Here is a 70,541-nt window from a genome sequence, read left to right as displayed (position 1 = left end):
TGCAAGTAATCTCTCCCTCACTCTCAGGTCCCAGAGCTGAACATTTTGGGGAGCTGGGTGCTGTGGAGGAGAGGCCTCGGGGCCTGAATTCTCCTGCATCCTGCCTGGCTTCCGCAGGCCCCAGGAGGAACGAGGGCTGGAGGCATGTGAGTGTGCCTGTTTGCGTGCGTGCGCCCAGGGGCGGGGTGAGCCGAGGGGGCAGCTACAGGGCTGAGTGTCCAGGGGGTGGGCTGGTGAGGGGGCGGAAGGGGTGGGCGAGCAGGAGCTTTCTTGGAGGGTAGGGTGAGCTGTACTGCGATGCCAGCTGAGATAGCCCCAGGCTGGTTCCAGCAGCTCCTGCTGTGTTGTTTAGACTCCGGGACTTTTCACAGCCTTGGTGACGAAAAGGCACGTGGGTCAGAGAGGCGCAGCTCCTTGCCTGAGATGCTCCATGGGATCCGCGTGCCGGGGACCCTGCAGGGCGGGCAGCCCCGGGACTGGGTGGAAGGATCTGGTCCACCTGGGAAAGGCTCCCTGACTTTCTCTGGTCTCTGGATGGACCCCTGGGCCCCACACTCAGCTGACCTTTGCCCTACCATTGTCCCTAGGTAGGTTCCCCTCCAGCTGCATGAAGCCCCTACAGCCCTCAGTACCCTCCTTGCTCAACCCTAAGACGCCCTAATTAGCACTCACCAGTTTCCTTCCAGGGAGCTCACCTTCAGTCACATGCACCTACAGGGTCACATGGAGTCTGTGCTGGTGGCCGGAGGAGGCCTGGGCCCACTGACTCCTGGGCCTGAATGTAGCCCAAGTGCAGAGAAGTGTGGCGTGGTCTGGCACAGGGAAAGTTGCTGAGCGCGCGCTGGGAGTTTGGCGATGCTAACTGCCACGCTTGCTTAGCAGGACCTGTTTCCCAGCAACCCACCTGTTCCCTCTCGAAGGTCACTCTAATTGGCTGAGCTACATGCTTGTTGCCAAGAAGCGGTGTGGAGGCATCTTGAAAATAGAGCAGCCGGGCCCCACAAGCAGCCAGAGAGATACGACATGGTAGGACGCAGGCTCCCCAGCCCCATGCACGCACACACACAGTCCCCTCCTCAGACGGGACCTGTTCCCCAGGCCCTCATGGTCCCTGCTCTGACTTGCAATCTCACAGCCTCCTGCGCACCACTACTTCCACTGAGCCCCTCACCATTCTGGATGAAAATAGGGGTGATCAGGACTCAGTTCTGTTTGCTCAAGTCCTACATGGGGGGTGGGGTCCCCTTCACCCCACCTTCTACACCATCCGCTTAGCATGCTCCAGCCAGAGCAAGACTCTGGGTCTGAACTAGGACGCAGTGGAAGCCACAGCATGTTTGGGGTGGGGGCGGGAGGGAGAGGCACATCCAGAGCCCAAGGAGTGGGCTACACAGAGGCCAGGGGTGACCAGAAGAACACAGAAGAGGGTGTGAGGAGTCTGAGCACTGTCCATCTGCAGCCCTTTAGCTGAGCCTCTGGGCCACCTCCAGATTCCAGGTTGCTGCTCCTGCTTCTGCCACCCAATAGGACACGTGCCCAGCAAAGCAGGATGCATACCTCTCAGGTCTCAGTTAGGGTCAGGGTGCCCTGGGGATCCCTTGGGGACAGTGGAGCTGAGCAAGCCAGGGAAAGGGCCTGGGAAGGTGTCCCTGGAGGCTGCCTGGGCTGGGAAGGCCAAGGGACATCCTGCGGGGACAGAGACATCACAGGCTATTCCTACAGCAGCCACTGCCCCTGCCTCACTCAACCTGCCTTTGGTCTGGGGTTTGGGGATGGTGGGAAGTGGAGGCGGGATGTTGGGCTGAAAGAAGGTTAGTTAGGAAGTGGCCTGCAAACCCAGGGAAGAGCTTTTTGCGGGGAGAGTTGGGGTTTATCCTGAAACTAGGCAGGCTGTTTAGAGGATTAGGTCACAGGGACAAGGCAGGAAAAACAAAAAAGTGATGAGGAGCTGGGCAGAAGGGACACTTGGCCTTGAGAGCCCTGGCTCTCAGCCACTACTGGCTCTCAACCATCCCTAATCATTTCGGTCCCACTTTTTCAGGCCAGGAATCCCTAGCTCCACTGACCAGCTTCTGCACGGGGTCTGCTAATGGAATTTCAGCCTTCCCTTGAACTCGCCAAATCCTTCAGAATGCACTTCAGAGGGGACCCACTCTCCCTGTCCACCCCTCCCCCTGGTCACCCTTCTGGCTCTACCCGGAGTGAACAGTCCCATCTCAGGGGCTTACAGATTTGGGCTGCAGAACCCCCAGTGCAGGGCAGAGGAGGTGGGGCCTGAGCCAGGCTCTCTGAACACCTCACACCAGCACCCCATTCTTACCCTGATTCCTGAATGTGTTGGCATCCCCCAGGACTACTTACTTGGGGAAGCCTGAGCTGTGTTTAAGGGAGGCCTAGGGGAAGGCTGCCAATGGCCATGAGGCGCCAGGCCTGAACACCACTGCAGCAACCAGAGGAAGAGAGGCAATAAAATGGAGGGGGCGGCAGGAGCCATGATCTGGGGTCCCCTCACCCTCTAGCACTTGTCTTCCCCGTGGGCACCCAGGGGGCTCTGTGTATCTTCTGGGGATGCTGCAGGCCTTTCTAATCCGGGAACTGGAATATCAGGGGACCCATCCTAAAAGCGAGGGCGCATCCGAGGCAGAAGAGATGGTGTCCATGGCCTCAGAGGAGGAGGGGACCTCAAGCTCCATGGGGGACACTGGGGAGACTCAGCTCCGTGGGGGCTACACCCCTGCCCAGCCTGGGGAGCCATACCTTTCCGGACACTACCATCGGCACAGGCAAAGTCCCCAGCGCTGAGCAGGAAGCAGGCAGCTGCCTTCTTGTTTCTGTCTCGGGTGCCGGAGCGTCGCAGGGCCCGGCGCTCCTCCGGGGTGCGGGCGGAGGCCAGGGGCTGGGTGAGGCCGGCTCCCTCCTCGTCTGACAGCACCGCGCTGGCATCGCCGTTCTGCTTGGAGTCTAAAGGGGCAGACAGAAAGAAGGCTGCATGAGGGCTGATCCCAGACCTAAATCATCACTTACCCAACCCGAGGGGAGAGTGTTGCCAGAGCCAGGGAGTGGGTCTGGTCCTGGGGGACAGGGGACAGGATGCGGGCTTCCTTCCCAGCCTTGGCCAGGGCCACAGATACCCTAAAAGCAGGGATTCCCCAAGTTGGCCCTTTGAGATCAGTCCAAGGCAGGCAGCAGAGTCAGCTTCTTCCTTGGGTCTGGCTCAGGCTGACACTCGGATGAGTTTGCATTCCCTAGGAGAATGCCTGGCTTATTGGGGTGAGGGGTAGCACTGTCAGGGCTAAACTGTTAGCGTGGCTTCTGCAGCTGTCTTCCTGGACCACCCGAAGGCACTTATTCTTGTTCACCAGGATCCAAGCCAGAGTCAGTGCCTGAAGGATTTAGAGCCCTCTGCTCTCGGGGCTCCCCTGTGTCTGGGGGATGGGGCTCCCCTGTGTCTGGGGAAGCCCCGAGGGGAAGAGGCTCCAATTCAGCTCCTACTGCTGTGGGCTCTTAGTCCCAACCCTGCTCTGCCAGGCACGCAGCAGCACAGATGAAGCTGAGCCCTGGGATCTGGAGAAGGGGGGCTCCTTGGTCTGAAGGCAGTGGCCAGGAATGCCCTTTCTGTGACCGAGCAGTTAGGATCAGGCTAAGGAATGGCTCATGGCGCCATAGGTATTGTGGAGCCAGCCTAGGGACTTGTACATTTTGATATTAAGTTACCCTCTGAGCCCTGAATGGACCTCAGGGTGGAGCTGAAATTCCCTGGGGTACTGGTTGGGAGATTTATGTTCAGGGATTGGGGAAGAGGGTACCATTTCGGTGGGGGAGAAGAGGGGGGCCTAATGGGTGCTGTTCCATCAAGGTCTTTGAAAGACCCGGGCCCTTGAATGACCCCAGGGAGTGAGTGACTCCAGCATGTAGGATGGGCACCCACCAACAGGCCACAGGTGAATGTCCCAAGTCAGGCACCTCCCCACAAGGACGAGTCCCACTTTGCCCCCAGAGCTGAGACAGGAGCTGCTACCTTAGTCTCCTGGTACCCGCCCCCAGCTCCCCAACGGCCTGGCATCCGACGGCCCCCTATGCCCCATACCTCCCTCAGGAGCCCATCCAGTGCCTAACAGTTGGGTTCCCACTCTCCAACCTAACTTCACGTTGCTGTGGGTGAAGCCAATTTCCTTTCACTCTTGACTCAGGTAGAAGGAAGCTTTCCTGGGGTGGCCTTTCTCATCCTTGAAGAGCACGATTCAGACCCTCAGGTCCTCCCGTTCCAGGATGCAGCTACCGGCTTCTTCCACCTTTCCTTTCCCCTCTCCCAACACTGTCTGGGCTGCTCCCTCTTGGTTCCCTTCTGTCCTATGTTAAACCCCGAGCCCAGGTCTCAGTCTAGCTTGTGCCAAGCAGAAGGCAGACTCCCACTGCCATTACGTTATCACATTTATCAGGCCAAGAGACACTAGACTGGAACGTTTGGAAAGAAATGATTCATGTGTTGATTCTCCTCAGAAGAACAGCTGCCCTACTCACCAGCTAATAATGACAGCGCCTGATATTTGTAAAGTGGTTTTAACTTCTTAAAGGACTTTCATATCCATCATTCGTTTGGGTCTCGTCAAAGTCGGGGTAAGGCACTGACAGCATTCCTGTTTTACAGGTGAGGAGTCTATGCCCAGAGAGGGTGAGTAACTGGCCTATGGGCACACAGCACAATGGCCAAGATGGGATTAGAAACCCAGGCTTCTAATTTACAGCCCCATGCACTGCCCATAGCAGCCTAAATTTAGGGGGATACTCATTCCACAGAGCCTGATGTTCAGGAAGCTATCAGAGAATAGATATTCAGCCTCAATACTGTGCCCTCATAAAGGCACGCCTTATATTTAGGGAAGCCCAGGGCAATAAAAGCACAATCCCAAGTTCCAAGGGCTGAGTTTCACCTGGGAACTCCCCTGGCCACTGGGGGAGAGGTGGCTTTCCTTCCCAAGCCCCAATCTCACCTGCCCGTTTCCTCTCAACCACACCCTCTTCTGGGGCAGGGGGGCTGGCATCACTGTAGGTACTGTCCCTGGGCGAGGTCTCCTGCGACTTGCAGTAAATGGGTGACTCCAGCTGGGGCGGCCGAGGTACGTGCTTCTTCCGTTTCTTGGGCAGCTTCTGCTTAGCCATGGCCAGAGAGTAGTACATGCCGAAGTTGTTGACAATGACAGGCACGGGCATGGCAATGGTGAGCACGCCGGCCAGTGCACACAGCGCCCCCACCAGCATGCCTGACCACGTCTTAGGGTACATGTCCCCATAGCCCAGCGTCGTCATGGTGACCACGGCCCACCAGAAGCCGATGGGGATGTTCTTGAAGTCGGTGTGATCATTGCCCCGCGGGTCGGAAGGCCTGGCGCCGATGCGCTCCGCGTAGTAGATCATGGTGGCGAAGATAAGCACGCCCAGGGCCAGGAAGATGATGAGCAGCAGGAACTCGTTGGTGCTGGCGCGCAGGGTGTGGCCCAGCACGCGCAGCCCCACGAAGTGGCGCGTAAGCTTGAAGATGCGCAGGATGCGCACGAAGCGCACGACGCGCAGGAAGCCCAGAACGTCGCGAGCCGCCTTGGACGACAGGCCGCTCAGCCCCACCTCCAGGTAGAAGGGCAGGATGGCCACGAAGTCGATGATGTTGAGCAGGTTCTTAACGAAGTCCAGTGTGTCGGGGCAGCACACGATGCGCACCAGGAACTCCAGCGTGAACCACAGCACGCACACTCCCTCGATGTAGGTCAGGATGGGCTCCGTTTCCACCTCCCGCCGGAAGCGCACGCTGGTAGTATTCCCCACTCTGTGGATCTCCGTCACGTTGCGGTCGATGTTGAAGGCCTCGTGGGTCTCCAGGCAGAAGGTGGTGATGGACACCAGGATGAAGAAGAGAGAGGCAAAGGCCACCACCTATGGGCGGGGAGGAGAGTGAAGGCAGCTGTCAGGGACAGATGCACCCAGCAGGGACAGGGCCCTCGGCCTGTAGAGGGAGGGGCCGTGGGTCACCAGGCAGTCTGTTAGGTGGTGAGAGGTGGGATTAAGGTACACGATCAGGGGCTGGAATTCCCTCCCCAAAGGGTCTTTATCCCTCTGCTTGCGTGCTTTAAGGCAATACGTCCCAATCCTTGTCATGGTGCACAGAAGTTAGAGGCTGCCTTTGGCTGGAAGGAACTGAACAGAGGACTGTAGCTGCCTGGCCCTGCCTACTGCCTAGCTCTGCCCACCTCTAACCTGATCGTGCTTTGAGGCTTCTCAAACTGGAATGGCTGTATAAATCCTCCGGGAACCTTGTTAAAATGTCATTCTGATTCAGGAGGTCTGGGGCAGGGCCTGTGATTCTGCATTTCTAACAAGCTTTCAGGTGAGGCTGCTTGTCCACAGACCACACCTCAAGTAACTAGGCTTTAAGGCAGTATTCCGCAAAGTGAGGACCTGGACCAGCAGCATAAGCATCACCTGGGAACTAGTTAGAAATGCAAAGTCTCGGGCCCCCCCAAACCTACTGAATGACAAATGCTGAGCAGAGGGTCCAGTAATGTTTCAACAATCCTTCCAAGTAATTCTGATACACACTAAATTGCAAGGGCCACTACATTAAGGGATATGCCTAGAGGCAGGGGGCTGGCATTCTACCTATTAAGCTCTGGCCGTGACCCACCTCCTCAAGCCCCAGGTCCCAGCCCCTCCTGCCTGCCTCTCACCCTAGGATGTCTGAGCCAACTGCCCAGACAGTGAGAAGCGTCTGAAGAAAGACAACCTGCTCCAGGGCAGGAGACAGGGTAGTCTGCCCAGAATAGCCACCCTCCCCTTCCCGAGAACTGACATTTCCTGGGACACTGAGCGCCAACAAAAAATAAACTGCACCCATTGGGATCAGAGTGTGGCAACAGCTGATCTGGACAGCTGCTGGGATCTCGGCTAGAATGATAAGAGCAGCACTCAGCAGAGGAACGGCTGGGTTTAAGTGTCCAATCATTATGAATGGAGATGAAATGCATGTGTAATGACACCAATTATGGAGCCTTCATCTGTTATTCATGTGATGCCATTCACCACTGTCAGGGTGCTCCTTGCTGGAGTCCACGCCCCCTGTTGTTGTCTGTCCTGCTTGGTGGGTGGGGATGGGCTTCCTCCCTGAGCAGCGGCTGAGCTGATAGATGAGGGAGGACTGTGGCCCCACGACCCCTTGGCAACCCCCACTGCCTGCCCCACTCTGATTTCCACCTGGCCATGGCATTGCCCTGTCTAATGACGCCTCTCAGAGATGCTTTCCTCCCTGGGAGTCTGCACCAAGACGGGTGAGGTGGGTGGGCACAACTTCTTCTTAGTACTGCAAAACACCAATGGAGAATACGGGGGGATCTGGGAAAATAAAGCAAGAAGCAGCACCTCCAAGAGCTTCTGGAACAGGAGCGAGTCTGAGGAGGGAACTTTGGGAATGAACATTCATTAGCTGTCTATTCTGTGCCTGCCATACTTGGGCACTCTATACGTGTTATCACCTTCAGTCCTCCCTGTGAGGTAGGCCCCATCATCCCATTTTCCAAAGGAGGAACTGAAGATCAGAGAGGTTATATACTTGCCTAAGGTCACACAGCCTGGAAGGGATGGAAACCAGACTTGAACTCAGCACTGTTTAACTCAGGGGCCGTACCTTCTCTTCACACCTCCCAGGCAGGGTCAATTCATAGACCCAGGAAAGTCTTCTCTGAATTGTCAATACTGCTGCCAGCCAGCTCCCTGATGACTGCTATTTCACTCTTAGGAATGTGTACCTTTGGCTTGGGACAGACACCCGCCACACAGTAAGACTTATACTTGAACATGGACAGGTTGATCAGATATGGCAAGTTAGGAGAAGCAGGGTAGCAGACCACAGACACACTTTTCCACTTGACAACTCTGCCTGGAGCTTCTCTTGCCTGCTTCTCCCCCCTGCCCCATGAAGGTGAATTTCAAGTTCCCTTGCTGGTTTCAGTTTTCTTCCCCTGAGAAATGGGCTGTCAAGACAATACGGGCTGACATGGGCATTAGGCAAATAGCTCCAGCCTATGGGCTCTCGAGGGCCATCCAGAGATGAGCTGGTGGAGGCACCTGTCCAGTGGCCATGGTGATGCTGGGAACCCCGAGTCCTGGCACCGCCCTCTCAAGCAGAGGGGATTGGGGTAAGGGGTGGGGTCAGCACATCCCAGATCGGCCAGGAAGCCTGGGAAGCAGAAGCTTGTGCTCTTCTGAGGAAAAGTTAGCCAGGAGGGTTGGCCCACCTGGGAGCTCAGCGTGAAGTTAATTGGTGATTTGGAAAAACAAGTTCAGGAAGAGCTGCCAAGGGGCTGAGTAGAGGGCACAGGGAGGGAAGGGGAGGGCAGGGCGGGTGCTGTGGCCAGGGCCACTCTCTCACCAGCAGGGCCAAGGTGCCTTCCTCAACTCCGCCCCAAGGGCTCCTTCTGCAGCAGGCCCAGTGGGTGCAAACCACTCCTCCCTCCTGCATTAGGGAACAACCCCCTGAATTCCTGCAGTGTTCACTCATTTTTTTTTTTAAACACAGAACCATCCCATCTACTTACTTCTACCCCTCACGGCCACCCTCTCAGAGGATGCGGACAGGGAAAGGGGAGCCACGTGTCCATTTCTCAGGGGCAACAGAGGCACGAGACAGGGCAAATGACTTGTTGAGGAGTAAACTGAGGCCAGGTCTCTTAACTCACAGCTCAGAGCTCTTTCCTCTTGGCCTCTCTGACCAAACAGATGGGGACAATCCACTCCTCCCTGATGAAACCTACATGGGGCCTCAGTCTCCCATGTGGCCCCTCCAGGCTGGTCCCAGGAAGCCCTCACTCCCTGAGCAGACAGGTAGGCCTAAGGCCAAGCGGTGATAGATGCAGTGGCCTGTGCTCTGGCAGGCTGCCCCAGGTGGGTACCCGAAGTTACAGGTACCCCTTCAGGGCCCTAAATTATTCCCCAAGCCAAGTTATTTTGTAAGTGGTGGCCCTGTTTGCAGTCGGTGCCTTTCACCAGGGCTTTTCCCTTTCGTGGCAGGGATACTGCTTTCATTCTGCTTTCAACCCTTGACTGGGACCTGAAAGGGACCAGCGAGGAGGCAGCGGCTGCAGCAGCATCACCCAGCTTAGAGGTCAAGGCCTCACACCTGAGCCTCCTATCCAGTGCCCGCCGCCCTCAACCCTGGCCCATCCTGCGAGGCTGGCAGGGCCCCTCAGTGTGCTCCCCGTCGGCCCCTGCCACGCATGGGGCTGTGCAGCCTCGGGGAGCTGAGACTGAGGGCAAAGGAGAGCTAAGGAGCCCTGGGATCAGCTGCCTGGGTACCTCATCCCGGCACTGCTACTCAGTCAGGGAAACGGTGCACTCTGTGCCTGTTTCCTCGCTACAAAATGGGACACTACTAGTGCCCCCAGTAGTGTTACTGTAGGATTAAATGAGCTTCTACACAGCAAGTGCCTGGCATACAGTAAGTGCTCAATAAATGGTGACAGAGCTGAGGAGGTGAGGGGGCCTCCGTGAACACCCGCGTGCAGCTTCTGAGGTCGAGTTGGATCTGGAGCCCAAAATATCACAAAGCCTTTGCTTCACAGAAGAGAAAGGGACTCGGAAGGTCATTGAATTCAGTTCCCTTTCTGCTGTTTTACAGGTGATGAAACTGAGGCCTGGGGAGAAGTGACCTGCCTGGTTCCCATGGCCGAAGCTGTCCGTTCTTTCCACTGTGTGGGGACAGAAGGCATGGATTCTGCTGGAAGTCAACACTGCCCAAGCAGGGACTTCCCTGGCGGTCCAGCGGTTAAGACTCTCCGCTTCCACTGTAGTGGGCGTGGGTTCGATCCCTGGAGGGGGAACTGGCATCCCGCATGCCGCACGGTGCAGCCAAAGAAAACAAAAACCAAAATTGCCCAAGCAGAAAACCGCTTGTGTGAACTAGTTCAGCCAGCAGCAGCCCCTCCCCTGCCAGCTGGGAGGATACAGGAGGGTCTCGCCACCCTGGACAGGAGGGTCCTAGCCTCTGTGAAGGACAGTGCTGCTCCTTCGAGCTTCCTGCTCCCTTGGGCCCCTCACACTGGCTGGCTGTATCCTGTTGGGGACCCATCTGTCTCCAGAGACCCAGGTGTTTCAGCTGGTGGGCCAGCCCCGTGACCAGCCTCCTTCACTGAGCTCATCCCACGACTGTCCTTGGCGGAAATGTAAAGTCACATACTTCTGGACGCAAGTCTGGCTCCGCAACTTACTGCCCAGACCTTGGGCAAGTTACTTACCCTCTCTGAGCCTTAGGATCTTTGTTCATAAAATGGGAAATTGAGTACCTACTATGGCCAGACACTACTGGGTGCTGTGGAACAGCAGGAAACAAAACACCCCTGCCCCTTAGACCTTCTATTCCAGTGGAAGGAGACTGTCAACAAATAAGTATAGTATGTCAGATGGTATAAGAGGGAGAAAAATAAAGAGAAAGGAGATTAAGAAGTGTGAGGGTGGGGGAGCTATTTCAAATAGGGTGGTCAGGCAAGGCCTCAGTGCCAAGGTGACATCGAAGCAGAGACCTGAAGGAGTGAGGGAATGAGTTATGTGAAGATCCAGCAGAACTCCAGAGGCAGCGGGAACAGGCAGTGCAAAGGCCCTGAGGCTACCAGCATACTTCATGTATTGAAGGGATAAGAGTACCTGTCTTACAGGGTTATTTTGAGGATTAAAAGAAATGATATTTGTAAAACTTAGCACCGAGCCTAGAGTGGCTCAGAAATCTGGCAGAGGCTGGGTTGGGGGGGGGTGGGGAGGAGGTGACAGACACCAGTCATTGGGAACTGAATACAATCAGCAGGAGCAGGGGAGGGGAGCCCAAGGAGGAAGGGCCAAGGAGACAGATGGACAGATAAACATAAGAAGACTCATGCCCAAAAACCTATATTAAGGATGAAGTGTAGGAGAAGAGAAATTTGAGAACACAGCCAAAGACACTTGCAGAGGAAGATCTCAGGGGATGGGATGAGGAGCTGAGCCTTCTGGGGAAGTGAGATCCTAGTGCCCAGGTGGTGCTGGAAAGGGAGTGGGCAGCCCTGCGGGCTGAGAAGCAGGGAAGAAGAGGAAGTCTGCCAGGCAAGGCATCTCTGAGCCGTCCCTGGGCTCCTAGGTGAGGACCTGTACTATGATGCCCAGGTCCCAGCCGAGGGACCCCAGCTCCTCTCCCTTCATGAGCTGCCCCAAAGCAGAACCTGGCTGGCCCTGGGCCTTCCCATCCTGAGCCAGGACCCTCTGGTTCCGGTGTCAGAGCCAGCCTCTACCATGCCCAGCCCCTGCCAAGCTAGCACCTGGGGTCTCTCAGGGCCACTTGGCTGCCTAGAGCCGATGAGTCCCAGAAGGAATTCAGTCCAGTCCATATCACTGGCCAAGAACTTATCCAGACAAATGCAATTCCAGGTTCTTGCCTATCCCTCAAAACACCCCTGCCCCTTAGACTTTCTGTCCCATGCTGTCCTATCTCTGCTCTGGCTGGTCCCCTGGCCAGGAAATTCCCTTCACTAACTCTGCATGGCTAAGCACTACCCACACTGAATATTTATTTATATATTATAACTGGCTTCCTTCTAAAAATTATTTAAGGAAGCTAAGTCACTATCATGCAGGGCCTACCCAGTTTAACTTCTATTTCCTTGTTGAAGCTTCCCTGCATACCAACCCCCCTCCAAACAAATAAACCCTCATCTCACACAGAGGTGGGATTTATCACTTCGCCCTCTCACCTTCTATTGAACTTCATTTTTTAAGACTACTGTGGCCCCTCTCCTGATCTACCTGGTATTATTATTACCATTTCTTGTCACTCAATTTTCCCCAACTGCCACCTACACCACCTGATCTGGTTCTCTTTAGGAACAGGGACCACCTCTAACTCGTCTTTATATTTATAGAGGCCAGCCCAGCACCTGGCAGGTAGTAAGTGCTCAATAAATGTTTTCTGAATGACTGAAGCCAAGGTGACTGCCTGTTCCCTCTCCTGGTCCTAGGGAGCCTGTCACGAGGAGAGATCATCAGCCTCACTAACTGGGACTAGAGGTGACAAAGGGATGCCTAGGAATCCCTTCAGGCACCTGGGCTCTCAAGACTCTGCGGCTCTCAGGGGTGAGTCAAGCCATTTGCCTGATGTGGACCCCTGCCAGGGGCCAGTAACCTTCACCCAGCCCAGAGAAATCCCCAGCAGGGAGCTGGGCCAGGTCGTGGCAGGCTGGCTGCCAAGGAACAAAGTTGGCTTGAGTACCCTTGAGCCCAGCATCCCAGGCTGACACTGACCACAGGTGGAGGTGAAGGGCCTGGGGGCTCCCGGTTCCCAAGGCCCAGCTGCCTAACTCTGTTCCTGCCTGCTCTTCCCCCAACTCTCCAAAATAGCCCAAGTTTATTTTATCCCTTCCCCCACTTTACACCCCACCCCAAATGGTGACAAACAGAAACACCTCATCATCCAGAGACAAGATGTTCAGAGACAAATGTTGGTCTGTTCAGAACAAGAGAGGAAAACAGAAAACCAACCCAGGAGACTGGGAGGCTGCCTCAGGGCAGAGGTGGGGGGAGGCCTGCAGCCCTTGGCCTAACATTGCTCCCGCTCCCGGGAAGGCAGTTCCTTAGGAGGGCAGTGCCAGCATGCCCCAGGGCGGAAGCCCAGAGGGGCTGCCCTGGGGCATGCTGGCACTGCCCTCCTAAGGGTGCTGCAGAAGCTGGGGCACCCAGTCTCCTGGGCTCAGGTTCCTGGCCCTTCCTCACCCAGAGGGCATGGCACTGCGAGTCCTGGCCCTCACTCGGAAGGCTGTCATGCCCACCGACTGGCTGGTCCCAGGCAACACCCAGGCCGGAGAAGCTGGGGCCTTCAGATGGGGTGAACAGGAAGCAAGCTCTGCATTTCCTTCCTAGAAGGCCGCGGTTTCATTCCTCTGCCTGGGCCACGGAACACCTAGTCTCTTCTCTTAACCAAGCCCCCTTTCTTTTTGTCCTATAAAAAGCCCCACAGTGAGGGAAAGAAAGAGAAAGCAAGCTCAGGTGTGAGCATTCTAGGGAGCAAGGAGACGGGGGCTTTAGTTTGGAGGGAGGAGTGAAGGAAGGGATGCAAGGAGAGCAGAAGGGCCCTCCCTCCTGAAGTCAGAGGCCCTCTCCAAGCAGAAGCCCCAGGAGGCGGCCAAAGCAGGGGACAAGCACAGACGTGGATGCACAAGATCCTAGTTCTACCACCAGCTATGCGACCTTGAACAAGCCCCTCTGGGTCTCCGTTTCCTTCTCTGTAAGCTGAGGTTAATAATCCCTGCCTCACATGGGTCAGATATTAGAAAAAAGTGCAGGTGTGTTAGCACCTGACAACTGGCACAGCGGATGCCCAAGCAGTGTGAAACCCCAGCTGCAGCTGCCTCTTGGGGCAGTGGGATCCTGCAGGGTCACCTCCTCTACTCAGAGGGGAAACACCATGAGAAAACTCAATCTAGGTACTGATTTAGCCAAAGGAGAACTATCATCCTTAATAGGGCCGATAACTGGACTAAAGCCAGCTCAGCCCCTGGGACCTCTGGAGACTGGGGATGAGGGAGGTGAGTGTCCCAGGGTCCCATTCATCAGGCCTCTGGTCTGCCCTCAGAAAAGGAGGAAGGCCTGATCCTAGAGCTCCGGTTGCTGCCCAAACCCTGACTGGTCCGCCTCAGTCTGGGAAGCCACCCTCGCCATTGCTGAGCCCTCCCTCTGCCTGGGACCACGGGCAATGGGCAGAGGGGGACAGGACCAGCCTGCCTCTTGTGCTTGCTCCCAGGTCAGGCCATGGGAACAGAACCACAGCAGCAGCAGCCGTCCATGGACCCTGCCGCTGTGAAGGGAGCAGGGTGAGCACCCAGGCTGGAGCCTGCCTGAACAGGAATGGCTCTGCGGGCCAGGCCGGTAGCTAGGCAACAGGCTCCCATAATCAGCTCAATTCACTTTCCGTTTGTATCTGTTTTGTTCCTGTCATAACGCACTACTCAAATGACCAGCTGCTGTATGCGAAGAGATGCCCGGGGCAGCGCTCCGCTCCTCTGCCCTTACTGGCCCTCGGTGAGCGCCCCCAAGCCCACCGCAGTGCTGCAGGCCCCTCCCCCTCTTCCTCCAGGGAGGCCGAGGGAGGAGGCTGAGGGAGGGAAGGTATGTGCACAGACCCAGGGGACAGCACAGGGGCAGCGGGTATTACTGGCCTGGGGTAAACAGAGCAGGGAGGGCATAGCCTCAGAACCCCAGCACCTCAGACCCTCAGGCCTGGAGGCGTAACCGAGTAAGTGTCCCTTCTGATGTCCCCAACTGCCCCTGGTTTTCTGATGTCATCCACAGGAGGTACAAAACCTCAGGCCACCTCCCAGACCAGAGTAACAAACCACCTCAAAAACAGCCGCCTTCAGTGGCAAGAACATGTTATCATCCGAGGAGCAAGGGCTGGGTAGTGAGGGAGCCCTGGCTTTGAGTCCCAGCCCAGCACTCTCTAGCTGTGTGACCTCAGGCAAGTTGTTTACCCTCTCACAGCCTCAGTCTATTAAATGGGGATAATACCTCCGCTGTAAGTTTACTGGGAGGATTAGAGATTAACGCAAAGTACCTGCATAGTGTGCTCAATAAATGGCAGTTGTTTATCAATTAATTTTTTAAACTTGTATTCTCCCTTGTATGTCCCAGGAACAGCTGAAGGCTTGCCTTTGCCTGTGCCTCTCAGCAGGAGGCAAGCCCCTTCTGAAGTGAGTGCCACCAAAGCTGCATATGGCTGTGCACATCAGTATTAACAACCAGAAGGCAGGATACTTGGGGTGATTTGCCGGCTCTATTATTTATTAGTTAAGGATCTGTGATGACACTTAACACCCCTGAATCCTGGTTTCTTCCTCAAGTGGGAAGAATTTACCCAACCCAGCCCCAAACTTCTGACCTCAACTGGATTGCCCTGGCTGCTGTGATTCTACATCAAAAGGGCCAAGTATCGTGGGCTCCTGGAGGATTTCCAGGGGCTAACCAGGCTCTGAGCTTACTCAGAGAGCCCCGGCTGGACCACTCTGCAGTGAGTTGAGGAGAAAATAAACTCACTGATGGTACAGCCCCTTGGAATCAAAGGGGGAGGAACCTGAGCAGATGAAAAGTCCTCAGAGGCCCCAGAATGCTCGGAAATAGGGCCCCTAACCACCTCATCTCATTCCTGCCTCCCTGGCTTGGCCCCTTTGCCCCACTCCATCAAGCTAAATCTGCCTTCTCCTCCCCCACCCCCAACTTCGAAAGAGCCTGAAGGATCTGCACTTGTCTCTGCCCTCGTGCACACAGCCAAGAGCGAACACTAGCAGGGTTAGAGGACTGCATGAGAAGCCCATGGGACTCACAGCCAGCCAGGGCCAACAGAAACAGCACTCTAGCTTTGCTCTCAGTAACGGAAAAAGGTCCCTACCTTCCAGTGGCTGCCCTGGGATGGTACGCCTCAGCCACTGAACCCTCTGCTCTTCCCTCCTCTTCCACGCAGGAGATGCATGTGCCCTGGTAGAGCATTTATGCCAGCCTAGCCCCTCCCTGCAGCCCTGTTTCCCAATCTCCCGCCCTCCCCTGGGGCGGGGGGGTAAAGGGAGTGTAACTTTTTCTTCCATGACTGGGTTGAGGCCCAGCACAGGGAGTGCGGCAGGGCTCTGAGACTCACTAACATGACGACTTGGGATGCCAGAGGAAACTACCAGCTTCCACAGCAGGGGGCAGTCCCCAGACCCAACACATCACGCTGCTCTTTCCTGTCTCCCAGACTGACCCCAGCCAGGCTTCAGGCTGCCATCCATGAGATCAGACACCAACCCCCAGGGGTCTCTTTTTTTTTTAAAGAATCTAAAGCCATCCTTCATGGGTGTTTTTTTTCATTTTAGATGCCCAAGCCTACCTTCCCCACTACCCCCTTCCACCTAAACGGGTTAGGGGAAACTGGATTGACTTGGGGAGGGGATGGTGGGAAAGGACTGGATCTTGCCTAAATCAACCTACACTTCTCCCCCCTGCCCCCATCCCCATCACCTATTTCAAGCAGTAACCTGAACCAGGGCTTTCTGGGAAGCCAATTTGTGCTGCAGTAGGAAGAAAGAAGCGGCAACAAATCTGGGATCATCACCAGGCAGCCTGTGGCTGGCCACTGGCTGCGGGAGCCCGAAGGGCCCGCAACATTAGGCTCTTCCTGTCTGACTCTCCCCTCATCCCAGCAGAGGCCAGGACAACCCAGGTGTCCAGGAAGCCTCAGGGGCGTGGTGTGGGGCAGGCATCTTGCCTTATCTTTCTGGGAAAAAGAAGGGCTCTCCCAAACCTGGATGAGAGGTCTGGGTTCTGGTCCCAGTTCTGCCTGTTATGGCTGAAGAGGCTGAAACCCACATCCCCTTCTCTAGAACTCATAGTTCCTAGCACACTGAGCTGCTGGGAGGATTTCAATGAGATGGGACACAAGGAACTGCCAGAGTAGCCACTTACACTCTAGTTTTTTCCCCCAAATCCTGCCTGACCCCAGCACAAGGCCCCATTCCAGTTCTCCAGGACTCTGTCCTTCAGAGGAATTGGGGGTAGATATAGAGAGGCCACCTGTGCAGGAAGAACGGGGTGGAAGAGCTCAGCTAAGAGCACCCCACTCGCTGGGAGGGGGATGCCTTAAAGCAGGAGCTGGGATTACGTCCAAGTAGTAAGTCAGGAGTGCAAAAGTGTGCAATCTCCTAATGAAGCGTTGGGGGTGAGGATGATTCCCCGGGGGGCCCATGGAAAGCAGGGGAATTTGGGAGGGAGGCGGTGGTAAAGTCGGTCAGTCTCGGTCCGAGAGAAGACCCAGGCTCTTGCCACTCACCCTGGCCGCCCGGGAGGAGTAGGGATCCTCGAAGAGCGCCCACATGCGGGGCTGCCAGCCGCGGCAGCCCCCGGACCCGGCGCCGGGGCCCGCGCCTCCCTCGTGGGGCCCCAGGCGCTGCAGGGCCAGCTCCCGCTCATCGTCGCCGGCCTCGTCGCCGGGCCCCGCGCCCCCGCCGCCTCCGTCTGGGCTCTCGAAGATGTCGAGCGCCTCCTCGGCGTCGCGGTGCTGCCGGTAGGTCATCCAGCAGCAGGGCTCCACGTCGGTCTCGTCGATGCCCCAGAAGGTGAGCTCCTCCTCAAACAGAGGCCCGCACACGTCGGCGGGGCAGTGCAGCTTGCCCGTGCGGTAGTAGTTGAGCACGTAAGCAAAGACGCCCGGGTGCCGGTCGAAGAAGAACTCGCAGCCACCGCCGCCGCTGCTGCCTGCACCACCGCCATCGGACGCGGGCCGGCCCCCGCCGTCGGGATCGGCCAGCCAGGCGAGGCGGGTGCCCGGTAGGGTGCGCAGGGTGCTGCGGTAGGTCTCATGTCGCGTGCCGCCCACGTTGATGATGATCTTCTCCGACGCCTCGCCCTTGGCCATCTCCTCCTTCAGACATGTTTTGGACGGAGGCTTGTTCCCCGACTTGCGCCCGCGGTAGGAGGAGACACACACCGAGCTGATCATAAGAAGCGCTGCGGGGCTTCGGCTTGGGGCGGCCGCTGCCCTCCAAACACCCTTCCAGAGGAGGCAGCGTCAGACGGGGGAGGGGGAGGAGACCAGGAGGAGGCAGGAGGCCGCGGCGGCCCCCTCTGCGGCGTGGCCCTGCCCCTGCCTCCCCCCCGGGGCGCGGAGCGGGAGGAGTTGGATTTCTCGGGGGGCACAGGTGGTTGGGGTTTGGGCTGGCAGCGCCGGGGAGGGAGGCAGGAGGGTAAAAGGAGAGCCGAGGACCCAAGCGAGGCGCCCGGGAGGCAGGGGTAGCACACACACACTTCCCCCGCTAGCACTGGACACCCAGACGCTCGGGGCCCGGGACACGCCCCCCTGCACCCCCCAACAGACGGGGAAGCGCACTGTCCAGGCGCACTGCGCGCGCTCACACTCACACGGGCCACCCTCTGGCTCCCAGTCCGCGCCGAGACCCGGGAGCTGCGGCGGCGGCGGCGGAAGCAGCGCAGCAGCAACAAGTCCTCCAAGCGGCTGCCGGGGCCGGGCCGGCGCTCTCACGGCAGCCGGAGCTCCGCGGGCCCGGGCTGCGTGCGGTCAACACAAGGCGGCGGCGGCGGCATGTGGCCTCTTCCCCCCATTCATAAATCCAGCGCAGGGCACGGATGGCGGGCGGGGCGGAGCGGAACGCGGCGTTCGGGCGGGCGGGTGCTGCGCAGAGCGAGGCGGCACAAGGAAAACAAGCGCGCCCGCAGGAGCGAGCCTCCGGTCCTGCGTCCGCGGCTCGACAGCGGCGGGGAGCTGCGCTGCGCTGGGCGCTGCGCTGCGGGGGCCGTGCCGGGGCGGGGGGGCCTCGGACGGGGCGTCCTGCGCGGCGCCGAGCTTGGGGGCGGGGCAGCTCCCGGGAGCAGGGCTCTGGGCACTGCGAAGGAGTCTCCCGGGCGGCGGCCGAGCGGCCAAGGACACCTGCAGGCTTCCCGGGCTGCGACAAGCAGGAGCCTCAGCGCAGCGCCCCGGCGCCTGGCTCCTGCGATCTGGCGGGGCTGAGAGCCACGCCATCCACGCGTCTACCCATCTCCGGGCGGGGCGCTGGCCTTGGCCCGCAGCAGGGGGTGGGCGAGAGGTGGCCTAGGGGCGGGGGTTGCCTCCACGCCGGTGGGCTGCGGCTCTGGGCGCTCTCCGTCTCCCTCCGGCGTTGGCAACGGACGCCGCTCTCTGCTGGCGCCTTTTCCTCCCGGCGCCGCCTAGCCCGGGTGCGCCCTCCGCGGACCGGAGTGGGCGGGGCGCGGCGTGGGGCCGACCTGGCTCGCTGCAGGGCCCCGGCGGCCGAGCTCTGCCTTCCTCCGCGGAGCCGAGCCGAGCCAAACCAAGCCAGGCGCGTAACCCCCTCGCCGCCTGCACGCCTTGCGCGCCTCCGCCGCCGTCCCCTCCCGCCCCCTTCGGCCCGGCTCCCCGCCTCCCCCGAGCCCAGAGCTCCTCCCACTGCAGTCCGGCTGCCACCCTAGCGCTCTCGACCCCTGACCTCTGACCTCCTCCCGCCCCTTCTGGCAGCTCCTGTTGCCTCGTCCCCACCAAGCTAATCGCTTTGTTCCCGGTTAATTGTGGCTGACTGGAGGCCGGGGAAGAAAGAGCGGAGAGACAGTGTCGCTAGGAGGAGGCTGCCCCCTCCTGCCCCAGACACTGTGTTAGGGCCTCCTGCCCCAGACACTGTGTTAGGGCCTCCTGACGACTCCGCCCCCAGCTGGGCCCAAGATCCCCGTGGTCTTTATGTTTGCGGCCTCTGTCACAGTCACCGAAGTCCCCGTGGTGGAATAAGGGACCCGGCGGCCTTGGGCAGAGAAGCAGCTCCTGGTTTAGGCGGGCGTAAGGAAACCGTAGCCTTGGCGCTGTTATGGGTGTGGGGCAGGTGGCCCTGAAAGATCATTAGGTTAAAGCCGTGGCTTATCATTATCCTGGGGAGCAACCTCCTGGTTCTTCTGTTTCACTCATTGCAAGCTGACTTTGCCCTTTCCCTGTCTCATCTCCCCTCTCTGACCCTGAGCTCTTCCAGACCGGACTGCTTTTTCACCTTAATAGCTCCCACAGTGCCTGCCTCTGAGAACCTGTTTGCTAAATGATTGAGACGCTGCTGTACCCAAAACATTAGGCACTAGCCCGACCTGACTGGCCTCATCCCAAGAGCAATGTCCAGATTCTTTTTTTTTTTTTTTTGTATTTAAGTCCAGACCTCTTCCACATCTTTAAATTAATCCTCTTTTTCTTAATTAAAAAAAAAAATTTTTTTTTACAGTTTTAGGCAAGCCGCCATGTCTGTCCAGATCACCGTAAGAAGGATTTTAAAGCAGAAATGCAAGGTGATTAACACACCTTCCCTGGACACCTGTGCATCATCTGTTTTCCAGATCAGGCAGTACCTGGCTATGCTGGGAGAACAAGACAGGGGCTTGGGGGTGCTCTGAGGAAAGGTTAGAAGGAAGGTTAGAGGAAAGGTTAGAAGCCCAGTACAAATATGGGGAATTCTTATAAGCAAAATCTTTTCATTAATGAAGTCAGAAAACCAAAATAATGATGATGATCTGTGATCTGTACTAACATGCAAAAGAGGTAAATAGCATCCTGAACTGTAGTCAGAAACACTCATTTGCTGGCACCCATTTTGTGTCCAGTCTCCCTACCCCTTGGACCTGATGTCTGCATTTCAGAGTTTAGCTGGCTCTGAGTTTGCTGCAGTGGAAAAGAAATCTCCTAATTGTGACTGGGGAGAGAAGACCCAGGACTGGCCAGAAGCTGGAATGAGGAAGGAAGAACCACAGCACGGTTATTAAAGAACTGACTGTAATGAATAGCTTTAAAGCCCTATCTGGTTGTGTCCTGGCAAACTCCCTTGGGGTCTCTCCCCCACTTTCCATTCTTCAGGGTGGCTGAACTCAGTCATTCCAAGAAAAGGGAGAGGTTGGTGGGGGTGGGTGGGAGAAGTGAAAAATACCATCCCAGCATCCCACTCCTAAGTCATTTGTTCATTCAGTAAATATTTCTTGAGTACCTACTATGTGCCAGAAGCTGTTCCAGGCACTGAAAATCAACAAACAAAACAGAGCTCCTACAACCTTGCCCTGGTAAATCTCCACCCTCTTGGTGCTTTCACTCTGTGGTGTTTGTAGATGGTGAGAAGCATGTGGGGAGATAAGTGGAGGGAGAAAACTGCCAGAGAAAAGGAGGCCTGGACAGGAGGTCAGAAAGCTGGGGTTGGGGTAGGGGAACCCAGGAAGAGTCACTGAAAACAGAGGGCCCAGCCTGGGAGAGGCAGCGGGGTGAAAGTGCACTGGGTGGGAGGGCCCCTGACTCAGCACACTGCCTGGCTCCTGGAGAAGGGAACTCAGCAAGGCCAGAGGCCTCCAGAGAAGACCTCACCACTTGCTGAAGGTTTTATCCTAGAGCTCTGGGCTAACCTGTTACCTGGGCCTCTCTGGAATTTTCTGGAGGATTCAGCATGCTGCAGCTGGCCTCATAGGGCTTGTCTCCATCAATTCTGTATGTATGAGGTCCTGCTATTTCCGAAAAGCTCAGAACCCAGGAAGGAGAGAGCCCCCCCGACCAGACTGCCATGTGACAACCTACTGTGGATGGGTGGGTGCTGCCCCCTGGTGGTGCTAGGAGACCCTGCTCCAGACCTCACTGGGCTGTGGTCATGGGAGAAAATGGGGCTGATAGGCTTCCGGTCAATTCCAGGACCTCAGGTATCTCTCCCATCTGGGACTTGGCCTGATCTCTCCCTTTTCCTTTCCTCCAAGATCTTGATGACCAACAGGCTTAAGCAAGACCACGAAGCAGTCACAGCTGGAAATTCCAAATTCCACAAGCTTCTTTCCCTTTTCTCCACTTTCCTCCTCTGGATACTCAGGTTTCTTCCAGCTGTCTGGAAAGAACATCCATCTGGGAGCCAGTTCATGCTAAAGTGTCAGTCACAGTGGGTTTTCCTCAACAGGAATAAAGGTATAGCAAAGAAAAGGAAAAGAGAGCAATGTTTGATCCCAGAGTGGAACAGATGGGGGCTCTGTCAAGCACCTGTAGCCTTTCTAGAGCCCCCTCATATGAGGCCCTTGCTCTCTGAGAGCTGAGGCTGATCTGGCCAGTGGGAGGCTTGAGAGCCTGACATCAAAGCCATTTACCCTTCCTGTTTGCCCACTGGGAGCTTGGTGTGGGGCTCAGCCACTTTGAGGTGACAGAAGCTAGCCAATTTCCTCTCCAATTTTTTTCTGTGGACTCTGCTTGTTTTGAGGGGCTCCAGGCCTAGGAGCAGGCCCAATGGCTGCCAAGGCAAAGTCCTAGCCATTGATATTCACACCTCCCCCTTTTGGTATTCCAGCTCCTGCCAAGAACCAAACCCTCTACCCTCAGGTCCAGGTCAAGGAGCCAGCATCCTTTCCCAGCCTTCCCTGATTCCCAGACTGGTTAATTGAATTGCTTTATCAGTCATCATCACTGGGGCAGAGGGTGATAGAGCTTTTCCCCTCATGGAGGGAGAGAAGGGAGGGTGAGAGGAGGCTGAAACCTCCCGTGTGCTTATCACTTCACTTTATCCTGCCTCCCACCCCCACCCCCAGGCAGCCTGTGGAGACTTGCAGGCTCCAAATCAAATGCTGAGAGCCTTCCCAGGAGGGGTCTGGGAAGAACCCAGACACAGAGGACAGCCCACGGGGCCTTGCAGAGGTCAGCTAGAAGGGCTCGGCACAAGGGATGAAGGCAGGGCTGAGTTGCTGTGAAAATCCTAGTGAAGGTGTATTTGGGGCTCTGGGGGAACACCAGAGATGGCCTTTGATGGCCCAGCTCTTAAAGGGAAAAGACCAAAAGGGTACAGGCTACAAGCTCAGGCCTGGCCAGGACTCAGAGCCTCATAAACCATGGACTTGGAGTCAAAGGGCTAGAAGGGACCTGATTGTCAGCTCACAGGCACATTCTCCTTGACAGATTCCAGCCCTGTGGAGCAGCAGTGAGTGCTGGGAGACTGAGCTGGGCCACTGAGCTGGGCCTGGGCTTGGGCCAAGAGTCAAAAATGATAGTGGGCCCACATGGCCTCTGCATGTAGAACAGTGTTCATGGGATCACAGGATCAGGGCGGCTAAGGGGACTCCCGGAGCCCTCCTGGCTCAAGGCTGCTGAGATAGAGACCAAGGCCAGGTGCAGAGAGTGAGAGCATGCGTGCACACCTGGTAGCTCAGGGCCCAGCTGGCAAGACTCCTTGGCACTCAGTGCTTCTCCATCTAGAAAAGTACAGCTTCCTCCCACCTGGGCTAAATTCCAGCAAAACTGGCTTATTCCATTAGAGTGGTTAATTAGTCCTGATGGGCCCAGTCCCCTCCAGCGGTGTCACGGGGAAAGGAGAGCAGTTGTCTGGAGAGGGAGACCAAACTCTGGCTCCTCTTGGACACTCACGAAGCCCAGGGATTCTTCCCTGCTTGGGTCAGCCCTGGGAAGAACAGACAGACCCAGAAGCCAGCCAGCTCTGACCCAGGGAGCCCCAGGGTGGAGCTCTGCTCTACAGCTGGCACTGTGGCTCGCTTGGAGTAATCCTAATAATGGTTGGGTGGTTGTTGAGTGACACACATGGTCTTCTCCGCATTTACCAGGGTTTCTTCCCATGTAAGACCATGTAAGTAAACGCAGCAGTGTGCCTGGCACCAGTGAGTATGACAGTGACAGGACATGCCAAGTCAGATTATTACTGCTTCTACAAGGCAGTAGAAGTACAAGGCAAGGGACCCCTGCCTGATCCTTCTTTGTATATTCCTAGTTCTTAGCACAATCCTAGGCACTCGGAACACTTGGTTTATACTTGATGCATGGAATTAATGAGGCAGTGGGGTGAGGGTGGGATGAGGGTGGGAGAAGGTGGGAGCCCTCCCTGTCAGCATCTTGCTATACTGGAGGGTGCACTGGATTGGGAGAAACCCAGTCTTTGACCCCAATTTTGCCCCCGCCTGGTTGACACTCAGATCGCTTCCAGCCCTTTGACTCCAGCTCCATGGTTTATGAGGCACTGAGTTTCCCATCTCTGGGCCAGTTTCTCCAACTATTCTACGAGGAGGCTGGGCCAGATAAGCCCTAAGGTTTATATTCCGGTTACTGTCGCTGTGAAACAAATTACCCGAACTTCGTGGTATAAATCCAACAAGTGCTGTATTTTGCTCATGATTTTATGGGTCAGAAGTTAGGAAGGGCTGTTAGACAGTCCTTGCTTAGAGTTCTTCACGCAGCTGCAGGCAGATGTCAGCCGGGGCTGCAGACATCTGAAGCTCAGCTGGGCTGAACGTTCACCGTGGTGTGTGCATGTGGCTGGCAGTTAACGCTGGCTGTTGACTGGGAGCTTGGCTGAAGCTGCCAACGGTACACCTGCAAACACACGGCCTCTCTGGCACAGGCTAGTCTCAGGGTAGTTGTACTTCTTAGATGGTGTTTGGGTTTCCCCAGAACTCCCAAAGGAAGTGGCATGACCAATTCTAATCTAGCCTCAGAAGTCACATAGCATTATTTCTGCCATACTCTGTTGGTCAAAGGAAGTTTTTGCTCACCCAGATTCCAGGGGAGGAGCATGGACTCCATTCCCTTGAAGTGTTAAAGAATTTGGGGCCTTTTTAAAAAAAGCTGCCGTATCCCTATGGTCTGTAGAATCCTTCTCCTCTAGCCCAAGGCCCTGTGGCTGGAGCTGGCTGAAGCTGTGTAGCTGTTTATGGCTGTTTGTTGGGGGGAGCATGATGGTGTGAGGGATTGGGGAGACACCCACACTCCTGATACTCCCTTTCCTTAAAACAGTGCCTTCTCTCCCCTCCTTCCTTGGCTTCTTTGAGTTTTAGGCTTTCAAAATAGCTCTGGGAGAATGACTCACTGCAAGGGTGATGGGGCCCCCAGAATGAAGCAGGCCCCATGGACTTACTCCAGTTGCAAGAAGGAAGGAAGCTAATATTTAATGAGCACCTATTATATTCCAGTTTGGAAAGAATTCTATACTGGATTCCAGTAGGTTTTCCAGAAGGAGTTCATTTTTTCCTCCCAACATCTCTGCAAGGAAGCGTTTTTATTGTCATTCTCCCTATAGAAAGTGGAGGTTCCGAGGGCTCAGGGACTTGCCCCAGGTCAGCCCCTGGTCATAGGTTTGGTGATAGAGTCATGATTCAAGCCTACTTCATGCTACCTGCCCCGGGCAAGCATGCGTCAAAAGAAGTTGTCTCCGGAGCTTCCCTGGTGGCGCAGTGGTTGAGAGTCCGCCTGCCGATGCAGGGGACACAGGTTCGTGCCCCGGTCCAGGAAGATCCCACATGCCGCAGAGCGGCTGGGCCCGTGAGCCATGGCCGCCGAGCCTGCGCGTCCGGAGCCTGTGCTCTGCAACGGGAGAGGCCACAACAGTGAGAGGCCCGCGTACCGCAAAAAAAAAAAAAAAAAAAAGAAGAAGTTGTCTCCCATGCCCCCCTCACGCCCTCCTCTTCCTCCCTGTCTGCTCGCTATACCCAGGGCCCGAGCTTAGCCATTCACTTCCCCATCAGAACTTAGCTGTTTGTGCCCCACTCAGGCACCAGTGACTGAAGATCTCTGGCACTCTGGAATAGGCCTGTTTCGTGGGCAGCCACAAATTCTCTGGCCCCCTTCCCATCAACAAGCGGGATCTGTATGTCCTCCCATTAACTCTGGGCAGATGCTGTGACCCACAGAATATGGCAGAAGTGTCATTATGCCATTTTCCAGGCCCAGGCCTTAAGAAATTGACAGCTTCCATCTCCTATCTCTTGAATCGATCTCTCTGGGCACCTTGAGCCATCACATACAAGTCTGGATGAATTGTGCTGTGGAATCCAGTTGTAGATGCTCCTCTGGGGACAGGCTGAGCCCAGGCTGCCAGCTGTTCTCACTGAGGCACAAGCCATTTGAATGAATTTGAGCGAGGCTGCCTTGGACCCTCCAGACCAGCTCATCTGCCGGTTGAGTACCACTGAGTGACCTCAGTTGCCACTAGAAGAGCCACTCAGACAAGCCATACCTGAATTCCTCACCCCCAAAATCATGAGATATAATAGAACGGTTGTTTCAAGCCACTAAGCTTTGGAGTAACTTGATACACAGCAACATGCATTATCTCATTCAATCCATTCATTATACCTATCTTACAGACTAGGAAATTTAAGCTCAGAGAGGTTAAATAACTTGCCCTAGGTCTTTCAGGAAGCAAGAAGCCTAGCTGGCATTTGAACTTGAACTTGGGAAGTCTGACTCCATAACTCCCTCAAACCCAAGTATTTGTGATACCGCTTTTTAGTGGATCTATGTGTCCCTCCTGGCAGGAGCGTTGGCATTTCAACCCAAAATATTACCTTTAAACAAATAATTGAATTAATTTTCAAGGAGTGATATTTTTAGCACCAAGACATTCTCCTGTTTGAGAGATATATAGGGAGATTTGAAGATGGGGGGTGGGGGAGGAGGGGTTCCCTTCCCCAAACTCAGGACAGTGAGTGCTGCTGATTTATTTATCTTTGTGTATCCATAGCTGGCACAGAGCTTGTTCATGGTGGATACTTAATAAACGTTTGTTCAAGAATAAATTAGCCCACAAAAGAGAAAGTGATGGAGTTGGAGAGACGGTTAAGTGGACCAAGACCTGGAGAGAAAGGCTTTCCTGCCATCTGGTGGCTATTCCTGGAACAACACTTTCTTCTCTGTGGCAGGAGAAGGAAATGCAACGTTCCTTGGGGGACTTTGGCTGTGTCAGGTATCAGGTAGCATCATTCTAGACTGGAGTAGAGTGCCGTGTGGTGGGGCCTCCCCCAGGATCCAGACTTCTTGTCTCTTCCAGTGTCTGTGCTCCTCGAGGGTAAGCAAAGAAGTAGTGCTTCCCCTACCCCCAGCTCATTCTGTTCTCCAGAGCTAAGCATTCAGTAGGTGCTCAATAAATACTTGAGACTGAAATTTGTGAAAATAGGCAATGAACAGTCTCATATTTCACCTTTACCTTCTACTGAAGTTTGCAAAACAGATAGCTACCTTGAAGAGAGGGGCCGTTCTCTCAGAACTTAAGTGGCCTGCTCCTGGCAAACCCTCAAGTCCCCAGCCATCCCCCACCTCAGTCTCAGGCCTCTGGACACTGGTGTCTTCCCACCCTCAGCCCCTCCCACAGCCCCCCTTGCAGAACTGACAGGCCTAGATGGCTGTCTTCCTGGCAGTAAGGCAGGGTCGGAATTTTCCCTACGAGGTCCCGTACACGGACACAAAACAGCCTCACATCAGACGAAGCCTCATTTGCCTCACGTGGAAAAACTTGGTCAACAGCTATCTCCCTCAGAGAGCTGTTGCTCTGTGATCACATGAGCTTAGATGTGTGAAGTACCTGGAATCCGTAAGGCTTCCTACCAGTGTATGCGGTTACCTATCCTGGACAATTCCTAGGAAAATAAACACATGCCCCTCTTCATCCTCCTCAGCCAACCAGCCAGGCAGCCCCCAAAGTCCCACGGGGGTCCTCACCAACCCATCCCGTCCAGGCTTTCAACCCAAAGCTGTCCTCGGGGTCCGCCTCTCCCATCCCCTCTCCCTGATCCCAGAGCAGGTCAGAAAGACAAGAGGGGTTTGGTAAGAACAGACACTTTATTGTACACCATGGGGGGTGTAGAGAGGAAGGAGGGGCTCCAGGGGTGACAAAGCCTCATCCCCTCCCCTGGGCTGAGTGGTCTTGACCCAGGGCTCTGACCAGCATGGGGCACGTGGACTAGAATTTTTCTGAACTTGCGCCAGAACCGAAAGTGACACCTGGCATGTGTGCTTAGGATGAGAAGGGACGCTGGGCCCTTCTCCCCCATCCCCGGTCATTAGGCTCCGGAGAAGGGGCAGCAGGCCCCAGTCTGGGGGACTGGTGGGCGCTCAGGGAGTCGGGTGCGTCCCAACACGTACTCCGGTGGGAGGGGGGATGTGCAGCTGTGAAGAAGGCAGAGGGCAGCCCCCTCCCCGTACTAGTGCAGGCCTGTGTGGGCCTGGGGCCGCACAGCTTCTGACCCCCAGCCTCACGGCCTGTAGGCTGAGTCAGGAGGGCCTCTCCTAGCACTAGTCCCCACAGACTTTTTGCTCGAGGGCAAAAGCCAACCTGGCTGGCATCAACCTCTGTGCCCATCCGTCCACCCATCTGGGCCTCAGCCTTCACGTTGCCTCAGTGGAGAGGGCTCCCTGAGCAAGAAGCTGGTGACTGGGGCTGGAGGGCGGGCAGAGGCAGGACCAGGCACCAGGGGCTCTTTCAGGTACACCCCTGGCCTGCCCTGCTCTGCCCTGGAGTCTGCTCTGTCCCCTGTGGGCACTGCATGGACAGCACCAAAGTCAGTGGGGTGGGGACCCTGTGCTGGAACATAGGGCCTGCCCCTCTCTGGCCACGTCCTGCTCCTCCAGGGAATCTGGGGCTGGATCTCTCTCCGTCAGATGCCCTACCTGCTCTTGACCCCATCGGCCCCATCCACTCCCAGCTCCCCTGAGGAGTGAGCAGAGGTGTGTGTGTGTCAGAAGCACAGGGGAGGGGTGGCTGTTTCCCCTGAACACTGTCAGGAATGTCTCAAGGACAAACGCAGGACAAAGGCGCGGTGAGATGACGCCCTCTTGGGGTCTCACCATCTTAAGAAACCCAGCACTTTCCCTGGAGCTGAAGACTTTGTGTCTCCAGTGGGCACAGCAAGAAAGTAAAATAAATGTGGGGACTTCTCCCATTCCCCTAAGATGACTCATTCCCTGTTTCTGGCAAGCCCAATGGGGTGAAGGCAATGAGTCACCAGTGAGAGGCATGTGTCTTTCCCAGGACGCGGGTTTCCCACGGAACCCTGCCCTGAGGCCTCGCCTGACGTAGTTGAGAGGAGGAGGAGGTGGCAGGAGGGCAGCGTGGCCTTCAGAAACGTGGGGAACACGGGCATCACAAGTCAGCAGCGTACGCACACCCACACCCACACCCACATATGTGCACGCACACACACACACGCACACACCAAGCTCGGGGCCCTACGTCTAATGGCAGAGACGCAGCAGGACAGGGCCCCGGACTACAGCAGCCAGCTACGAGCACTACCCAGCCCACGAGGACCAAGCTGACGGCCCCAGCTCAGCCGCCCTGTCACGGGCTGGCGTGATGGGGCCTGGTCCAGCCACACGCTACAAAATTAAAAATATATCAAATATACAATGAAAATAGATCTTTACAGCACTGAGGATGAAAATAGTCCACCAGCCACAGTATAATATTGGGTTTGTCATTTAACAGCATTTACACCCACATGTACAGATTGAATATACAATAGAAATAGAATATATAGAAGAGTATATATAGTAGTGTCTCTCCTGGGGCCTTGCTTTTCCTGTTGCTATTTCTGCTTGGGATTAGGCACAGGGCCAGGTAGGAGGTGCTGTCAGGTGAGGGGGCCTAAGGCGTGATGTGTCCCAGAAGCTCACGTCTTTGTGGAGATGTGCGTCTCCCCCTCCCCTCACGCACTCAGGAAGGATGGGTGGGCCTGAGAGGGCTGGAAATGGGAGCACGTGTGGGAGGAGGAAGAGGAAGGGAGATGGCGAGTGGACCCCAAGGGGGGCGGGGAAAACCAAGGGACTAAGGGGTGGAGGAGGGACCCCTGGGCCTAGTGTGTCTCCCCCAGTGCTGCGAACAGTCAGAGGCACAAGAGTGACTCAGGACCCCTGGTGAAGGAGCCAGGCCTGCCCCTGCCCTGCCCACTGCAGCTCTCAACGATGGAGGTTTGCTGTCCCAGCCAGTCTTCCTTCCTCCCCCGCCTCCTTCCTTCCATCCACCCATCCTTGCATCCTTTCATCAGTCCATTCATCTCTCTGCAGACTTCTGACCTCCAATCAGGTTCCAATCCTCTTAGCCTGCACTCCGAGGGCAGCCCTCTTCCGGGGGAGGCGAAGGTAAGCGTGGATGGGGTGCCGGAGGGCTGGGCCCCAGGACTGAGGCCCGGCCCTCCCCCTGGGCAGCTTCCAGTGGCCACAGCACGGCCTGTGCCCCCCACACCCCGCCACGGGCCGGGCAGCTTGGGAAAGGTTTCCGAGGTGTCCACACACGACGTGCACACCGGGTGGCTGTGCTTGTACAAGGAGAGGGGCGGCGGCCCAAAGGGGCAGTGAAATTATCTCCTTCCCAGGTGTGAGCCCCTGAACTCCAGGGACTGCCGTTCCAGGGCAGAAGCTGCCGCTAGCTAGCGAGAAAGTCGGGTCCCTGGCGAGAGGGGAGGGGGTGTGCTTCACAGCTGTGCTCCAAACCATCTGACTTGTGCTACGAGCCATCAGGTGTGCTCTGGAGACTTCTCCTCTCTCGAGGACAAAGTCAGAGGCCACGACTCTGGGCTCCCGGATGGGGGTGTGGGGAGAGGGCAGGCTAAGCCCTAATGGAGGTGGGAAGGGCTCTGGGGCCAGTCACTGCCCTACCGGGCAGGATGCGGGAGCACACACCCCGCCCCCACCCCAGGCAGGGCCAAGAACACTGGAGGGTCCACCTTGAGCCTGGGGCCAAGGAGCCCCCTCATCCCACCACCCCCGCTGCCAAGGCTCATGCTCTAAACCAGAGGGCACCGTCTGCCTCACCAAACAGAACTTGGGGATTTCTGCAGACTCCATCCCGAAGTCTGAGCCCTGAGTCCTGGCACCTCTGCCCCATCTCCAACCTTAAACTGGGCACCTCTGGAAAGGGACACCCCACCCACCCCATCCCTGCGCCACCACCACTACCTGGCAGCACAGACCTAAGGGGCTCCAAGACCTAAGAACTGCAGGAGAGAGGGAGTGTGGAGTGACCCCTGGAGTGGCCACTTGGAGTCTCCCCTGTGCTGGGAATCAGGACGTCTGGGTGGTTCCAGTTACTCAGCTGTAGTTTGGTAAAGAGATCTCTGAAGGTTAGCTGGGTTGGGGGCCTAGACTGGGGGACAGAGCTTCTCCCAGCCCCCACTCAGATCTAGGAAGCAGAAGTCGGCTGGGACTGGGGTGGAGGATGAGGCAGGGCAGACCCCCTCCCCTTGGGCAGAGGGCCTGGCCTGGAAGGAAAAGCCAGGCTGGGACACGTGGGCTGGCTGGGTGTGGGAGGCAAGGCGGGCAGGGTGGGGCGGTGGTCACAGCTCCGACTCAGGGGTGCTGGCCAGGAGGTAGCCACTCCCATAGCGTCCATTGGGGTTGCCACTGGTCTCCAGGGGCGATGTGCTGCCGGGCCCCAGGTAGGAGCGGTGAGTGGGCATGGGGGAGGGTGCCTCGCTGGGCACCTTGCTGAGGATGAAGCGGGTCTCGTCGTTCTCCTCCAGGTTGGAGATGTCCTTCATCATGCGGCCCTTCTTGTAGGACACGGAGAGGGTGTTGGAGCCATCAGAGAGCAGGTGGAAGTGCCGCAGAACAAACACCACAGGGATGGGCAGGACAGCCACGACAATGAGCGTGATCAGGAGAGCCATGGCCCAGTTAGGGAAATACAGGTAGCGCTCGGCAGCCTAGGGGTGGACACAGGTGAGGGCTGCTGCCCGCCCTGCCGCAGCCTCACCCTCTCAGACTCCAGGACAACTTCCCCGCTGCACTCATCCTGGCCAGGCACTGGCAGAGATGGGGTTCATTGGGGGCTGCTCCTTGGGTTAGCTGGTCCCCTTGGCTAAGGGCCTGAGCCTCCCTGGGTCTCAGTTTCTGCACTTGTAAAAAGTTGCGGTGGGGCTACCCTGGTGGCACAGTGGTTGAGAGTCCGCCTGCCGAGGCAGGGGACGCAGGTTCATACCCCAGTCCGGGAAGATGCCACGTGCCTTGGAGCGGCTGGGCCCATAAGCCATGGCCGCTGAGCCTGCACGTCCGGAGCCTGTGCTCCGCAACGGGAGAGGCCACAACAGTGAGAGGCCCGCGTACCGCAAAAAAAAAAAAAAAAAAAAGTTGGGGTGGTTCCACTCCATGGACTCCACAGGGAGAGAAAACATGGGTTAGAAAGACTGGACAAGTACGTTCACCTTTCTGACCCTCAGTTTCCCCATTTGTGTGACAGCGATAACACCACCTCTCTCTTTGGGTTGTTGTAAAGGTTACAGATCAGCTGTGCAAAGCCCCTGGCAGGGTCTGGCACCGAGTAGTTGCCCTATAAGGGGTTATCTCTACCACCTGTGGCATTAAAGGCCTGGGAAGATGCCAATGTCCCTGGAGTTTCAGGCCCCCACCTCTCACCTCCTCCTTGATCCAGGCGCTGTAGCCCGGGGGCGTGACCCCCAGCTGGATGATGCTGGCTGTGGTGAGCACAGCCATGCACAGTGGAGACACGAACTTCCACATGTAGAAATAGAAGCGGTAGGGCTGGAAGCCCAGCATCTCCGTCAGCTCCTGCATGAACCTGCCAAGCACAGCGCAGGGTCCAGAAGTTGGCACCCCCACTATGCTGGCATATGCCCCCCAGCCATCTCCTCCAGGAAGCCTTCACTGACCAGTCCCTCCCTCCCAGGCTCTTACACTCTTCACATTCAATACATTATTCTGTGGCCCCACTGGCCTCTGAAAAGGCTCTGTTGTCCTCCCCTAACTTCCTCTGACTATGTCACGTCACACCTCACCCAGGGATATGATACAGCCCACAGGACACGCCCTGGGCAGGTGGACAGGCTCCAGAGGGCTTTGCTGGGCACCCAGCCCACCTGGTGCTGGCCTGGCTCTAGACTCCCCCTGCTGGAAGAGAGGTAGAAGTGCACATTCCTAGTGTCCAAAGGCAGAAGGCCGTCCTCACTCTGGGATGCCTAACCACTGGGCATGTGGGTGAAATTCCAGGAGGCTGGCAGGCTGTGTACATGAATGGCATTAAAAAAAATCATCTTTACCTCAGTAACACCTAGCTGAAAGCTTGCATTTCTTTCTGTTATAAGTGCAAGCAACGACAGTAGTATTAACAGTACCCAAGACGCTGCAAGCAATTGATTAAATCACAGATATTTCCCTATCACATTACAATTGAGATACTGACAAACATCATTTATACTCATCACTGCTTTGAAATTACCACTGTTATTAGACCCACAGCTAGATCTTGTAACTTAATGCAGTAAAAATAAAGTACACGTATATTACTGTATCACAGATTTTAAACATTATTTTGCTAATTTTCAATATAGTTTCCTATATAATCTTATATATTTTATCTTATGCATTAAAAAATAACAGCCTGAGAAGGGGTATGGGGCTTCACCAGACTGAAGAAGAGTGAGAGCCTTTCCAGCAGCGTGTTCTAACCCCGGCTCACAGGGCTGCTCTCTGTCTTATCAGCCCATTCCCTCCTGCACTCTCCTAGGAAGTAGATGGCTGTAGCAGGGCCTGTGAGAGTCTGATTCTGAGACCAGGTCTAGACATCGAGGTGGGTCAGGCTGAGTGGGTTAGGGGAGCCCTGGGTGTTGCTGAGTGAGTGAAAGGACTTCCTGGGGACACAGATTTGTCCTGAAATGAGGAATGAGGCCAGGGGCTGACAGTGTGTATAGGTTTCCCTGAGGCTCAGGCTACGAGACCCAATCCTTTCATATTGCTGAATTCTCTTACCCCACCCAGCCCCAAACTTAGGGCCCAAACCACGTCTCGTCTCACACTCCTTTGTAACTCACTCTAGAACTATGAGTCAGGCTGCTGAAGTCAATGGGTTCTTTGAGGGCAGGGGCCTCTTGTGCACCCACCAAGTGCTTAATGAGCTTGACAGAATTCTGAAGAGTTGGTACCCAGGAAAGGTGCTATGGTAATTTAAGCCCGTTCAGGATGATGCCAGCGCCTGAATCCAGAAGACTTGTGTCCTCAGCCTGGCTCTCTCTCTCACCAGCCCAGTGGCCTTGGACAGTCGTGTCCTCTCTCTGAGACTCAGTTTCCCTAAGTGATCTGTAAGGGCACTCTCTGGCTGACATTCTGACTCTGTGATCTCCTGCCCCACTCATGAGCAGCCCTGGGAACACAGCACTCTCCAGGGAGTCGTGATGGGACAGACCCCTCCTCCTGTCCCCAGCTCTCCCCCACGTCCCCCTTACTTCTTGGTTCCATAGATCCAGGCCACAGCGACATTCTCAAGGATGACGATGACGGTGAGTGGCAGGGTGGCCGAGTAGTCATCAAACATGGTGACAAAGTAGTTTCCGGAGCGCTGGACGAACAACAGCCCCACGAAGAAGGCAAAGACACAGCAGCCCACTACAGAGAGCCGGGAGGCCGGTATGGGGGCAAAGGTGCAGGGTGGGTGGTGCCCCAGGGGTCTTAGGGGCACCCAGGTCCCTCCCATCTCACCCCTCCTCACAGCAGGCCTGCAGCCCACCCTCTGGTAGGCCCAGCCCTGCATGGAGGTGGGGAGGGGGTCCAGATGCTGAGGTTCTGAGTTCCTACTCTACTAGGCAGGGAGCACCCTGGGGCTGGGAGTGACAGGGATGGAACAGGGTGCAGGGCCTGCACGGAAGAGGCCACCCCTGCTAAGACACCTCAGCAGGCCCTTGGGGAGAAGGGCAAACGATCCAAGAAAGAGGCCTATCTCCCAGCCCAGGTTTGGCACAGATTCCCAAACAGCCTTCTCCCTTCCGGCTCTTAAGTGCTCTTCTCTGGGTGGTGTGGCCAGGCTCCAGCTGTGTGCCGGGTTGGGTGGGGGGTGGGGGGTGGAGCTTTCTAAGTATGGAGTCATGAATAATCCAGTGGGAACCCAATCTTTCTACAGTCAGAGTCACAACCTGTTCACTCTTCCCCTGGACAGCCCACGAGCCCAGTGCGGGCTGCCGGGAGGAGTTACCTGTGAACATCTCCTTGGGCACCTTGAAGGTGTCGATGATGGGCGTGGTGATGCCCGCCATGGTCCCGATCATACTGCCCAGGCCCAGGTTGATGAGCATCAGGAAGAACATGACGGACCAGAACGGGGAGGCAGGGAAGTGCGTCATGGCCTCGGTGAAGGCGATGAAGGCCAGGCCTGTGCCCTGCACGGACTGAGGGTGGGTGCGGAGGGCGGGGCTGAGTGAGGGTCCACGCCCACCTGGGAGCCCCCTGCTTCCTTATCTCTGCCCTCAGAGCTTTAGGAATATAGCTGTTCCCTCCTTCACAGAGATCCCTGCCCCCCCTAAATCCTCTTGCTTTCAGCCAGTGGGTCTCAAATTTGAGTGGGCATCAGAATACCCCCCAGGGGGCTTCCCTGGTGGCGCAGTGGTTGAGAGTGCGCCTGCCGATGCAGGCGACACGGGTTCGTGCCCCGGTCTGGGAGGATCCCACATGCCGCAGAGAGGCTGGGCCCGTGAGCCATGGCTGCTGAGCCTGCGCGTCCGGAGCCTGTGCTCCGCAATGGGAGAGGCCACAAAAGTGAGAGCCCCGCGTACCGCAAAAAAAAAAAAGAAAAAAAAGAAAAAAAGAATACCGCCCCCCCCAGGGAGTAAAACATTAATTCAGGACTTCACCTGTGGGGCCTGGAATCTACGAGTTGTCCAAGGACCCCAGGTGATTCAGATGAAGATGCTCACTTTTAGAAACACACCCAGCTCAAGACTCTCCTCCTCTAAGCAACACAGCCGCCCCCAGCTCCGAATGCCAGACTTTACCGAAGTGGTCTCAGCCTCGGCTGCCCAATGGAAGCACGTTGGAGCCTTTTAAAAACACTGATGCCTGGGTCTCTCCCCAAGGACAATGATTTGTTTGGCCTGGGGGTAAAGCTGGGTATCAGGGTTTTATAAAGCCCCCAGGTGACTGTGATGGGCAGCCAAGGTAGAGAACCACTGCTTTAGTGCCCAGGTCCCTGCTCACAGGGAACTGACCACACACTGTCCGCTGACATCACTTCTGTGCTATCCTGTAGTGTCTGCGGACTGAGAGGGAACACCTCCCCAAACTGTGAGAGTGTAGTTCTTGTCATTTAGATGTTATCAAGATTGTATTATGTAAAAAAACTGCTACAGGGACTTCCCTGGTGGTCCAGAGGCTAAGACTCTGTGCTCCCAATGCAGGGGGCCCGGGTTCTATCCCTGGTCAGAGAACTAGATCCTGCATGCCGCAACTAAAGATCCCACATGCCGCAACTAAAGATCCCGCATGCAGCAACGAAGATCCCACACATGGCAATGAAGATCCCTCATGCCACAACTAAGACCCTGCACAGCCAAATAAATAAATAAATGTTTTTTTTTAAAAAGCCTGCTACCATCCTACTTCTATTCAGAGGACCAGGCCACGCCTGTGAGAATGGGGCAGGGTCTCAAGGAAGGGCGCTGTCCTTTATGCTGCCAGTTACCTGGGGAAGAAACCAGGGCAGGGGTGCCCAGACATGGCCCTTTCACTCTTGATCACATGGGAAGAGCTCACAGGCGACACAGTCCCTCAGCATTAGGCTGGTGCCAGTAGAATGCAGCTGACTTTTTCACGAGTGCAGGGGAAGCGTCAGCTTCCCTGGCTCCACGGAGAAGGGGAGGGTTGGTCGAGGCTGACTGAGGGGAGCTGGCTCAGCCCCATGTGAACCCTGGCACCAGCTGGATCCCAGGACCCCATGGATATGTCTCTCTCCTGTTACCCCTCCTAACAGGACAGTCACTTTGAAAGTTTCCAGCTGTGTAAACGGGGATAGAAGCAAGGTGTCCAAACTTGGGCCTGCATGTTAATGAGGGGCAGCATTGCCCTGCCCTCCCCAGGGGCTAAAGGTCATTGTGGCAGTGGGAGTGGGGAAGCTGGGGGAGGGGCAGAAGCATCAAGATTTGAACGCCTGGCTCCCCTACTTCTTAGCTGTGAGACCTCAAGCAGGAGACAACATTAATACTCGGCTCACGGCTCTGTCACGAGGGCCCAGGGGATAGACAGCAAAGGGCAGACGCTAATGTAAACACTTATTTTCTGCGTGCTGTGCCCAAAGCACTGTTCCAAACGCATTACACATGGCAGAGACGGGTGCGCAGGAAACCCATTCAAGACACATGAAAGCCGTCCCCATTCCCGGTGATTTCTGGGACTTGTGCACCTGCCTCGTCTTCTCAGAGAGACTCAGCCTACCTCAGGGCAGCGGTTTTGGCCAGCACCTTCCCTCTGTCCTTCTCTGGGCACATAGTAGGTCCTCACTTATCAAGTAAAAAAAATGAGTCCCTGGAGGCTTTCTGCACCCAAGCTACAGCCACCCATGGCCTATCTCTGGGTCTTGCACTCCCACACCTGCCTTTCTGCCCATCCTGGAAGGACAGCCTGCCCCATACCTTGTCCAGCTCATCCTCCAGAAGGCAGGGATCAAGGCCCAGGGCTGAGAAATGGTCCTCCTTCACGGTCTTGATGACCTTGTACATCTCCGCATAGTCCTTAGTGGTCAGGTGAGAGAAGTTGACATGAGGAGGGATGAGGGCCCGGCTCAGGACGTCGGTGTTGAGGTACCCCAGGATCTTCTCGGCATTCCTGCAGCACAAAGGGAAGGGTAAAGTCAAAAGGTTTAAAACAAAAAAGTTGAAAAAAAAGGTAAAAAAAAAAAAAAAGTTCAGGTAAAAAGGCAGGACTGGGCACCATCCTGGGGGTACCTCCTAGACACCCAGGCAGGAATCGACAGAGACATCTCTGAAGCTGTCCCTGTGGTCCAGGGCTGGGGACAGAGAGCTCCTCTGATCTCCATCACCCAGCACGGGTGGAGGGGGACTCTCCCAGGGGAAGGTGGACAGTGAGAAAAAAGGACAGGAGGAGAAACGGTCACCTACTCGACCACACACTTCTCGTTCAGGATGTTGGCCTTGAAGCCCAGCACAGCGAACACCACGAGGGTGGCCAGCACCGAGGTGAAGAAGTTGATGAAGGACACCAGGGCGGCGTCGAAGTGGCAGTTGTTGTCCTGTTTGTTGTAGCTGGAGAAGGCGATGACACCCCCAAAGCCTAGCCCCAGGGCGAAGAAGACCTGTGTGGCTGCCTCTCGCCACACCTGGGGGTCCAGCATCTTGTCCAGCTGTGGTGGGGGAGGGGCGACCATGGCAGGGGAAGAAAAGAGACACAGAGATCATGGCTTAGGGAATTCCCTGGCGGTCCAGTAGTTAGGACTCGGTGTTTTCACTGCCGTGGCCCAGGCGCGAACCCTGGCCGGGGAACTAAGGATCCTACTAGCAGGCGACGCAGCCCAAAAAAAAAAAAAAAAAAGATAACGGCTTTATTCTAGTGCGGTGGAATTCCCACCACACCCCTCTTCCTCAGCCTCACAGAGTCCAGAGGCAGCGTGGCACAGTGGTAAAGAGATACGTGTGGCCTGGGCAATTCCCCTAACCCCCCCTGAGCCTCAGGTCTCTGATGGGTAAAACACAGATAACAAGAGTATCAGGAATCTAAAAAATACAACAAACTAGTGAATATAACAAAAAAGAAACAGACTCACAGGTATATGGAGAACAAGCTAGAGGTAATCAGTGGGGAGAGGGACAGGGGAGGGGCAAATAGGGGGAGGGGATTACGAGGTACAAACTATTGTTTATCAAATAAGCTACAGGGATATATTGTACATCACAGGGAATATAGCCAATATTTTATAATAACTATAAATGGAGTATAACCTTTAAAAATTGTGAATCACTGTATTCTACACCTGTAACATATAATATCATATATCAACTACACTTCAATTTAAAAAAAGAGTATCAGCTTCAGATGATTGTTGTGAGCCAGGTAAGATAAAATAAATGCTACATGCTTACATAGTAAGTTCTCAGTTAATTTTAACTGCTATCGTTGCTTACCACAGAGCTATCATACCAAGGAACATCTTCAAGGCCATCAGGAATGATGTGTAGGGTAAACTCTAGGGAGTGACGTTCACTTAGACTATAGTGTGAATGGTGCCTCCTGGAGTCGTGCAGTATACAGCCTGCACAACTGTACAAGACAACTAAGAACACAAACGTCTCTCTCCTCCACCTCAAACCATGAAAAAAGATACCAACCTCTCCCTCCTGCTCACCCAAACTCCCTTTTCCAAAAAAGAAAAAAACCCTAAGTTCATTCATATACATCTACAGGCCCTAGATCACAGAAGAATCACCCCCAACCCACCCAGCTTGAAGCACAGAACCCAGACACTTCCTGGAGAGGGGAGCCCCTACCTGACCTGTCCATCTGCCCTCGGACCCAACAGGAGCCAGGACCTCCACAGTATCTAGATGGCTTGGGGCAATTTCTAAACGCTTTTCATGTCTGTTTTCCTTTTTTTATTTTTATTTTTTTGCGGTACACGGGCCTCTTACTGTTGTGGCCTCTCCCATTGCGGAGCACAGGCTCCAGACGCACAGGCTCAGCGGCCATGGCTCACGGGCCCAGCCGCTCCGCGGCATGTGGGATCTTCCCGGACCAGGGCACGAACCCGTGTCCCCTGCATCGGCAGGCGGACTCTCAACCACTGCGCCACCAGGGAAGCCCCATGTCTGTTTCCCTTTTACTGTTTGTTCCTCAATGCAGGGACTAGGGCTTGGGCCCAGCATAGGGTTTTAGAGTCAGAAAGACCCAGGTCTAAGTCTGACTCCCTCTTTAAATAGCTGAGAAGGCTTAGGCAGGTGATAGTGCCTGTTTTATGGGCCTCTGTTTTCTCATCTGAAAAATGGGAATAATAATAGAGTCTCCCTCCAAAAATGATTGTGAGGACCAAATGTACAGTCTCAAGTAATGCCTGGCACATAGGGGCATTTAATCCTGACAAAATGCCTCTGACCTGGTCAGGACAGAGGTGGGTTTTGGGTTTTTTTTGGGGGGGTTGTTTTTTTTGGTGGGGGAAGGAATTGTTATCCACATTTAGAAAGAGTAAACTAAGACCCAAAGGTGAAATAACTCACTCAAAGTACCGGAGCCAGCCAGCTGGGGCAGAGGGGTTACTAAAACACAGATTGTCTGACATCGGGCCATGGCGCCCTCCTAGCACCATCTCCTGACTCAGCTGGTCTGCCGCTATACTCCTTAGACCACTTTGCCTTTGGACCTTTGCTGCTGAGGTGGACCCAAATGACTTCACTCCAACCAGAGGAGGGAGGCAAGGAGAGAACTAGACAATCTACTCCCCCTGTGGGCACAAGCCCCAAGTGGTCCTGGCCCAGCTGCCCCTTGCTGCATGCCTATAAGAGAGTCTGTTCCTTGTGTGTACAGTAAAGTGATGGGCTTAGGGTCCATCCAGCTCTAATATTTCAGTCCTAACATCTAGGACAGAGGCCCACAATCTCAGCAGCTTCCCAGGGCGTGTCTGAGCACCAGGAGTCACTGCCCAGCTGAGAAGGCCTTGGCAAGCTTGGAGGCTGGCAGAGTGATGGGCTAGGGGAGGAGGAGGAGGGAGATGGTAGTAGAGCCCTTGGGCTTTGGGTCCTGTACACGAATGCAGGACCAGGAGGACTGCCTGGTCGCTATTATGTGCATTCCGGGGGAGATTACAGTCCCTCAGTCCACACAACATAGGTAAAGCCATCTTTGGCCCACCAAGAAAGCCCCGAGCCCAGACCTTAAGGAGCCAAGAGCCCCTTGTCATTCATGCGGAGGTGACACCCTCCCACCCCCTCCCCCTCGCTGTACACTCAACAGCTGTAACGTGTGTGGGCTCCCTGAGGATACGACACGCAGCCACTCATCCATCAAACCCTGAGCACCTACTGTGGGCCAGGCCTGGTACTGGGTGGTGGGGAGCCACGGGGAGCAATAGCAGACAAGGTCCCAGCTCTCGTGGAGCTGACATTCTAGTTGGAGAGATGGACATTGGTCAAATGACCCCATAAATAGATGCTAAGTTGCAAAAGTGACAAGGGCTGGGAAAGCCAGGTACCTAATGCTGGGAGAGCCTGTGATAGGGGGATTTGAGCGAGTCAGGAGGTCAGGGAAGGCTTCCAGAGGAAGGGATCTTTGAGCTGCCCTCGCTAAAGGGAAGGAAGAGCATTCAGGCAGAGGGAACAGTGTGTGCAGAGGCCCTGAGGGGGGACGGAGGAGGACACCCTCCTCACACGGGGAGCTATGTGTGTAGGGAAGCGGTGAGGACAAGGCAGGAGTGGCACAGGCGAGGCTGGGAGAGTCAGAGGAGTCACAGCAAAGGACCGTAAGGATCTTTGTCTTGATCCTAAAAAAGCACTTAACCAGGGAAAGCATGAAGGGGTGTGAAGGAGGAGCGAAACAATCGGATGGGCATTTCTTAAAGAAACCAGTGGATGCAGCAGATCTGCGAGGAAGCACATCCTGAGATTCAGGTGGGAGGTCATGGTGGCGTTGCCTAGGGTCAGGGTGGTGAAGACAGAGAGGGTATAGCAGGAAAAAACAAGTCTACCATAGTGACGGACTGGAGATGGGGGGCGCTGGAAGGGGAGATGACAGGGTGACGGCCGCAGCTCTGGCCTGCAAACCTGAGTGGGTGGATGTGGAAACAGCGGAAGAGGGGCCGGTGTCGATGGGGTTAGAACAGGGAAGATCAAAGCATCCCTTCTAGAAATGCTGAGTTTAATGCGTCCTTAAGATATCTACAAGGAGATGTCAAGCCGGTAGTTAGACAAATGAGTTTGGAATTTCGAGGAGAGCGCTGAGCTGGAGGTATAATGTGTGCATAGCAGCTGTACAGGCAGTGATTGCCCTGAGGCTGTGGGTAGAGTGAGAAGAGGCAGGAGCCTGGGGCCAAGTCAACATCTGCAAGTTTAAAACAGGGAAGAGGATCTTACAGGGAGGGAGAGGAGCAACAGCAGTGGAGGCCGGAGGAAAAGCAGGAGAGGGCTGGATCACGGAGGCCATGGGAAGAAAGCCCGCCGGGGAGGAGCGGGGACCCCTGCTATGGAGTGAAAGAAAGATGCTACAGCCACAGGTCATGGGTGAGCTTAGTCGGAGCTGTACAGGGAGCAATGGGGCCAGAAGACAGAGAGGACTGAGGAGAGTTGAGAAGCAGAGGGGAAGAAATGGTGGACACTCTGGAGAAGCTAGGCTTGGAATGAAAGGGCAGTATCGGGGGAAGGCTACGAAATCTGGAGCGTTGCTTTTTGATTTGTTGCCTCGTCTTTGTTTTTAATGCAGTGACTTGACGATACCTAAAGGTGATGGAGGGCAGGAGACCTAGAGGAGGGAAGACGAGCTGTCTGCCATAGGGGACCCTTGAGCTGCTCACCTGGGAGACGAGAGAAGGAGGACGGGATGGGACAGCTGTGGGCAGGGCTGTATACATATTCTATTTCTGTCTCCGCCATCTAAGGGAGTTTTCATCTTGGTGGCTTCTGTTTTCCCCATAAAGCAGGAGGCAAAATCATCTGTTGGGGGTAAAGTGTACTGAGAGGAGAGGTCAGAAGGTTCAGACAGTGGAAAGGGTTGAAAATGTTCCCCATGGAACACAGGAGAGAAAGATGGCCAGAGAAATGGCACAGGGTCATCCCACACTGTTGAGGGCCCGTTGCTCTTGCAGTGTCACCTTCTTTACAAAAATGGTACAGACCTGCATCTCCTCATCTAAAAGCCTTGGGACCAGACTGGTTTTGGAAACCAGGCTTTGTTTCCAATTTTATTGTAGAAAGGTAATATGGTGTATATGCCACATAATTACATAACACCCCCCCATGGGGTCTGGGGCAGCACCCTGTAATCAGACACATTAGTATTTCTGCAGCAGAATATGAATATTCACACCAAGTGAATCGATAAAGACTATAAATAGTCTCACATCTGGTCAGGTCATTTTGTCACCAAATGAGTTCTGGGAGAAAGAAAAAAATTTTTTTTTGTTTTTCAGGGCTATTTGGATTTTGGCATTGTGCATAAAGAAATAGGCACCTATACATGCTCTTAATAGAAATCTGGAGATTATTTTAAAAGGGAGAACAAAATAATCATAGTTCCACTAGGAAAGGACTTCTGTACCTCCCTTCTCCTGGGTGGGTTTTTGTGTTTTTTTAAATGATCCTCTCAGAAGGTTCCAGAAATGGGTGGATTACTTATGTCTGGAAGGCGTGCTAGTATTCACTGAAGTTCACGGATGTCAGTCATGACAGTCCTACCAATCCGCTGGAACCTCAGGCTAGAAACCTGGACCTAGTGGGAGGGCTCTGGGTAGTTTGGAGAGTTCCAACTAGGAGGAAGCATAAGATTTTGTAAGAGAAGACCGGTTGAGGGCTTCCCTGGTGGTGCAGTGGTTGAGAATCTGCCTGCTAATGCAGGGGACATGGGTTCGAGCCCTGGTCTGGGAGGATCCCACATGCCGCGGAGCAACTAGGCCCATGAGCCACAACTGCTGAGCCTGCGTGTCTGGAGCCTGTGCTCCGCAACAAGAGAGGCCGCGATAGTGAGAGGCCCGCGCACCGCGATGAAGAGTGGCCCCCGCTCGCCGCAACTAGAGAAAGCCCTCGCACAGAAACGAAGACGCAACACACCAAAAATTAATTAATTAATTAATAAACTCTACCTTAAAAAAAAAGTTTCAAAAAAAAAAGAGAGGGCCGGTTGAAACGGACATAGCGCTGGCAACATCGTTTGCATGTTGAAACATCTTTAATGGTTCCCCACTGCCTGCTGGAAAATCTTTTTCCATTCTGTGTTCTGAACATCCTAAACACTCTTCAAAAGCACTGTGGGTTATACTTCTGGCCTTTGCCCAGGCTGTTCCCTCTGCCTGGAATTCCCTTCCACCTACTCACTTTCTGGTGAACTCCTATTTATTTCTCAAAACCCAGCACAAATATCACCTGCTCTTTGAAGCTTTTCCTGACTGCCTCTGGCAGAACTACTCGTGGTCCCTGGACTCTCACAGTTCTTGTCCATACCCGCATTTCAGGTTTATGTGTCTGTCTTCCTTTCCACACTTGGTGCTTGCTAGGGGTGGAGCACATCTCCTGTTCATCTTTGTGCCAGTGCCTGGCACATAGGAGAGAAGGAAAGAGTGGGGGGCAAGAGAGAGACAGACAAAGGCTGACCTGTGTCCTCAAGGTGAGCTGATCAGGAAGGAACACACCAGGGGCTATGAAGTTGTATAAGCCTTTTTGTGCTAAGATGCAGTCTTCTTGGACAGGAAGATCCTTAGGACTTTAAACTTCTACTTTCTAAAACAAGTCTATTTTAATGCTGGCTTCCTTTCCATCTCCTTTCTTTCTCTTCTCTCTCTCTCTCTCTCTCTCTCTCTCATTTTGAAGTAATTATTTCCTTTTTGATATATGTCAGTCATTACCAAAGTTTTTACAAAAAGGTCTGGGCCATTTATGAGACTCAAACACATGTCATCATTAGGATTTTCACCACTTCCTAAGCCTAAAACTAAGATGTGGATAAATTCCTAGGCCCAGGCACCATCAGGGCCAATTTCATAAATGGAGGCGGCCACTTCAGGGAGGACACCATAATCCCAAACTGTGCCATCAGAGCTGACCATATTGCATGCGGGGTTTCTCAGAGGACAGGGTAGGATTGTCTTACATGCAATGATTTTGGACGGAAACAAAAATTGTTTTTTGTTTGTATGTTAAGATGGTATTTAATTGCTGTTATTTTTCCATTTTTAAGAATTGTAAAACATTGATTACAAAAGTGGAGAGGATAGTGATATGAACCCCCGTGTACCCATCACCCAGCTTCAACAATTATCAACACATGGCTAATCTTGCTTCCTCTATATCCCCACCTTCTCCCCGCCCACCTCTAGATTATTTTGGAGTAAGTTGATGGATCCAAATCTGACATTAATAAGCCCCCGGGAAAGCAGCTGAGAGGGCCAAAGCTTGGCCTTTGTGTGAGTGGTCCCTGGGCATCCCCCCTTCCAGCCTGCAGTGTGGAGGGGCACTCTTGCCAGTGGAGAGGACCAGAAGCCCAGTGCACATCTTGGGGTAAAGAGATCAGGCACCTTCAGGACTGAATTGTCGGAAGCCATCCTGGAGCCATTGCACCATGACAAAGTCATGAGCAACGGAAGGCAAAACTGCAAGGCAGCGCCGTGCCAGGAAGGTGGACTACAGCTCCGTTGTTATGTTTTATGATAATAAATTTACATACAGGGGCAATTTTGGGGGGATGCTGCTCCACGTGAAAGAAAATTCCTCTAGGACTCCCCCTCCTGAAACTACCACAGAATGGGAAGTACCCACTAAAGCCCCGGGGAAATAGGTAAAGAATTAAAAGCCTGGAACTAAGGGGATGTTTTTATGAAAAACACCCCCTAGTATGGAGTTATGGCCATGGGCCGGAGTTCCTGATGACGACATAGGAAATTTATGGTTCTATTATAAAGGAAGATTAATTATAGAAAAACAAATGACTAGAGCAGAATTCGTTGCCAGGATAGGGAGAAAACACTGTCTCAGTTAAAGGAAACAACAAGAAAGAGCATGCAGGTACACTGTAAATATTTTCATGGAACCATTGTAAAAGGTTGCTCATGCAAGAAGAAAAATAGGAACAAGTAGCTTTAACTTTTACAATTGAAATAATCATATAACTGCTTGACTCGGTGACTAAGAAACAACCTGTGATTAATGGGAACTCGGGGAAATATTTTAATAGGACATCTAGAAACTAGGGGATATTTGTTTTAAAAAATCTTTATAGAATATTTTGAGGTTTGATTGTGCTAAGATTGTTTGGCCACGTACCTGGTAATGTAATCAACTACAATATATAAACCTGTGATTGTAACAAAAAAAGAAGAATGAAGAAGAAGAATCAAGAATAAAGACATGAGAGAAAGAAACATGCAATGCTGAAGTAATAGAATTATTTCCTTCGCCGACGCTATCCATCCCTCGGGTATCCCTGGACTCGCTGGAGCTGGACTCCGGCACTGAATGCCTGTGTTCCTTGAATTTAAAGGGGCTCTTTGAGGATTTCATGGATGATAGTGCCTGATCTCAACAAGGTCCTGGTCACAGTGTCAACAGGGGATGAACCCAAGACCAGACCTCAGGAAACCCAGTGTCCTTTCTGGACATCAGGATGTGACTGCAAGAAGAGAGGTGGGAAACGGGCTTTCCCCACTGAAAACAAGGCTCAAACCTGCCTCAGGGTGCCCACCCTGAAACAGAGCAACGGCTTCCTGCCATTCCCTTGGCACACGGCTGAGTCACTTCCTCACACGGGGAGCAAGGTGTTCCACGGCATTTGACTCAGCAGCATGAAGATGCTTTTTGAATCGACAAGCAGCTGCTGAGCCCTAGCCCGGGCTGGTGCACGAGAGGAGCGCACGCCGCCCTTGCTTCTCAACGCAGACGGGCCCGCAGACACCAGATGGCACTGGGGCACCTGGTTCCTACCACCCAAGGGCAGTGTCACCTTCACGACGGAGAAGAAAAATAGCTAATGCTCACCATGCACTCCCTGCACCCCAAGACAGTCCTATATGCTCTCCTGACGATGCGGTGGGGGAGCTGCCGTGGTTCACCCCATCTTGCAGCTGAGGAAACTGAGGCCCCAAGAGGCCAAGGAACTTGCCCTCCCACGACTGAGTGATGAGCTGGGATCTGAGCCAGACTGTCCGGCTCCAGAGCCCACCTCTGGGAACAAAGCTGGGCTGCTCTCACCACCCTGCTCAGAAGCCTTACGCTAGCTGCGGGGGTCACGGAGTTCCTCCACTAACCGCTACACCTGGGCCTTTGCAGGGACCCCACTTCTCCTCTCTGAGGGTGAACGCACAGCCCTGCCCCTGTGGCCTGTCCTCACCGGGCAGGACCACTCGCTCGTCTAGACCCCAGAGGCCACAAAGAAGATGCCCGCAGCTCCCCCGTGGCTCAGGTTGTGCCAGGCCCCGCCCCTGAAACACTGGTGCGGCTTCCATCTTACTGATTATAGGTAACGCGGTTACGTGGTTTAAAACTCAAAAGGCATAAAAGGGTCTCCTTTTTCTCACCCCTGTATTCCAGATACTCAGTTCCTCTTCCCTAGATGTAACCACAGTACCAGTCTCTTGCCTACCCTTCCAGTGATATTTTATGTGTATACCAGCAATATAGATATATGCACGCACACACACACACACACACATGCATATCTACGTGTGTGTGTATTCCTCCCTGTTTCTTCCCTACTGTTCACCAGAGATGTCGCCCCCAGCCTTAACACTTCCTCATCCTGCTGAGTTGGGAACCCAAAGGGTTCCGGGGCTCCTGGTAAGCTGCCCCCACTGCCCCTGCCCACTCACAGCCTCGTCCCCACAGTTGGCTTAAGGGACCACCAGGCCAGGTCCTTGGTCCCAGGGCCCAGTTTAGCTCTGCTGCTGCAAGATGTCCACGACTCCAGGGTCATCCTTCATCTGGCCTTCATCCCGAGAGGGCCAGGTCTGTCCCCTGCTCTGACTCAAGCCTCTGCACCACCGCCCACAACAGCCTGCACCCTACCACTGGGCCCTGTTATCAGCACAATCCCCCATTACTACAACACATCTCTGGATGTTCTCTTCACCTTCTTGCTGTGACTCAGCAGCTCTCCATCCTGGCTACACATTAGAATCACCTGGGGAGCTCTGATGCTCTACTGCCATCTGGACACCACACCCAGCGATCCTGATTAACGAGTCTGATTGCTGGATTCTGATTAGTTGAGGGTGGGCCTGAGCACTGGTAGTTTTTCCTGGTCGTTACAGTTCCCAAGGGAGCCTGATGTGCAGGGAAGGGCTGAGCAAGGGGCCCTGAGTCCAAGGCAGACCCTGCAGCCTCTCAGGGGGAAGGCTGTTTTCTTGCACACTTAGGAGCACTGGGCCTGAGCGGACAAAGCTGTCCGCTCTCCCGGCCGCTCCCCACATTCCACTGCACGCTGTCGCTCTTCCCAACACTACTGATGCTGTCATCTGAGTGATTTCAATATCTCCATCAATGTCCCCTCCAACAATCTGCCTCTGGGTCCCTTTTCTTCCTCCCTTCTGAGACAGGAGCAAAGCGGGCAGGGCACAACCTTTAGAAGAATCACAGAGCTGTTGAGGATACGAAAAAAACTGGTTAGAACGGATTAGGCCCAAGATGGCAGAAGATTCGACTTCCAGTGGGCTTTAAGCCTCATGATACATTCATGTAATAGATTAGCTACATGACACACCCACAGGCACCAGGACAGTTCCCAGGTCAAGCATAAAAGGCCAAAAGGTGGGTGATGGCCCAGTTCCTGGGAATTCCCGCCCCTTTCCCAAAATAGTTGGAATAATCCTCCCACACGTTAGCCTATGAAATTACCCAGCCCATAAAAACTACCCACCCCACCCCTCGGGGCCTCCTGAGCCCCGCTGTGTATCTCAGTAAACCTGCTTTCACTTTACGATGGCTCGCTCTTGAATTCTTTCCTGCGTGAAGTCAAGGACCCTCCCTTGGCAGGCCATCCCAGGGACTCACCGGAGACCTGGGCCATGACCATCCTCTCAGGCCCCATTTTCCTGCAGTTCCAGTACTCTTTGTCTTCCCCCACTCCTATGGTCATGCCATGGCCTTTGTCATGACTACTAGCTGTGCTCCAATTAAACCTCAGTTTTTAAGGGTCCCATACTCCAAAGCACCCCATCTTTCCAGCTAACCTCTGGTATCTAAACTCTAAAAATTCTTCAGCCCTGCTGGGGCCTCCAATCCTTTGACCTACCTCCATTTCACTGCCCCTCACCCTGTTTGTATTCTAACTTTCCTTCATCACTGGCTTAGTCAATGTCCATCCTTCTCATCACTCCTCGCTTACACTCTCATCTCCCCTGCCATCTCTCCATTGTCATCACTCGATAAGCTCCTGACCCTGGGGATGACCAACCCCCCATCTACTCTGGGCCGGCCCCCAAGCAGCAAGCATAGCTGGACACAGCGCACACCCTGGGCCCAGAACACATGGGACCTTGAACTAATTATTTAACTTCTCTGTGCTTCAGTTTCCCCATGTGGAAAACGGTGATAATAATAATACTTCTAGAATTGTCATGAGTTTAAATGACTTAATATACGTAAGGTGCCTCACATAGTAAGCAATGACTGCTGGAAAACGTGATTGTTCTAAGTGTCTCACTGACTGTGAGAACAGCCTGCTTTCAGAGATGATAAAATATGAAGAACTGTCCACCGTGGAACTGGAACCACACTGGTTGCCTTCCCTGCTCCCCCGACCCCTGACCTCCAGCTCCTGTCCCCTCCACCCCCGTGTGCATGCATCCCCATCTCGTACACAATTACGTCACACTCACCCCTCCTTAGGCCTCCAACCCCTCCCCCACCATCCCTCCTCTCAGCTGATGACCTTGCTGCCTACTTCACAGCGAAAAATGACCCAATGAGAAGAGAGCTCCCACAGTGAGAATATCCTCGCCACCGCTTCTCAGCTGCCAGCGTCTGTGCCACAGGCTGGCCCATCCCTCCTGCTCCTACGGGGACAGTGTGTGCTCCAAGCTAAGACCAACTCCTCCACCTGGGCACTGGGTCCCATCTCTCTTGCTTATTCAAGGACTTTGCTTCCCTCCTCTCCTATAGCATCAATTTCCCTCTCTTTTTTGGATTTTTTTAAAAAGTGTACAGTTCAGTGGTTTTTAGTATACCACAGAGTTGCACAACGTTCCCACAATCAATTTTGGAACATCTTCATCACCCCAAAACGAAAGCCCATACTGTTAACAGTTACTCCCCATTTCTCCCCCAATCTCCCCACAAGCGACCACTAATCTGTTTTCTGTCTCTACAGAATCACCTATTCTGGACATTTTATATGAACAGAATCACACAATATGTGGTCTTTTGTGACCGGCTTCTTTCCCTCAGCATAATGTCTTCAAGGATGAATTCATCCATATTGTAGCATGTACTTCATTCCTTTGTATGGCCAGCTAATATTCCATCGTATGAACATACTACCTTTTATTTTTCCATTCATCAGTTGATGGACATTTGAGATGTGTCTACTTTTGGCTATTATGAACAATGCTGCTATGAACACTTGCGCACAAATTTTTGAACATGTGTTTTCAGTTCTCTTGGATATGCGCCTAGGAGTGGAGTTGCTGGGTCGTACAGTAACTTTGTGTAACCTTTTGAGGAACTGCGAGACTGTTCCAAAGCGGCTGCACCATTTTACATTCCCATCAGCAATGTACGATGGATTATTTTTATCATCATATAAAATTCTTAAATAACACCTTTGATCCCACGGTCCTCTCTGGTTACCACCCCACTTCCTGTTCCTCTGCCCCCCTTACAGCAAAACTCCTGAAAATCAGTGGTCTTTGTTACTTGCCTCCACTTCCTCCCCTCCCATTTTCCCTTGAACTCACTGTTACTAGACTTTGGCCCCAGCATGCCACCAAAACAGCTCTTGTTGAGGTGCCAGTGACCCGCCCTGCTGCCAAGCACATTGGCCATTTCTCAGTCCTCATCACTGACCTCTCGGCAGCTTTGGACTTGGCTGACCATTCCCTCCTTCTTAGAGCACTTTCTCCACTTGGCCTCTGGGATGGACCTCTCTATCTCTCTCATTTCTCCTCCACCCTCATTGACGATCTCTCCCCCAACCTCTAAACACTGGGACCCCAGTGTTCAGTGTTTAGTCCTCTTCTCTATGTTCACTCAGTGACTGTAACCAGTCCACGACTTTAAATTCTCAGACTCCCAAATTTATACTTCTACGTGACCTCCAGACTCATCTATCCAACCACCTACTCAGCTTCTCCACTTGGATATCTCTTAGAGGTTTTAGACCCGCCATGTTCAAAACAGTACTCTCGGTGTTCCTCACCAAACCTGTTTCCCCCAACCACATCCTCCTGGTTGCTCAGGCAAAAGGCCTTGCAGTCATCCTTGTCACCCTCTCTCTCACATCTCACATCCAATCCAGCAGCAAATCCTGTTGACTCTGCTTTCTGAATATAGCCTCAATCTGACCACTTCTCATCACTTCCATTGACATCACCTGGGCTCCAGCCAGTCACCTCCCACCTGGATGAATTCTAGCACCTGGGTGGAGGCTTCTCCCTCGTCTACCCTTGCTCCCTCAGATTCTCAATGGCAACCAGAGTGATCATCAGAAGACGGAAGTCAGATCATGTCACTCCTCTGCTCAGAACTGTCCAATGGCCCCCATTTCACCCCAAGGAAACACCAGAGTCCTTACCTGGCCTACAGGACCCTCCTGGTCTGGCTCCCCATTGGCCCCGTGGCCACAGGTCCTATCTTTCTCCCCTCCCACTCCAGCCACAACAGCCTCTTTGAGAATGACAGACACGTACAAACTTAAGGGCTCTTCATTTATTGTTCTCTCCGTTTAGAACGGGATGTGCTGCTTCCAAATACCCACATGGCATGCCCCCTCCCCTCCATCGAGTCTTCACTCAAATATCACTTTCTCGGGGAGGCCTTCCTTGAGCACACTAGCTAAGCAACCCTCTCCCCAGCGCCCCGAATCCTTCTTTCTCTGCTTTATTTTTCTCCTTAGCAACACCATCCAACAACTCCTTTGTCTTACATTATCTGTCTCCTTTTACTAAAATATAAGCTCCAAAAGGGCCAGGAAGTTTAGCTGCTTTGTTCACTGCTGGATCCCAGAACCCACAACAGTGCCAGAACATAACAGGAATTCAATGAACCTTTATTGAATGAAGAAATAAATAAATGATGGTCATTCAGGTTGTTTTCACTCTTTTGCTACTAAAATAAATGCTGCAATGACCAATATTATGCACAGATCATTTTGTTTGTGGGTGAGTACATCTGTAGAACAAATACCTAGAAGTGGAATTGCTGGGCCAAGGGACGTGAACAGTTGTAATTGTGATAAATATTCCCTGGAAGTTTTGGCGGTTACAAAATCTACTATAATCCATTTTATATTGAGCAAATCACATGGTTAGTTGTATGGTATCCCATAGTGACTCGGGTTTTTAACTGGATGGAAAGAATAATCCAGAAAGAAGTAGCCCAAGGAATTCAAGAAGTTCGTTAGCCATTAACATGAGCTACTGTCCCATCAAAAGTGCTAGCGGGTCATCATGGTATCCTGGCCACACTGCATTCATCACACTTAATAACTGCTTGAAGGCATGGACTGAGAGCCCAGGTCCTCTAGCTTGGATTATTTCTGATGTTGGAAGACTTTATAGCAGGGGGCATCTTCCTGGTTATCCAGCATAGCCATGGAGAGCCTAGGCTTCTTTCAGGTGGATTCTGAGATGCCCTGGCCAAAAATCTGCTTGGACTGTCCCATGGCTGCCAAATGGCATGACCCCTGGTGATGTTATTTACATTGTGGTCAATATGAATGGAGCAGTGCACAGGCTGGGCAGCTGTGTGCAGTGACCCTGGCACTCTACAGCACTACACTAGAGCCAGGACTTGAAATGGCTCCCGGGTTCCTCATATCTCACCAATCCCATGCTGAAACAGTCCCAGCTCTCCAACAGTAGCTTGCCATGTATGGACAGTCAGACATCTGTGTCTGAGAGTGGGTCCACACTTTTTGCAGATGACTCGTAAGGATTTGTAAACAGGAACTTCACCCCAGCCATCACTACTGGGCCTCACCTGCCTAAAACAAATGGTGACACAGGCTGTGAAGGAGATCCCTGATGGAGGCGTTTGGCCTCTGAAGCCCTCAAGCCTCCCCTTCCCTGCTCAATACATCCCTCCAGGGTCAAGGGCAGGAGCTGCCCCATGGCACTGCTCAGTGGACAAGGTCTCAAGATGGGCCCCATAGGCTCTATCCCTACCTGAAGGTCACAAGAGCTAGATGGACCAGGGACCAAACCTGCTGGTTCTTGGTGACCTGGCTCCTCTAGGGCCTTCTGGATTTGATTTAAGTTTCACCTCATGAAGACTTGGGGCCTCTGCAAATGCTAAAGTGGAACCACACTGTTTCCTGAACATCCAGGAAAAGCTTTGGGAAAGGAGTGCCCCTGTTATTCAAAGTGTACATCAACCTTTTTGCATCCACCTGATTGGCAAAAATTGCAGTGTAATACATGTGGAGCAACTGGGACTCTCATATACAACTGGTGGGAGTGTTAATATCGATAGATGCAACCACTTTGGAGAGCAACTCGGCCAACAGCTAGTAAAACTGAAGACACATATACCCTTTAAGATGGCAATTCCACTCCAAAACATATACGCCCAAGAGAAACGTGTGCACATGAAGACCTGTGTCATAATGTTTATTAGCATTATTAGCAATGGTGAGAATTGGACACAACTTAAATGACCATCAACTAGAGAATGAATAAATAAATTTTAGTTTAGTGCCACAGTGGAATACAATACAGCCATGAAAATCGATGCACTAGAGCTCCATATATCAATATAGCTAAAATCTCAAAAAAGAGTGTTTAGCAAAAATAAAAGCAAGTTGCAGAAGGTTGCATATAATACAAAAAAGATTAAAAGTACGCACATAATGCTATATCTTGTTTAAGTATACACATATATGTATTACAACATTTTAAAAATGTATGAGCAGGTTAAACCCCAAATTCAAGATAGTGGTTATTTTAGGGAAGGGAAGAGAATGGGATGAGGGCCGGCTACACAGGCACTTTTATGACACCTGTAATATTTTATTTCTTAAGAATGTTTATTATATTATTATATGTGTGTTTATATGTCTGAGATGTTTCACTTAAAAAAATGTTTTAAAGAGTGTCTGAATCAGAAGGGGAACAGTATTGTGTGTGCTGGGACTGGCAACTGATCTTATGAATTGGTTCCACTGGCTTCTGAGTTAAGTACCAGGCTCTCTTAGCACCACCCAAGGGACCATTTGGAGACCTGTGTGAATCTCCATGTTTATCAACATCTCCAGAGTATATAATTTTCTCATAAAGCTCAATAAAGTATAACAGAAAGACTCAAGTGAACACATTAGACTGATCACGGTTCTAGAAATAGTTAAATTCATTCATAAAAACCATCGACTTTCATCTCACGGCTGTTTTCCCCCAAAGAAACCAGGTTTGCATTTTTCTCTTCTTTGTCAGACATCACATGTTCACAACAACCCTGCCCCAGCCAAATGGCTCGGTAGTCACACTCATGCCTCGGGAGATTCACTAAGTGCCGCATAGAGCGGACCTCCGTGCTTGTTCACGTAGAAACCTCGGATGTTACATCCAAGAACGCTGAGGGCCCATTATGCTCTGTCCAGTGGATATGGAGGGGTCTGTGCCCTGCCCATTGCTACCCACCTCCCCCACCCCCAAACATCAGGAGCTGTTTGCAGCTGCGGAGCAAGGGAATTGGGAGGGAACGGGGATTTCAAACCCCACTAGATCTGGATTCTTCTCCCTGTGCCATTTGTATGAACTTTCTGTGTAAGCATTAATGCGTGTGTGTATGTGCATATGGGTGTGTGTGTGCGCACGCACACATGAGTGAGATGGCACTACTGAGGGACAGTGTTGAGGGCCTTAAGCTGGCCTGGCAGGGTTCTGACCCTGTGCCTGTGGACTGGAGCCTCACTAGGCCCCTGATGTTGCTTACTGATCATCTGGCATTTGGAGGTGGACTTCCCAGCCTGCCTGCTGGGGCGACTAATGTACTTTGCTTAGGGTTACATTGAAGGGCATGCCGTTTCTGCATCTGAAATTCTCTTATTCCTCAGTGGACTGGCTCACCCCAGCTGTGCCCAGTGGTCTGGAGGGCAACAGAGAGGCAGGGCCACCTGGTGGGCAGAGGCCACGCTTAGGGAACTGGCTGTTTCCATTTTCCTAAGGAGTATAGGTGTCCACCTTCAGGACTCCATGCACCATGGTCCTGCTCATCCCTCACTGGGCTACTAGGAGAGATGTGGATAGCTTTGGTAAGGGTAAAATCTCTATCCACGTGGTCTTTTATCTTTAATAAGATAGTAACCTCATTCCCCTGATTGGGGTACAAGTTGGGATTCCCAGGGAGCTTTCTTCTCTTAGGCATCTCCTTGGTTCCTGCAGTCACAGATCCACTCAATGAAACGCGCCCTGACCCCCACACCCGAGCCCAAACTGACTTCACACCATGGCCCCAAGCACACCCAGTGCTTTTCCACACTCTTGCTCATACAGTTCCTTTGACTGCAACGTCCTACTGCCGCCCACTGAAACCCTATCTGCTCCCTGAGGCTCGTTTCAGATATCATCTCCTCCTTGAAGCTTCTTCTGATTTCACCCATACTGATGTGGTGTCCCTGCCCTGTCCCTCTCCTTGGGACCACGGGGGCAGGGCCCACGCCCGCTTCCCTGGTGCCTCCCTCTGGCGCCCACCACAGTGCCCGCCACACAGCACGTCCTCAGGCAGTGTTAAACCGCGTGAAGCAGACAAGGCCCAGAAGAGCTGCCCATGTTCCTGGGGAGCCTGAAACCCTTACCTTGGGAGTGAACATGTGTAGGATGCCGTCGACGGCCCCCCGCAGCAGCAGCCCCCGGACCAGGAAGCAGGCCAGCACCACGTAGGGAAAGAGGGAGCTGAAATACATCACCTGCAGAGAGGACAGGGACCCACTGTGGGCCAGAGCCCCTCCTGCAGCTGGCATCCGCCTCCCTGCTTGCAGCTGGGGTACACGCGCCTCCTCTGATGGCAGCAGAAAGCAGAGCCCCAGGACCCCTGGGCACGGGGCCAAACCCACTGCACGTTTGGCATCGAGCCAAGGCAGAAGCAGCCACACAGACAAGCTGGAGTCAGCATGGCTGTGCCTGAGGCTTGTTTTCTCCTTTCAAGGGCTGGTGGGGCTGGGCTCGCAGCCTCCGCGCCCCCAAGGGCCGCTAAGGGGGCGAGGAACCCTTTTCTCTCCCCTCTTCATTTTTTCATATCTCATGCCTGCTTTTCTGTCCCTGACTCCAGTGGACCCCCTAAGGATCTCCCCTGTCCTTAGAGCTCCTTTGACAGAAGGCATCCAGGAGGTTATAGGCACGACTCCCAAGCAAAAGCATCAGAAGAAGGTCCTGCCTCTTGTGATTATAAATTAAATGCTACTTTCTAGCACATGCATTTCTTGAACATTTCTATATCTCCATGGGCCTGGCACAGAGCCTCCCACAAAGGAGATGCTTACAAAAAGTTTGCTGCACTGAAACAAACCAAGAAGGCTGCTCAGGGAGAATGGTGTAAAGGTTAAAAGCACGCATGTCCAGAGCTAGACCACCTGAGTTCTGATCCTGACTACCATTTTCCAACCACATGACCCTGAGCTATTTATTTAACTTCGGGGTGCCTCCATTTCCTCTTCTATAAAGTGGGTAAAATAACTCCTAACTCCTAAGATTGTTGTGGCCCAAACTGCACTCATACATGTGGCAGTGCCTGATCAGTGCCACAAAGTGCCAGCTACTATTTTGGCCTTTGGAGACAGAAGAAGTGGTGGCTGAGACCATGCTACCTTTCCAGGGCTTAGCTTCCCTGCTCATCAAATCCACCAAAGAGCCTGGAGCCTCAGACAGACAGACAGCCAGGATTCTAGTTCCAGCCCTGGGGCTGACTGGCTGCCTGATCTCAGGTGAGATATTTCCCCCCTCCTCTGGAACCTCAGTTTCTTCGTCTGTAAAATGGGCGGATTGGGCTATAGGATCTCTAATATCTTTTCCAGCCCTGGCAGTCCATGAATACTGACACATGACAAAGAAGAAAGTGCCGTTATTTGAAGGGAATCTGACCTACTGGGAGAAGCTGTGTGGGGGGCTTGGCTGGTCTGCACCCTCAGAGGCCCCCAAAGCCCCCTTCACTCACAGCACCCACCCGTTCACAGAGCTCATTAGTTGTAGATACACTGAGCTGTTGGTTTTCACCAAAAATTGCTGAGCAGGCTCTTCTAGGGCTCTTGCTAGGGAAGCTGAAGGGCTAGGGTCTAGCCGAATGTCCTAGCTCAGTACTCCCGGTTTTCCTTCCCTTTAAAGTCTGCGGGAGCAACCCAGAGTTATGTGAGCACGGAGGCAGCTGGGGTCAAGGCAGTGATTTTCCACAAGCCCATCCCTGGCGGGCTGTCCACAGGGAACAATACTGTGGCTATGATGCTCTCATCACCTCCTCAGGGGCCTGTGTCCTCATCCTGAGCCATCCAGAGGCCAAGCCCACCCAAAGAACCCTGCAGGGGCGACCCAGAGTTCTCCACCCCTGCCTTCCACACTTTTCTGGGGCACCCCCTCCCCCGTGTAAGTGTGGGTGCTCCCCCCGCACCGCTCACCTTCCCCGAGGACTGGATGCCCTTGACGACGGCCATGCCCACGATGCTCCAGGCCACGAGGAGGCACAGGGTCATCTTCCAGTTGAGGCCCCCACTCTCTGAGATGGAGTTGGAGATGTCCAATGCCTCTCGGTACCAGAAGTAGGTAGTGGCCGAGCTCTTCTCACACTCTGGCTCCACCACTGAAACGGCAGCAAAGGCCACAGGGCCTCCCTCGGTGGAGGGGCCTGTGGGACCACCTCCTCCACTTGACCCCCACCCAGGGCAGCTGAGCATGGGCAGCAGGGAAGAATGATATTGTTCTGGGTTAGCCAGGATCTGGCAGACCCTGAGGACTCCTGGGCTCCCAAGGGGCCTGGGAGGCTTCAGGATATACTGATCTGACTGAATTCCCACTCATGTCATCCCCCTGCCCACATCCATCCATGGAGGGCAGGAAGGATTAGGCAGAACTGGCCTCAAGTTCCTTGGGAAGGGTTCTGAGCGAGGAGCTGGAGACCTGCATTCTCATCCTCGATCCTTGGTTAAGTCAGTGGTGTGACCATGGGAAAGTTGTTTCTGGGCCTCAGTTTACCCATCTGTGGATGGGATAAGTCAGCCAGCCCTTTAGGGGACTGGCATGCAAATTAAGGTTGTTTCCAGATAGGATGGTATTAGAGTAACATAGGGTAGTTAATCATAACTAAACAAAAGTCACAATCTCCAGAGTTATATCTACACTCACTATTTCATTCAATCCCTGTAAGAACTCTGTGGGACAGGCTGGCAAGAGATCACCAGAAGGGGAAATGAGGATCAGAGAGGGTAGGTGGCTTATCCAAGGTGGCACAGCAAGTCAATGAAATCCCAAATCTGTGCCTTAGCCTCTTAGGCTCCTTCAGCTCCTTCCTGGGACAGAGCTGGCTGGAATCCCCACGTGGTTTCCTCAGAAGAACCATACTTGCCTGCCACGGTCCCATTCCTGGCGACAGGGCACTCACTCCAGGGCAGCGGGTACTGGAAGGACTTGAAGAAATAGAAGATGCTCCACCCGATGATCACATTATAGTACAGCCCAACGAAGAGGCAGACCTGCAGACGGGGGTCCATGGGGGTCACAGAGGCTACAGGCAACTCCACCCCCACCCCCCTCCCCATGCACAGCCTTGGAGGAGGAGGAGGAGGGATGGGATGACGGGACAGTGGCAGCTGAGGGCCTGTTCCTAATCCTCCACTCATCTGCTATTTGGGGAATCCACAGAGGAATGTTTCAGATATTAAAGTTCTCTCCTTTAAGCAGTAAACTCTTAAAATGTTAATCCTCTCCAGTTTGAAATTCTTCTAAGATGCCTGAAGCACTTCCCCATCATTTCCTGATGACTCAGGATTACAATTCCAGAGCTGCCCTCCAGGGCTATGGAGGCATGTACAGCTACTGCCGCTACAGTAAATGGCCCCAGACTGCTGCGTTTTTTGAGGTTTTGTAAGTGCTTCTTATTGGTTTCCCATGTCTTTCCTTCTCTCGGGATGCTACTTTCTCTTTGGTACTGTCAGCAGTCTGCCTCTAGAAAGACATCACTTCTCGTTCTTGGAAACATGATAACCAACCTTGGTAGAATTGTATTTAAAATAGGAGCACATGGATTCTGACTGAGGGTTCAAGGGGTTTCTTTGAAAGCAATGCGTTTACATGCAGAGATTTGCTGCATCCACTTTGGATGTCAAGAGATCCCTTCTATCTCCAGGGGCCCAACTATATGATGCATCAGTGACACTGCTGGGCAGTGTGAGAGCTGAGAGCCCCTTGCTTTATTAATTTCACCTAAGCCCGGGTATGCACAAGCAGACACTCCTACAGCACACCTTACGTGGAATACAGAAGGAGAGACACCCACTACCTTTACTTGGATGCTTTTAGTCCAAGGGGCAGACGACTCACACTCATGCATATACACCCGGCCAGCCCCAGTAGAGGTTGCTGTATTCAGCCATGTCAACCTGTGTAGAGGTGATCTCTCCCAGGCGCTGAGTGAGGCAGGTTTGGACTGGCCCTGCTGCCGGGGCTGACAGATCCTCAGTCCCTTCCAGAAGCAGATTCCAGTTTTTATCCCAGGTGTGAGCATGGGCACCTGTGGGCTTTGCCCTTAAGGGAGGCTCGGTTTCCTCACCTAGAGAGCTAAGCAGGGCCTCGTCTGTTGCCCTGTGGATCAGCCTGGAGCTCTCATGGAGTTCCCCATCCAGGCCAGTGGGGTCTCCCTGTCTCCCATTGTTCCAAAGCCTCACCCCCTCCTGGGTGAGCCCCAGGCTCCTGAGTCCTTCTCCTGTCCGCTCATGCGCACAGCAAACTGGCAAGGAGACGCCATACCCCAGGGCTGCCTCTCCTCGTGCCACCCACTTACCCAAATAAAATACTCTTTAACCCAGGAAAAGGACAGGCCTCCCTCACAGAGAGCTGGTGGGCTGGTGGGCAGAAAGGGGAATCTGGGATGGTCCACATGTCCCCAGAGAACTCTGGCGGAGATGTCCCAGGCCTTTCCTCCTTCATAATAATCCCAAATATTAGACCATCAGAGAGTGGTGCCAACTTTCGGTTTAGGAAGTATGTGGCCCTGAGACACCTGCCGGATGCAATTCTCATGATGAGGGTCTCCCTCCCTGCCCTTACCCCCGCCCAGGACTCTGGTCTGTAAACCCTGTGCCCAAGAGCAGCCCCTCTGCCTCCTGGCTAGTGCCCGCCAGCAGCCCCCAACTCACTATGCAGCTGGAGAAGCCGATGCCGCCCAGGCGGGGGCACACGTAGTGCCACACGCCAATGCTGCCACGGCGGATCCTCTGGCCCACAGCCAGCTCCAGGAAGAAGAGCGGGATCCCAATGACGATCAGTAGCACCAGGTAGGGCACGAGGTAGGCACCTGGGGAGGAGGGAGGGAGGTCGGAGGGTGTCTGAAGCACAGCAGCAGGGTAAGGGGGTGGGTAGCCAGGCCCTACAGCGTCGGCCACATCTCTAATCATCCTCAAACCGTCACCAGTCCCTGTGCTCCTCCAGGAATGGTCTGGCTCACACGTGCGACCTACCACACACTGGCCGCCCAGACCTCCTTCTAGCCCTTGGCCCGCAACGCTAAAGGAGGATCCAGATGTATGTCAATGCCTTCCACTCACAAGGCTAGACTCAGAGACAGACACAGCCACCTCCTGACATACTCTGTGGTCACCTGTCCCCCCAACATGTGCCCAAACTGCCAGTGAGTCCAGGGGGTCGGGCATCTCCGGGGCGCATGACCCGGCACTTGGCAACAGTCAGCTGTTATCTACTCTGTACCAGGTGTGTGCAGTGGGGATATCAGGGCAACAGAAGGCACAGATGCTATCCCAAGAGAGCTGCGGGACCCTCAGGTTCACACGAGCAATGTCAGTGCATGCACACACATCACGCACAGCCAACTGAGCACATGTGTCCTGAGGGAGGGGTGTGAGTCCCATAGAGCTAATCAGGAGAGGCTTCCAGGCGAGCAACCTCCCACACCTCATATAACAGCATCTAATACATTAAATACACAGGTGCACAGGGTCACATGCACACGTAAATTCCACTTGTCACTAACAACCTGCTGTATCACGATCCTAAAAGGAGGAGGGCCTGAAGGACCCCTGGCTCTGTCTTTTAACCTAGTTCTGTCTCTTGGTCTCCGGCTCAGGGACGCAGAAGAGGAGAGAAGTGATCTGCAGGAAAGGACAGGGACACATCTTCCTGCACATGTTGCCCGACCTGAGGACTTGCGGGTGAAATACAAAACCCGGGAGGCTGTGTGACATGTCTATACATGCCTCGCTTCTTGCAAACCCCAAGGTTATTCCTGGGCCTTGAAAGACCATCTCGATCTCAGCCTGTTGAGATGCACACTGAGTAGGGGTTAAGATCCAGACCACGGAGCCAGACCTCCTGGGCCTGAATCCTGGCTCTGCCACTTACTAGCTGTGTGACTTTGGGCAAATTGCTTGATCTCTCTGTGCCACTATTCTGCCATCTATGTAAAGAGGATGAAAATATTAAGTAGAATCATATGAAATTGCTGATATTTGATCACTTTTGACTTATGAAAATGGCCATTTCATATGCTTCAACTGTATACCTACTGCACAGGGCTGTTGTGAGGATTAAATGAGTGACTTACCCATACTACGCATCTGATGACCATTTGCCTCCTTCTCATAAAAATAAAGAGAAAAAAAAAGCAAACTGAGAGGATGCAGAATAAACTGTCAACATCTGGCAGAGCTAGGCAGAGTTCCAGAGTTTCCATCCAAAATTAAGTAATTTTGACTGGATCACCCAGGGCTCAAAACCAGAGTTTTGACTCTCAGACCAACCATCTCCTTCCTGTGATAATTTGCCTCCTTCCAAAAAACATTTAAGATGACTTACTGTAAAAACAATAAAATATTGGAGAGTTAAAGGTAGAGATAAAGAGGGATTCCAGGAGTCAGAAAGGATGGGAAAATGAAGGTAGGAACATGGGATGGGGAGCTCAGAGTCCTGAGACCCGACAACGTTTTTCTTCCGGGAGTTGTTCGTGATGTCTGGTGCCGTGGTAACTGTCTGGTGACACTGAAAGCTAACAGACTTTGGCAAGAACGCTGCCCAGGGGAGCGGGGGTACGGGCAGAATGTGTGGTGGAGAGAAGGACTCTGTGATTCAGCATCAGTGCTCAGGCAGACTGATTATCTCGGCCACAAAGGACAAGGCTGGAGGTTGCCAGCCGGAGTCCCCAAATGCAACGTGTCCTCCAAAGTTGTTTCGGGTACTCTGAGCTCTTAACATCTCACAGCACTTAAGGGAACCACACACTTCCATTTGTATCTTTGCTTTGGGCTGGTCTTATATAAACTCAGTGACCTGGGCCTGGCCATGCCATACAGACTGAAAGCTCTGATTGGCAGTTATTTATTGGGGGAGAAAAAAAAGATCCTTCAAAGCAAGGAGAGCATGGGGGGAATAGACTGTGCCCTGGTGGCAAGATGGAAGTTTCTGGCCTAAGTCAGGTGGGCATTCTCACTCCCTGCCCTTCACTAGAAACTGCAAAGGAGGGGAAGCCTCCAGCCAGACTCTGCCTTCTGGACCAGGGAGAGTGTCCCAGAGAGGAGGGAGGGTCCCTGAATAGGGCTCCATCACTGGGAGGAGAGTCCCATGGGGCAGCGAGGGAGGCAGCAGGGTTAAAATGCCTGCAAAGCGGCAGCCACACCTTCAGGCTGGAGTGTGGCAGTCCTAGGGCACAGGGACTCAGGGGCATGAAAGCTCTCTTCTGACTCAAATCACTTTCCCAGGACCAGAGGTCTGAGCTTGGAAGCGTCATTTTTTTCAGTCCATTTTTGCCTTGCTTATTTTTGGTTAGTTTCCCCCTGGTTTCAAAGCAAGTTGCCTTTGGAACTTTCTAGCCTGCATTCAGGTGCTGGGGGATAAGGCTTGGGGGCTTCTACCCTCCCTGGGAGCTAGAAGTATTGAGTAGAAGGGGTTTGATACCTCGGGCAGGATCCTCTGGGGGGATTGAAACTCAGGGGGCAGTGTGAGGACCCTTCCTACCTGGGAGGCTGCGGGTATACTGATTAAGTGCTCAGGCTCTGGGGCCAAGCTGTCCAGGTTTGAATCCTTACTTTATCACTAGCTGTGTGACTTGAGCAAGTGATCTAACCTCTCTGTGCCTGTTTTGCAGTTTCTAAAGTGAGGATGAGAATAGTTCTTCCTCACATAGGCTTTTTGGGAGGATATGATGGTTGAACCATATGAAATTGGTGCTTTAGCTGTTCCAAGACACTCACATATCAGCAGTTTCATGTATTTCAGCCTAATATCCAGGAAGTGCTCACAACAGTGCCCAGCAGTTATACGCATTTAGTAACAATGGCCAATAGTTACTGTGTCAGATACAGTGGTAAGCATTCTACGTGTAAAGCTCATTTAATTCTCCCAACTATCCTGTGAGGCAGGAACTACTATTATTCCCATTTTACAAATGCAGAACAGCAAGGCATAGAGAAATTAAGCAACTTGCACAGGGTCTCAGTGGCTGCACTGGGATTTGAACCCAGGCTGTCTAGGGCCAGAGCCCACATTCTTATCATCATGCCTGCAGCCTCTTGAGAGCTGTTAGCTGTTAGCTATTCCTGGGGAGTCTCACTCTGGAGTTCTGAGCTCCATCCTACGAGGGCTCTGGTTCTGCCTCACAAAGGGGTGTTTCTTTTCTCCCCTCAGCCCAGCCCATTTGCAGGGCACCCCCAGGGCAAGCAGGGCTGCCTCTTACCTCCTCCATTTTTCTGGCACAGGTAGGGGAACCTCCAGATGTTGCCAAGGCCCACAGAGAAGCCGATCTGGGCCAAGATGTACTGCAGCTTGCTGTTCCAGGCCGGCCGGTCCTCCACATCCGCCACCTTCTGCTTGCTGCCTGCTTCTCCGGCCACATTCAGGATGCTCTGCTTATAGTCCACAGGCTCCTCAAGGGCCAGCAGGTCGGCCACCGACTCCGTGACATGCTCATTACTGTGCTCGCGCTGGGTCACCTTGCTGTTCTTCGGCATTGGGCCACCTGGGCGAAGCAGCCCTTCTCCCCAGCACGCAGAGAAGGTGGGACTCGGCCGCTGTCAGCTCCTTCTCATCCAGGGACCTCTGAAACCAGATGAGCAGGAGAGGATGAGCTGACCACACCAGAGAGGTGGGGAGCCCAAGTGGACACAACCCAATCAATTCATCAACTCCCCGTCATTCACTCAGAAGCTGGTCAGTGGCCTTGAACATCGAGCTCGATTTCCTCCCCATTGAGGTGCCCGCTGAGGAGCTCGAGGTCTGCACACTCAGTTTCGCCACTAGCCTTCTTATCTGAGCATCATCAGAAAGGCAAGCCTAATGGGACGAAAGAAGCAACACCATACACCAAACCCAAATAAAGGGTCGTCCATGACAACATTGACCCCTTTCATAACCACAGATCCTAGAATGTTCAAGAACATCTGGAGGGCTCCACGGCCTTTCCCGCCCAGGGCAGCACAGGGTATAGCCAAGTCCTAGCCCTCTTGTGTTCTATTTAATCAAACCACCTGGTGGGACCCAGGAAGCCAGCGCCTGCATTCAAAATGCAGTTTGGGGGCCAGTGGCATCATGGGAACTTGTCAGAAACACAGACTCTCAGGCCCACCCCGACCTACTGAATCATTCTCTGTATTTCTACAAAACCTTTGGGGATTCAGAGGGACTTTAATGCTTGGGGGAAAAGTGGCTAGAGCTCTTACCATGGAGCCCCTGGACACCAGCATCCCAGGCAGGAGCACCGGCCAGGATCAGCTAAGGATTCTGGCAGCAGAGCCCTAGAGATGTTTGCTCAGTGCCAACAAATCCTGGGTCATCACTCAGCAGTGATATTATCTGAAGGCCACCACAGCCAAGAGCCAGTTCTCCATCCTTCAGTGACAGTTTTACAGCAGATAATGTCTGCACAACATGGGCGGGGGAGGCAAAACCCTCCCTACTCCTGCAATTCCCCATCGTGTATCATGCTTTCCCTTAAACAAATAAAGCACCAAGGAAATGAGTCCTTTGAAGGATCCCAACATTCTGCTTGTTTTGAAGCACCTCCTCATTAAGGGAAGGATGGAGGATTTAAAATTAAACCACATACACCCCGGCCTGCAGTTGCCCTGCATCTTTCTAGGGATGTAAATTATCCGGCTCTGCCATTACTAAGGGAAGGAGCTGCCTCTGTTCTCCTCGCACGTGCCACCTGAATTCTTGGGCAAGGTCCCTGTGTAGCCGAAGCGTGCAGGGAAGCCCCTCCTGCTGGGCTTGACCCAGACCTCCTGGCTGATTCCAGCCACAAGGACCTTCAAGGAGACCTGGCTGGCCAGATCCCGTTACACATGTAATGAAGCTAGGAGGCCTGGCAGATGGGGACAACTGTCCACCCTGGTCTGCGGGGTTAGCCAGCCCTCCCCAGGCCAGGCCTTGGACCACACAAGCAGGTGACACTTCCCTGCTCTCCTCATCTAAGGGGGACAGTGATTCTTTAGGGACTGTCCCCTTCCACCTCAGGCACAGCCAGGGTCTTGGGCTTTGGAGTGACTGGGACAGAGCCAGCCTGCCTGAAAGACCTCAGAATTCCCTACAAGAAATGTAGCTCTCTGCTGGGACTCAACTTTAGAGTGGGTCAGCTGAACACTCCATCATGTCCTGGAGGGTGCTCCAAGGTGGGACTCTGTGTCTGTGGCCCCTCCAGCCCTCAGCCTCCCGCAGGGCTGCTACGGTGCCTGTGCTACAGAAGCCGATGGTGCCCCCAGGAGTTGTGCAAGGGGGAGGCCTGTGTTCTTGCCTGGGCTGCCAGGACAAGCCCCTCCCCCTCCCCAGTCAGTAGGTCCCTGTCCCCAGGCTCTCAAATGGAGAACAAAACCTAAGGCACATGCAGCGGTTGCTTGTCTAGCTACCCCATCTCTCCTCAGCTTACGTCAAGAGTTTTATTAAAAACTAGAGATGGGGAGAAGGGTGAGGGTGGGTCCCTCCTGCAACCACAATCACTCAGGTACCTTAGCCCAGAGCCTCTCTGCAGGTACTCAGCCTGCAGCAGGATTTGATCAGAACACTCTGCTGTGCGTTAGATATGACGTACTGTTCATCTTGCCACAACTGGAGAAAACCGGGGGGGATTCCTGCAAGTCTGCAGAATTTATCTTGAGGCTGACCAATTAGAGAACATAAATTCTCTAACTTCCCCATAAATAGATTAGTGAGTGGCAGCTCTGGTCACCAGCATGAGAAGGAGGGCAGAGGGGAGGAAGGCATCATTTTAAACTAAGTGGGCTCAAGGACAAAATGAACACCTTCTGGTAAATCCAGAGAAGGATACCCACAGCAGCATCACAGAAACCATAGGCATCAGCTCAATATGAGCTTCTTCCTCCTTCCCAAGACATCACTGATGTGCACGAACATCCTGCACTGCAAGACGGGGGCCCGAGGTCCTCCTAGGCCATTGGGTTTGCAGGAAGCAAAGTGCTGGTGCAAACTTGCAAGCTGAGACACTGGGCTGGGTTTCAATCATGACTAGAACCGTCAGTGCCCAGTGAATATGCTCATGTGACAGCAGAGTCCAACATTTGGAATAGTAAAGTTTGAGGGATCCTAGCAACATTCTCATTTTATATATGAGGCAACTGAGGCCCAGAGAGAGGAAGTGAATTGCCCAAAGCCACTGGGTCAGACTCAGCAAGGCGGGTGGAACACTGGAAGAAGACAGTCGTCTCTCATGGTAAAGGGCAGGGGCTTTGAAGTCAGAGAGGACCGGGTTTGAGGGCCCATTTCATTCATTCGTTCATTCACTCACTCATTCATTGACTTGACATACATTAACTGAGTGCCTTCTCTGTAGCAGGCTCTGTTCCAGGTGTGAGGGATACAACAGCAAACAAAATAAGCCAAGGGTTTCCTCTTGTGGAGGTTATATTTCTAGTAGAAAGGCCAGATACTAGAGAAAGAAATAAACAGATAAAATAGCCAGTGGTGATTTTTGCTATAAAGACAATAACATGGGGTAGAGAGTGGGGTGGCTTGCGAGCTGGAGGGCTGCTATTTTATGGTCTGGAAAGGCGTCTCTGAGGAAGGGACATCTGAGCAGAGGCATATACATCAGGAGATGTATGTTAAGTGTGTGAGTGAATGAATGAAGTGCCTTTCTGACTTCAAAGCCCCTGCCCTCCACCCTGGACGCCTCCACCCCACCAACTGTAAAGACAGTCTCTTCAATAAGTGGTGCTAGGAAAACTGGACAGTTACATGTAAAAGTATGAAATTAGAACACTCCCTAACAGCACACACAAAAATAAACTCAAAATGGATTAAAGACCTAAATGTAAGGCCAGACACTATCAAACTCTTAGAGGAAAACATAGGAAGAACACTCTATGACATAAATCACAGCAAGATCCTTTTTGACCCACCTCCTAGAGAAATGGAAACAAAAACAAAAATAAACAAATGGGACCTAATGAAACTTAAAAGCTTTTGCACATCAAAGGAAACCATTAAAAAGATGAAAAGACAACCCTCAGAATGGGAGAAAATATTTGCAAATGAAGCAACTGACAAAGGATTAATCTCCAAAATTTATAAGCAGCTCATGCAGCTCAATATCAAAAAAACAAACAAGCCAATCCAAAAATGGGCAGAAGACCTAAATAGACATTTCTCTAAAGAAGATATACAGATTGCCAACAAACACATGAAAGAATGCTAAACATCATTAATCATTAGAGAAATGCAAATCAAAACTACAATGAGATATCTCACACCAGTCAGAATGGCCATCATCAAAAAAATCTAGAAACAATAAATGCTGGAGAGGGTGTGGAGAAAGGGGAACACTCTTGCACTGTTGGTGGGAATGTAAATTGATACAGCCACTATGGAGAACAGTATGGAGGTTCCTTAAAAAACTAAAAATAGAACTACCATATGACTCAGCAATCCCACTACTGGGCATATACCCTGAGAAAACCATAATTCAAAAAGAGTCATGTACCAAAATGTTCATTGCAGCTCTATTTACAATAGCCAGGACATGGAAGCAACCTAAGTGTCCATCAACAGAAGAATGGATAAAGAAGATGTGGCACATGGGCTTCCCTGGTGGCGCAGTGGTTGAGAATCTGCCTGCTAATGCAGGGGACATGGGTTCGAGCCCTGGTCTGGGAGGATCCCACATGCCGCGGAGCAACTAGGCCCGTGAGCCACAACTACTGAGCCTGCGCGTCTGGAGCCTGTGCTCCGCAATGAGAGAGGCCGCGATAGTGAGAGGCCCGTGCACCACGATGAAGAGTGGCCCCCACTTGCCACGACTAGAGAAAGCCCTCGTACAGAAACGAAGACCCAACACGGCAAAAATAAATAAGTAAATTAATAAACTCCTATCCCCAACATCTTCTTAAAAAAAAAAATCCTCTAAAAATGTTAGCCAGTACAGACAAGCTTTAAAAAAAAAAAAAAAAAAAAAAGATGTGGCACATATATACAATGGAATATTACTCAGACATAAAAAGAAACGAAGCTGAGTTATTTGTAGTGAGGTGGATGGACCTAGAGTCTGTCCTACAGAATGAAGTAAGTCAGAAAGAAAAAAACAAATACCATATGCTAACACATATATATGGAATCTAAGAAAAAAAAAAAGGTCATGAAGAACCTAGGTGTAAGATAGGAATAAAAACACAGACCTACTAGAGCATGGACTTGAGGACACGGGGAGGGGGAAGGGTAAGCTGTGACAAAGTGAGAGAGTGGCATGGACATATATACACTACCAAATGTAAAATAGCTAGCTAGTGGGAAGCAGCCTCATAGCACAGGGAGATCAGCTCGGTGCTTTGTGACCACCTAGAAGGGTGGGATAGGGAGGGTGGGAGGGAGACGCAAGAGGGAAGAGATATGGGAACATATGTATATGTATAACTGATTCACTTTGTTATAAAGCAGAAACTAACACACCATTGTAAAGCAATTATACGCCAATAAAGATGTTAAAAAAAAAAAAAAGGAAACAATGGCAAAAAAAAAAAAAAAAAGACATCAGCTGGTGCCGAGTGAGGGGGCAGCCACCTCACTTGAATTATGCGAGCATCAGGCTCCCTCTTGGGTGAAAATGTTCTATCTGATGACAGTTCCTGCCTCCCAGGCAGGGCTGCGTGAGGATTCCATGAGCAGATGCATACAAAGTGCCTAGTGCAGGGCCTGGCACCAGGAAGGACCCAAATGACAGAGGCTGCTACCTGGAAGCCTGGTGTTGTTTGCCTTTATTCATTTAAAAATATGTAAGTCCCCCTATTTTTATTTTGTTACATAAATGCCCTGTTTCTCCTCAGGAAAAGCCAAAATGAGTTTGCGGGCGGGGGAGTGGGGTGGAGGGTGGAGAGCATTTTGCAACACCACCAGCTCAGAGATGTCTTTTTCTGTTTGCGAGAAGTGACAGCACCCTGAGGCTGGTGGCACAGCACCCTGTGAAGCCCAGGCCCACTCACCTGCCCCAGGGTCAAAGGGAAGCAGGTAAAGGCCATGCGGCGTCAGATCCTGGGCCCAAAGATCAGTAAGGTTATTACTGATAAAAACATGGCCTCAGGCTTCCCTGGTGGTGCAGTGGTTGAGAGTCCGCCTGCCGATGCAGGGGAAATGGGTTCGTGCCCCGATCTGGGAAGATCCCACATGCTGCGGAGCGGCTGGGCCCGTAAGCCATGGCCGCTGGCCTGTGCGTCCGGAGCCTGTGCTCCGCAATGGGAGAGGCCACAACAGTGAGAGGCCCACATACCGCAAAAAAAAAAAAACATGGCCTCATAGTAAAGTCTAGCAGTATTATTACTCAAACTATAGCTCATATTTGGAATAGTTTGAAACCATTTAAAAACATGTTTTACACAGTCTATGGGTACAGTATGGGGTGATTCTGCTCCGAAGCCGAACTGCCTGGGTTCGAATCTCAGCTTCGCTCCTTACCAACTGCCAGCCTGGGAAGCTTCTTCACCTTACTGAGCTCGTTTCCTCAGCGTCAGGGAGGACAGCAGTGCTCATTCTGCAATGTCATGAGGAAGACAGGTTGTACAGGTCTCAGAAGGGGACCGGCCCCCACCAAGCGCTCACAAACGTCACCTCTTCTTATCATCTCAGATTCACAGCCTGGCCCGGGAAGTGAGCTGGACAGCTATGCCCCAGGGTGGGACAGGGCATGGCTCATGTCACACAGCTATCAGCACCCAGGTGTCCTCACTCCTGTGCTCTCGCCGTGCCTTTAAAGGGAAGGTGGCAGCAGCGACTCAGAACAACCCTCCCACCCTGCACGCACTAGTTCCCTGAAGCCTGGAGGCCGTCTGTGGGGAAAGGTGAACTTTCAGACCAGGGCCCAGGAATCCAATGTGTACCAGCCAGGGACCCCGAAGCACTGCTGGGGACAAGCACCAGGATCAGAGAAAACCCAGGGTGGGGAGATTCCTCTCTGCCTCTGCCTTTGCGGACCGTGGAGCCAGCCAAGATCCAAGCAGCGGGAGGCTGGCTCGGTGCTGGTCTTGACCAACCACCAGCCAACCGTGCAAATGGGCACCATCACCCTGACTTCTCTGGACCTCAGTTTCCCTGTGTGTGAAATGAGTTGGTCTGGATGATCTCTGAAGCCCTTTCAGCTTTGCATCTATCCAGGGAGTGCCCCTCCTGCACGTGCGTGTGAGCAAGGTGTGACCAGCCCCAGGCACTAGACACTGCAGGTCCTTGGGCTGGTCTGTCAGGCCACCCTCTGCCAGCTGAGAGCTCACTGGTGCACTGTGGGGATGCTCTGACAGCCAACCCAGTCGTACTCAGATCATTGCCCTGTAGTAGTTGGGGGTGGGTTGTAAAGTTGCTTTCCCAAGCAGCGCATCAGTCCATGGTACTCTCGGAAAGGAATGCCTCAATTACTTAAAGCACAATGCAGAGGGGCTCAAATGCCAAGAAAGCCCTTGGTGCCAGATCTGTCACTTAGCAACAGATGCAGCTTACAGCTCAGAATAGCACATGTGAGAGAAGCAGGACCAGTGAGTGAACTGTGAATCTTCTTAAAAAGAGAAAAAAACTAGTGCCACTAGGAGGCAGACAGGTAAAAATATCTCCTGCCAGAGGACTGATGGCTCCACAACTTTTCAAGCACAGCGCTCAGTAATTACCCCAAGGGGGTGGCTGCTCACCCTGAAACCAAAGCCAAGCCAGAGGCCCCTCCGCTCGACAGCAGCCAGAGAGGGAGCGGTGGACCCTCTGAGCACCTGCCTCCTGGGGTCGGTAAGTTTGTATCAGATACCTCAAGGGACAAACTCAAGGGAGTCACTTATTTTCCAAGGGAGACCCCCAGGGAGCTGAGTGGACAAGCCGCCATCTTGCGGAAAACAGAGCCAAGGGGACCACAGACCTCGAGTGCTGGCTTCACTGAGCCCCAGGGGGCGTGCCCAGTTTTGCTGCTCTTGGGTTGGGGGGCTCTGGAGAGAGTGCTGCACATTCGTA

The 70,541-nt window shown here is 53.3% G+C and overlaps 2 protein-coding genes across 4 annotated transcripts in view; both read right to left on the bottom strand.

The window, feature by feature from the left end:
- KCNC4 (potassium voltage-gated channel subfamily C member 4) overlaps positions 1–17,524 on the bottom strand; it is a gene marked incomplete at both ends in the record, with an annotated part of 20,804 nt that extends 3,280 nt beyond the window's left edge. For both annotated transcript variants that reach the window (XM_079697334.1, XM_079697335.1), the window contains 3 exons: positions 2,758–2,961; positions 4,992–5,928; positions 16,856–17,524. In XM_079697334.1, the coding sequence (XP_079553460.1) occupies positions 2,758–2,961; positions 4,992–5,928; positions 16,856–17,524 (1,810 nt within the window). The remainder of the gene's footprint in view (positions 1–2,757; positions 2,962–4,991; positions 5,929–16,855) is intronic.
- A 13,100-nt stretch (positions 17,525–30,624) lies between these two features.
- Positions 30,625–63,070, bottom strand: SLC6A17 (solute carrier family 6 member 17; the record flags this gene model as incomplete). Of its 2 annotated transcripts, none has more annotated exons than XM_079696363.1 (11): positions 30,625–30,993; positions 31,703–31,865; positions 33,526–33,685; positions 34,269–34,461; positions 36,697–36,889; positions 37,183–37,424; positions 54,710–54,820; positions 56,519–56,700; positions 57,463–57,589; positions 59,252–59,409; positions 62,797–63,070. In XM_079696363.1, the coding sequence occupies 11 exons, from the start codon at positions 63,068–63,070 to the stop codon at positions 30,625–30,627; spliced, it is 2,172 nt and encodes a 723-aa protein (XP_079552489.1). The 2 variants fall into 2 exon arrangements, with proteins under 2 accessions (XP_079552489.1, XP_079552490.1); XM_079696364.1 differs by having other exon boundaries at positions 34,269–34,452.
- Positions 63,071–70,541: the final 7,471 nt, after the last annotated feature.

Source organism: Hyperoodon ampullatus (assembly GCF_949752795.1).
Source record: "Hyperoodon ampullatus genome assembly, chromosome: 2".
In the NCBI taxonomy this organism is placed as follows: Eukaryota; Metazoa; Chordata; class Mammalia; order Artiodactyla; family Ziphiidae; genus Hyperoodon; species Hyperoodon ampullatus.
The sequence above is the reverse complement of the archived record's forward strand: the minus strand, read 5'-3'. Positions and strand labels throughout refer to the sequence as shown.